General features: G+C 37.7%; 1 protein-coding gene across 3 annotated transcripts; it reads right to left on the bottom strand.

Annotated features, from left to right (window-relative positions):
- Positions 1–18046: 18046 nt before the first annotated feature.
- Positions 18047–47009, bottom strand: LOC117997032 (uncharacterized). 3 transcript variants are annotated; one of them, XM_069498112.1, is made up of 13 exons: positions 46882–46989; positions 45921–46754; positions 43735–43926; positions 33369–33515; positions 31720–31908; positions 29073–29223; positions 28315–28446; positions 26780–26947; positions 25357–25546; positions 24005–24156; positions 22530–22645; positions 21606–21764; positions 18047–20919 (listed from the first exon to the last, which is right to left on the bottom strand). In XM_069498112.1, exons 2-13 carry the CDS (start codon positions 46204–46206, stop codon positions 18374–18376), a joined length of 4428 nt encoding a protein of 1475 aa, XP_069354213.1. In that variant the 5' UTR covers positions 46207–46754; positions 46882–46989; the 3' UTR covers positions 18047–18373. The 3 variants fall into 3 exon arrangements, with proteins under 3 accessions (XP_069354213.1, XP_034841091.1, XP_069354215.1); XM_034985200.2 differs by having other exon boundaries at positions 45921–47009; XM_069498114.1 differs by lacking the exon at positions 46882–46989 and having other exon boundaries at positions 43735–43922; positions 45921–46063.
- Positions 47010–72089: the final 25080 nt, after the last annotated feature.

The raw sequence follows: 72089 nt of genomic DNA, 5'->3' as shown, positions 1-72089 counted from the left end.
ATATGACTAGCTTATGCTCGCAACTTCGTCCGCGTAGATTACAAAAATTTCAAACCCCTATTTCACCCCCTCAGGGGTTGAATTTTCAAAAATCCTACGTCATAATAGCTAGAGCTGCATGCCAAATTTCAGCCCGATCCGTCCAGTAGTTTGAGCTGTGCGTTGATAGATCAGTCAGTCAGTCAGTTAGTCAGTCAGTCATTCAGTCACTCAGTCAGTCACCTTTTCCGTTTATATAATATTTAGATTAGTGATTCCTAAAGTTAGCAAATTATGAATTACAAACGAAATATTTCACTATCAAATAATATAAATTACCAAAGAGAAAATATAAAGTTTACTTTTAGCAAAACTGTCCATTAAGTTAACATAAAGTTTAAATAAAATACTTACAGTTTGTTTAATCAAGCGGCCAAATAGAATATTTTTCAAGTCGAATTTAAATTAGAAATTCCTTCACTGGCGTCAAAGGAACGAAGAAAACTAACACAATGCTGAAAATTCATAAAGCAAGAAAACAAAACTATTGCAGGGAATGAAATCACGCTGCAAGGTATGAATGAAGCTTATTTTTTGCGCTGTAATCTTGCCTGGTTTCGCGAGCTAGGTTTTTGTGTTATTTTTTAAAACAACCTCAAAAGATTTCGTTGGTAAATGGCTGGAACTATTATAATTATTTGAATTTTATATGAATTTTACCAAGAAAATGTGTTTACCAATAGCCCTGTGGCTCTACCGCGGTTGTTTGACAGCTACAATGTCACGATTGCAATCATCTCTGATTGGTTAATGCTCACTCACTATTGGCTACAATGCATTGTTGCAACAAGAATCGCACAAATTCAGCCAATCAGAACAATTGAGATTGTAATAAATAAATAAATAATCTTTATTTCGTCAGACATCAAAGGCCCACAATATTATGTTAGTAACCATCTTAACCTATGTTAGTACCTATATTATAATATAATGTATGTTAGTAAGAAACTTATTCTATGTTAGTTAATATAATTAATATACTTATTAACGAATGCAGACATCCAGTGCGCTTTGAGAGCACTGTCCTGTCTGTCTGCTATCACCTTCAGGATAATGTTGGGAATAATGATTGATGGTTTTAGACAATCGCCCTACTGTTCTCTACGTTATTGAATCAGAAATGAAGAAATCCGTAGGAGAACTAGAGTAGCCGACATAGCTCAACGGGCTGCGAAGCTGAAGTGGCAATGGCCAGGGCACATAGTTCAAGAAACCGACAGACGTTGGGGTTCCAATGGCAACCGGAAAGCGTAATGTTGGAAAATGCTCCACTATAGTACGCGACAGGTCGAAATGGCACGTCCCGAGCACCCTCACATGCCCTACTCTAATCTGGTGCGGGATATCTCGGATGACATGCGGGTGAGCGGGGCGACCCCCGCCTCATACCCGATTTTATTTGCTGGCAGTCTTTGTTACACAACAACATCCCCCTGTCAATGTCATTCAAGTCCCAAAAAAGCCTTGTCGTACTATACTTCTCGTACTAATATTGCAACAGGATAAAACAAAATGTCTCCTGGATTAATCCACTGCCATCCAGCCACCGTTGTCATCTCTTGGGAAATTGAGCTGCGTGATTAAACTGATAGGTACCATCCATTGGGAAAACTCCCCCCTAGTAAAGGGGGCTGGGGGGTGGAAATGGTTTTTATTAATGCAACTGTCAGTGGTGCGAAATCCATACTTCGATACTAATATTATAAAATTGGTCAACGTTTCCAAACCTTTCTAATTCTGAGGTCTCCTACCCGTGCTCAGTAGTGAGCCAGCGAAGGGTTGATGATAGTGATGATGATTTGTTTTCAATAATAGGCTTTTTTGACGACCTCCCTGGCAGAATGGTAACCCAATGGTCTTGTTAGTGGTTTGGTTGGTGATGGCAGGGGTTTGGCATTTTATAATTTCTATATTTCTGATCTGGTATGGTGGGAGGCTTCCTCCGTGCCTAGTGACCACCCTACTGGCAAAGCGGTGCCATCAAGCGATTTAGCGTTCCGGTACGATGCCGTGTAGAAACCAAAGGGGTATGTGTTTAATAAAACTGACATACCCCTTCCAGGTTAGCCCGCATCCATCTTAGATTGCATCATCACTTACTACCAGGTGAGATACCAGTCAAGGGCTAACTTGTATCTGAATAAAAAAAGGCTGCACTAACAGCTTCACCCCATTCTGTGAGTGTGCTTTTTTTTTACTTTAGCTGTGTATTGCATTTACAAAACTGAGAAGATGCCCAGACTTTCTAAGAGACCTTTAAAAGAATTAATGTTCGAGATAATATTTTCAGTTTCTTATTTGGTCTACTTTTATCTGACTGCGGATAATGTTGGTGTTCAGTTCAATAGCCCAAGAGGAAGCGGACAATATAGGGACTTGGACTGTAACAATATTATAATAAAATGACGTGATTTTTTGTATGATGGTAGTTTATGGGGCTAGAATTCATTATTAAAGAGAACAATTTAAAAAATGAATAAAAATCGTGATTTTTTGATTATTCAATTTAAAAAAATCATGATTTTTATTCATTTTTTAAATTATTAATTATTAACGTCACGCTGTACGGAAAGCGATTAATGACGTGAACGACAATTTTTTTTATTAAAAAAATTCTTTCCCGCAGAAATTACTTCTATTTTTATGTTAAAAATGGAAAAATATGTCGTTTACGGATTGTGATGTCATTAATCACCCTCCGTACAGCGTGAGTTCCTGTTAAAATAAATAAAAATCAAAGTCCAATAAATTCTAGCCCCATAAACTACCGCTATACTCACTTCATTTCATTACTATATCACTTCATTTTATTACGTACTACAGTCCAAGACCCTATTTGGGCAAATGGTTTGAAAAATACAGTATAGGTGTACGATTTTATCATCTTAGTCTTCGCTTGCGTGGATATAGGTTTTAAAAAATCTCGTCAGGCCTCTTTGTTTTCCATTTCCAGGTTAAAATGTAGCTTTTAATCCAGGGTAAATCTATCTCCATATCCAAATTTCTGACAAGTCCGTCCAGCAGTTTTTGCGTGAAAGTGTAACAAACACACACACACACACACAGACATACAAACCTTCGCCAAATGGCTTTTATACAATGATGCTCAATGTGTTAGCGAATCAGCCCGCTGTGGTCTGAGAAGATGCCCATAAGAAACTCTACCAGGCGTTTTTTGGTCAAAATAAACTCACCTGCTCTTGGCTTATAATGTAGGTCTCCATTCTAATTCTTTTTGCACTTTTTGTTATTAAAACCGCCGTGTACAGATGGGATAAAAATGCTTTCAACTAAATGAAATGTCTCTCAAAATTCGTTAAACAAAGGATTTTAATCGCTAATGGAAATTATAGAATTAAAAAATATTTTCACCTCGATTAGAGATGTACAAAGAGAATTAGGATAATCTTTACATTAAAAAATCATTTTTCCTTTACCCGCCCTTGTTCCCACGGGATAGCTTGTATCCCGGCGCTGTATATACTTTACTTATAAAAGCCCCTAAGCCACGCGGATCAAGTTGAGGGCAAGAGCTAATAATCCATACTAATATTATTATTATTATTATTATTTATTTATTATTTAATTAGAACGGCCATAAAGCCAATTACACTAATTAAAATACGAGTACAAACAAACATAAACATACTTACAAAAATTAACAACTTAAAATTATAAATTTTAAAAAGCAAAATTATAAATTTTCACAAAAGAGCAAGATCTGACCCATGAGGTCAGCCCATTTGTCAGCAAATATGTTACAGCGAGAGGACTCCTTCAGCAGTGCGTTGAGCGCAGCCAAAGTGCGCGGTATGGGTGACCTGGAACGCGCTACCGTGCGATTAAACGGACTTACGAAAAATTATTATAAATACAAAAGTGTGTCTGTTTGTCTGTTTCTTTTTTAAGGTTCATCCGCATCGATTTTATATACAGACTAGCTTATTTCCGCGTTGACTACACAAATTTCCTATCCTAATATTATCTGTAACGAGTTTGAACAATTTTCCAAAACTTTTAAAGGAATTCTCCTTGGAACCCCCGGGTCTATATCTAAAGCCATCGCGACAGCTGACGCGTTGGCGCGGCTCCAGCCCTGGCTCGGAAATAGCTGGGGCCTTCACTATCTGTGAAGGCTACAGCTTCGCGGCATGCGAACAAGGGAGCTTTTGCATCGATAAATCTCTGAATTTCCACTAAAAGCAATAGTTCTCTAACAGTTAAATTTTTCTAACTTTAGGAATTTCATATGAAGTTGAGACTATGATTTTTTATAGAGATAGCGAGCGAACGAGCAGGCGGGTCACCTGATGTTAAGTGATTGCCGCCGCCCATGAACATTTGCAGCACCAGAGGAACTGCCGATGCGTTGCCAGCATTTTAGGAATTTGTTGATCCTTGAATAACCCCATGTTGTAATCTAAAGGTAACACCGCCGAAGGGAGTTGATTTCACAGTTATTAATACACAGATATTAATAAATAGGTAATGCGAAAGTTTGTCTATCTGTCTGTACTTTTACATGGCTAAATTGTTGTATAGAGTTTGATGAAAGGCAGAGAGATAGCTTATTTCCTGGGTATGGACGAAGCCTACTTTTTTTCCCGGAAAATAAGAGTTGCCACAAGTGACGCGGATGAAAATTTGGCCATAACACTTTATCTAAATGTATATTATAAAATGACTAACTGACTGACTGACTGATTGATCTATCAACGCACAGCTCAAACCACTAGACGGATTGGGCTGAAAGGCATGCAGATAGATTATTATGATGATTAGCGTAGACATACGCTAAGAAAGGATTTTTCAAAATTCAACCCCTAAGGGGGTAAAATGTGGGTTTGAAATTTGTGCAGTTTACGCGGACGAAGTCGCGAGCATAAGCTAGTTGAGCTATAACAAGAGTCGCCATTTATTTAACCGTCTTTACTAATACGGTACTTTTAAGAATTCTATGCTGCTAGTAAGTAATGATATAATATGTATGTATGTTCTTTATTGCACTACAAAACACAAATAACAGGTTACAAAAAGAAAGAAGAAAGAAAAAGAAAGGTTAGAAAGAAGATAGAAGAATGATGCACTCAAAACTCGGTAAGTGTTCATGTAATGAATAAATCTTTTTCCATTGCTAAGGTAAATGAGATTTTAATCGTCTGTCTGTTACATGGTACTCTCGTAACTTATCTCCCGCTAACTAGCCGCGCAATTCTCGTCGAGATCTGCATCCCCTCGCATATGAGTGACGCGGCTTGAGCCGTAATAAAATGCTAATTTCTCCTACACCGTCTTCTAAAGCACAAGTCATAAGCTGCTAGCGAGTCATATTATAAAGGACTTATACATAACAGACAAAAAATGGCGCTATATAGAACGAAATACAGCAAGCGATAACATAGCTAATTATTATTATACGATGACTCACGCAGCTTCATTCGCGTGGACTTAGGTTTTCAAACATCCTGTAGAAATTCTTAGATTTTCTTTAATAAAATATACCCCGCGTAGTTTTTGGGATGTAACTTATATCTGGATCAAAATGGGTTCAGTGGATGGGCTGTGAAAAGTTTATGTCCAGTAGAATAGAGCAAGGATTAGTAGACTGAAGTTGTAAACTACAAGACGTGGACTGTATAATTCATGGTCTGTAAGTTTAAATTTCACCGGTAATATATAAAGTTTGCGCGCTCGTAAGTGTCATCGGCTGTTAGGTAGGTGTTGCAGTTACAAATTAGCATTACTATTCAATTACACTATTTAAGATTTATAAGGTCTGATATTATGAAACTTAAAAATTTATAGTATACTATCTGATGCCCGCGACTTCGTACGCGTGGATTTAGGTTTTTAAAAACCTGTGGGAACTCTTAAATTTTCCGGGATAAAAAGTAGCCTATGTCCTTCCCCGGGTTGCAAGCTACCTCTGTACCAAATTTCGTCAAAATCGGTTGAACGGTTAAGCCGTGAAAAGCTAGCAGACAGACAGACACCCTTTCGCATTTATAATATTAGTATGGACTAGATGCCTGAGACTTCATCCGGGTTGATTTTTTTTAATCCCGTGGTAACTCTTTGATTTCCCGAGTTAAAAAAAAATCCTGTGTGCAAACTATATATATCTGTGCCAATATAAATCGGGTAAAAGGCTGGACCGTGAAAAAGTAACTGAAAGACATTATTAATCAGCGATATTAATTAAACATCGGGGGCTTGCAGTTTATACCTTGTACCACACCCACTCATGTATAATTCATGGTCTGTAAGTTTCAATTTTACAGGTAAAGGCTGCGAACTCGTAAGTGTTGTCGGCAGTTAGGTGTTGTACTTACGAATTAGTTTTTCTATTCAATTACATTATCTAGGTACGTTTTCATTCTGTAAATGGAATTGAAATGGAGTGTTTGTTTTAAAATTTTGCCGTTTCATATTAATTGTGTTGAGTTTGAAACCCCTGTGTTTCAGGTTCCCCGTTTTTCCTCGTCAGTCTCAAACATAAAAGTTGATAAGTAGGTATGTTCAACGAAAATTTAACACTAAGGCTGCCTTGAAATTAATTGATTTGAAGGTTGATTTATCCGCTAGCGTTCTATAACTTGTACCACAACCACTCATGTATAATTCATGGTCTGTAAGTTTCAATTTTACAGGTAAAGGCTGCGAACTCGTAAGTGTTGTCGGCAGTTAGGTGTTGTACTTACGAATTAGTTTTACTATTCAATTTCACTAACTAAGTCTTCATTCTGTAAACTTGATCCAACTTTATGATTTACAAGTTCTGATATTAGGAAACTTAACAATTTATAGAATACTAGCTGAAGCCCGCGACTTCGTCCGCGTGGATTTAGGTTTTTAAAAATTGCATAGGATTTCTTAGATTTTCCGGGATAAAAAAAATAGCCTATGTCCTTACCCGGGATGCAAGCTACCTCTGTACCAAATTTCGTCAAAATCGGTTGAACGGTTGGGCCGTGAAAGGCTACCAGACATACAGACACTTTCGCATTTATATAATATTGAATATGAATATTCAATATTGAATATGAATATTATAAATACGAAAGTGTGTGTGTTAAAAAGCAAATTAAGCACACAAAATAACATTTTATTCCATTTACTGCAAAAATTTACGTGATTTACATTTTTACTTATAGAAAAGCAATTTGGCTTTCTGAAAATATTCTTGAATTTATGTACCGCTCGGAGACATTCTTCTCTAAGGAATTTATGCCTGAATAAATTTGCGTTTAGCCTGTCTGGCTCTGAACTTTCCTAATAGCAGTCATGCAGAGATATGCAAGACTTTATTTTGTGCACTAAAAGCTACGAAATATCGTTGTGCATATATTTAGCACTAGCTTCGTCTGCGTGGACTACACAAATTTCAAACCCCTATTTCATCTCTTTACGGGTTGAATTTTAAAGAATCCTTACTTAGCGGATGTCTACGTCATAATAGCTATCTGCATGCCAAATTTCAGCCTGATCCGTCCAGTAGTTTGAGCTGTGCGTTGATAGATCAGTCAGTCAGTCAATCCTTTTATATATTTAGATTTATATTTATATATCGCGGCCATTTTGAAAATTTTATTATTCGTTGTTATAGCAACAATAGAAACACACACTGAAAATTTCAACTCTACCTATTATAATTCATGAGATACAACCCGCTGACAGACAGACGGAAGAACGGAAGGACAGATAGATGCTCGGATAGAGAGCGGAGACTTAGTAATAAGGTTCCGTTGGCACCTTTCGGACACGGACCCCTAAAAAGAGCTTGTCTGCTTGTGTCAATTAAATATCCATGTTCTTTTTAATGGAGTGACACTTATAAATTGTTTCGATAAAAATACTTAAGAAGCATTAAAAATCTTAGTCGAATTTTCGTAAATACACTTCAGAGTAACGTTTACACTCAAATATTACTTGAATTTCTAAGAAAATTATTATTAAAGAGTGTCTTTACAGTATCCGATACGATAAACGACTTTTGTTTTTCTTCGCACTTATATACCTTCAAATAAAGCGTGAATAAGCTTTTTCTAGCGAAGTTTTCTAGGTAAGCACGCTCTACCTTAGCTTGCATCATCTCTTGCCTTGTAGGTAAGTAATATGGTATTTGACAACTAGTCAAATCAGTAACTTTTTATCAAACGACAAAAAGCGCGCTTTGTATGCGAGATTCTATGAAATACTGGAATGGGATATCACATCATAATGACGTACGTTTTTTTGTTTAATCGATTTTTTAAAATGGCTGTTACAATTAAAACTAACAAAAGACGTAGATTTTACGTTTTTGGATTTAACAATTACTGAGAAATAATTTATTTTTGATGTATTTAGTCAAATACCCAACTACAGCAAAGCGCTAGTCCATAAAAGAAACAAAAAAATATATGTGATTTATTATGATATTTTGTTAATTTTTTTATCGCTCTCCGCTTTCTTTATTTTCTTCCTTTGACCCTTTCATCAATCACATAGTGGCAGCTGTGTTTCTGGTATAAGAACGCAGTGGATTCTTCTTCCGAGATCCATCTTTATGCGTTCAGTTTTAATTGCAGATAATCAAGAAAATATTTCAAATATGAAGTACCGGGCGAACTGTAGTAATATTATTTCTGAGATCATTAAAAAAAATTATAATGAAAATATGTTGTTCAATACCTTAATGTAAACGATACCAAATCAGAATGTATAATATTACCACATATTATATCATAGACAAGACATTATATTATTACTATTAATAGAGTTGTAACTAACTAAAAGTATTGTTATCATAAATTCTGTAAGGATTTCATATTTCAATTATTCAGTAATTTGCATAAGAGTATTATATTATGATTCTGTCATAATTGTTATCGTTTGAGTTGTGGCCGACATTATAATCGTGTCGGGTGGTACAAATACTCTCTGAGATCACAATTACGATAAAATATTTTGTGGAGATTAAAATTCTGTCCCTTGCCGTTTTTTGTAAGGCTCTTATAAAATAAAATCTTCAGAGAGCTTTATTCAATTAGTGAAATTTTTGGTAACGCCTATTCAATTGAAATAACCCGATAGCTCAGTGGTGTAAAGAGACTCAATAGTCTGGATTCTATAGCTATCTGATGCCCGTGACTTCATCTGCGTGGATTTAGGTTCGAGCTTAGATAGAATAATTCATCTAAAAGTTCGAAGTAGGATTTTTCGGGATAAAAATTAGCTTTTGTCACTACACAAGTCTTTAATTATGTACATGCAAATAATCACGTCCATCAGTTCCCAGGTTGGGACGTGATTGAGGGATAAATCAACAAACAAACACACTTTCGAATTTATAATAAGGCTAGTGATCATCATCGTCAACCGATAGACGTCCACTGCTGGACATAGGTCTCTTGTAGGGACTTCCACACGCCACGGTCTTGCGCCGCCGCCATCCAGCGATGCGTCTGATGTCGTCCGTCCACCTAGTGGTAAAACCAATAGACTTTGGGGTCTCAAGGTGCTGGAATGGCAACCTCGCCCCCCCCCCTCCCCTTTCCCCACTAGGACGAGACGTACCTTAGTACACGATAGGTCGAGATGGCGAGGATGGAGATAAAGAGGAATCACCTGCGCCATCCCGCACAGCGTTATCGCGGGTGCTGTGCGGGTGTCCCCCCACCTCAAATCCTGATTGCCATCTTGACCTGTCACGTACCATACTTATTTTCTAAAACAAAGTCATATTTTGTAACTCTCAGTTTAACACGAAGAATCTTTTTTTTGTAAAACCTTTATACCCACCATCGAAATCAAATTGTAACAAACCCGTCTTTAAACAAATATTTTTATAACTTTGCCCATATTTATAACTAGCTTATGCTCGCGACTTCGTCCGCGTGGACTGCACAGATTTCAATGCCCTATTTCATCCCTTTAGGGGTTGAATTTTCAAAAATCCTTTCTTAGCGGAGGCCTACGTGATAATAGCTATCTGCATGCCAAATTTCAGCCCGATCCGTCCAGTAGTTTGAGCTGTGCGTTGATAGATCAGTTAGTCAGTCATTCATTCAGTCAGTCAGTCACCTTTCCCTTTTATATATATAGACTAGCTTATGCTCGCGACTTCGTCCGCGTGGACTACAAAATTTCAAACCCCTATTTAACCCCCTTAGGAGTTGAATTTTCAAAAATCCTTTCTTAGCGGATGCCTACGTCATAATAGCTATCTGCATGCCAAATTTCAGCCCGATCCGTCCAGTAGTTTGAGCTGTGCGTTGATAGATCAGTCAGTCAGTCAGTCATTCAGTCAGTCAGTCACCTTTCCCTTTTATATATATAGATACAAGCTTATTCACGCTACTTCATCCGCGTGGACTACATAAACGAGATGGCCAAAGTTTGCCCCAGGCTGAACTATGCCTATCATGAACTTAATACCACGACTGCAAAACAACATGCGACTTTTTTTTCTTAAAAAAGAAGATTTTTACTATTAAATGGCACATATATCATCTCTGTACATTTATTAATAGACACATATATTAACATCTCTACATTCTGGGGCACGCCTCCATACAATTTTTGTCCATCTCCTTTCAAACCCCTATTTTACATCCTTAGAGGTTTAATTTTCAATAACCCCTTCGTGACAAATGTTTACGTCATAATAGCAATCTGCATGCCAAATTTCAGCCAGGTTCGTTTAGTAGTTTGAGCTGTGCGTTGATAGATCAGTCAGTCAGTCAGTCACCTTTTCTTTTTATATTTTTAGATGATAGACAAAAAGCAAGCAAAAAAAAACTTTTTACCGATAGCGATATTTCTCGGTAGGCAATGTATATATTTTGTACAGAACATAAACCATTTTATATCAGTGACTTTCAGACTTCATCCATCATTTACCTCGGTTCCGAAATACGGCAGAAAAGTCTAGCTTTCCAATTTTAGGCATTTTCAGTGAAAATGAAAATGGAACTGGGCAGTGTGACTTCGGGGCCGTGAAAGAAAATTCATCTAAAATTCATGCGCTTCACCTCCAAAAAGTAGTCTCTTCTCTAAATTAGAGAAGCTATAGTCATAATTTTCCTCTGCCAAAGTAATGGACCAATAATTGGTCAAGAACTTTTATGATATGAAGTGATAAACTTTTATGAAGTGTGCGTTCACTAAACTAAACTAAACTCTTATCGTAACTAAAATTGTTGATAATATTTCATTTCCTGCTAATTGTTCCTTCAAAATTATTTCCGACTACCAACTATCCACAGCTTCTGTCAGCGTAAATTCCATATACACTCTTTATTCCCTATCTCGTGGGAATTTCAAAACAATTTAGCCTTATTCCTTGTCCACATTATAAAAAGTTTCAGTGCTATATTTCTGAGCTGGGCGTTGATAAGTCAGTGACAGATAATATAATTACTGTCTTACTTCCATAAAAAAGAGAGTCTTCTGCTAGGTATGTTGCTCGATGACTTTGCCCCATACAAGTAAAAAGGATTTAGGAGTTTTCGCATTTAGTAGTTTTTCATGTAGCACCCTGTATCACGTTCGTTTAGCGAGTTTTACTTAATAGGATTTATAGGTTTCCGTAAATTACTTGTTGCTTGGTGACTTTATTGTAACAGAGTGAGTTTTTGAGATGGGTCCGTAGAAAGATACTATATAATATAAGGTAGTCCAACCGCCGGCGAGAAAACGACTAACTATCGGCGATTTTCTCTCTCAAGAAACACACAATAAATGTACATTCCGTGTAAACGAAAGAGATGCATCTATCAAAAGTTGCTCTCTGAATGTTCACACTGCCGGCGACGACTCGCTTTAATAGTTTTATCGCTGAGCGACGAGCTTTCAAAAATAAACTCGCTCAGCGATACTCGTTCATCGATGCTCACTCGCTTGAACACGTGTAACGCGCGCGCAGGTTTGCACAGGACTGAGTGAACGCAGGCGAATGGCGCGAGTAATCGCTCGTCGCACTTGCACACTCGCTTATAGCCCGGCGACAAAACAATCAAAACTACACACTCGCTTCCCGCTAATCGCCAACTCGTTTATAGTTTCTAGTTCTACTCGTTTCTGGTTTATCGTCAGCGGTCGCACCACTGAACACATTATATAGAATGTACAGGTGAAGCCTGAGCACTGCCTAAAATGCAAAATATTATGTAAAATGCAAGGTACCTAGTAATAGTCTCTTGTCTGACTTTACCGGAAAATACCAACGCAGCCATTTTGAATTTTGTTGCTTGCCCGTGGCCATTGTTGGTGATAAATGGAAATTGTAGGCTATTAACTGTGAAGATACCAGCTCTAGATTATGTGTCAAGCTGGAATATGCAGGCAGAAAATATTCTCTTTTGTGTTCTATGTGGTGCCTAAACTAAGTTGACGACCTCCCTGGCGCAGTGGTAAGCGCTGTTGTCTTTAGTGTGAGGTCCTGGGTTCGATTCCCGGCAGGGGTTTGAAATTTCTCGCTTCGGCGGTGTTCCCTTTAGATTACAATATGGGATCATTCAAGGGGCGGACCAACAAATTCCTAAAAGGCCGGCAACGCATCGGCGGTTCCTCTGGTGCTGCAAATGTTCACGGGCGACGGTAATCACTTAACATCAGGTGACCCGCCAGCTGGTTTGCTCGCTATCGCTATTTAAAAAAATCATAATTTCAAAATTTAGGCTTTGGCCGTGGCTTGTTACCACAGTCAGTTTTTTAAACATTATTTTGACCCCGGACTTCCAAATAGGAGACCACCAATTGAAATACAATGCTATCACCACTTCGAAATACGTATTTATTTTTCATACAAACGTAAGTAGGTACACGTACGGACTATAAAGATTCTCCCTTAAACCAGTTTCCACCGGAAAATACCAACAAGCATGCCCGAGCTATATTTCTTCGCTGTTTTGCGTAATCTGCCCAAAACCAGATTGTATCGGAAAACAGCAACGCGGGCTGTTCTCAATTGAATTTCTACAATATTTTGGATTTGGCTGAGTTTGTTGTGGGCTCTTCTTAGAACTGGGCGCGTTTGGAACCCTCGTAGCTTTAGTTTTAAGTTTGCGTAATAATTATCACCACTATATCTTACAAATCCAACAACTGACAATCGAAAAGAGTAATTTATTACCTATTTTGAATAAATCATTTGACTTTGACTTTGATTTTGATTAGAGCTGATGTTTTGACTTTGTGTAGTACAACTGTAATATGTATTAGCCTATGGCATTTTTCATTCTGAGAGGAGTCCCGTTCTTAGTAGTGGGTCGGCGATGGGGTGAACATGATACTGATGATGATGAAAGTGCAATAATTCAGCTCGTACAACGCTGTCCTTCTCATCATCAGAGGAGACCAGTCCTCAGTAGTGGGCCGCTAATGCATTAATCATGATGATGATGAAAGTGTATTATTTAGTAGTATTTTGATTATAAGTGTAGATACACGTACAAACTATAAAGATTCTGCATAAAACTAGTTTCAACCGGAAAATACCAACAGGCATGCCCGAGCTATATTTCTTCGCTGTTTTGCGTAATCTGCCCAAAACCAGATTGTATCGGAAAACAGCAACGTGGGCTGTTCTCAATTGAAATATGTCACAGCAGCGATAGCCGCTGCCGGCAATAAATGGAATTTCTACGATATTTTGGATTAGAGCCGACGTTTTGGCTTTGTGTCCCACTACAAAAGTAATGTGTATTGCATAGAATTTCGGGAATTCAGTTTCGGTCCTTGAATTATAATATTCAATAGTAATTTTAGTTCGAAGCCCTCAGATAAAGGTTTTATGCCATATCATCATCATCGTCACCGATAGACGTCCACAGCTGGACATAGGTCTCTTGTAGTGACTTCCACATGTCGCGGTGTTGCGCCACCTGAATCCAGCGGCTCCCAGCGACTCGTTTGGTGGCATCTGTCCACATAGTCGGGGGGCTGAGTTTGTTGTGGGCTCTTCTCAGACCTGGGCGCATTTGGAATCCTCGTTGCTTTAGTTTTAAGTTTGCGTAATAATTATCACCACTATATCTTACAAATCCAACATCTGACTATCAAAAATAGAGTTATTATTACAATAAAACTTAAAGCTAGCCTTATCTAATTACTATATAAATCATGACCGCGTGGAATGGTGCCAAGAATACTGGCTGCATTTACGCGCTGGACAGCCAGGCTGATCCGTTGCGCAAAAAATGAGCCAGCACTTCTGTCACCAGATGAGGCTATTAATCGCGGTGAAATGTCTCGTAAAAAATTTTTAGCACTAAGACTCCATGGCCCCAGGGTCTCCACGGCAAACGGCACAAAAATGTAACTCTCTATAAGAGAGGCATACTTGCGCCGCAAGAATTATTACCTATTTTGAATAAATCATTTGACTTTTGACTTTTTTTGACTTCCAACGCTACACTTCCCGTGAGAGGCTGCTATTCTAGCATCTTGAGATCCCAGCGTCTATCGGTCTTTCACCGGCCACTTACGCTTGACTATTGATCTTAACCTCAAAGCATATCGAGAAGACGTAGAAAACCGGCCAAGTGCGAGTCAGGCTCGTACACTGAGGGTTCCGTACTACAGTCGTATTTTTCGACATATAAAAATCTGTTTTAGAATGCACAGTTAAATCCCTTTTATATGACACCCCACTTGATATAGTTATCTTACTTCGAAAATTGAAAATACGAATTATTAGTTCATGACCACAATTTAATTTTTTTGTGTGATCTAACCCTAAATTCACAGTTTTCAGATTTTTTCCCTTATGTCTGCTATAAGACCTACCTATCTGCCAAATTTCATGATTCTAGGTCAACAGGAAGTATCCTGTAGGTTTCTTGACAGACCGACAAAAAGCAATTTACTTTAAACGTCTCTTAATTACAGACTCTGTCATGCATAATGGCACACCCTTCTCCTTTATATCAAGCGCAATCCCACTTCTGATATCAAAAAAGCCAGTCTCATTATTCACACTCGCACAAAAACTACCCCACACGTCACATCTTTTATTCCCGCATACAATTTATACCTCATTCAGCCCAACATCAGATATTTGCTTAATCATTCCTCCTTTTTCAAATAAATCCGTGTCAACGAAACTCGGGTGACAATTAAAATCAGGGGTCTATTGCGGCAAGCAGTTACAATAAGCAAAGTTTTATAGTTCTACGACGAGTCGATACGTGAATGCAGTTCAGAAAAACTTTCATAAAATAAAAAAATAAAAATAAAATAAAATCTCTTTTATTCGAATTAACTTTTACAAGTACTTTCGAATAGTCGGATGCATCTACCACTGGTTCGGAATGCCTTTCCTACCGAGAAGAACCAGCAAAAAACTCTGCGGTTGCTCTTTTCAAATATTTGTTGTTTGTATAGTTTAGAATACCTACCAATAATATAATTGCACTGATGAAACATTTGTACATCAAACTCGCTGAAAACTCAGTTTTCCGTTAATTGAACTGTGTAATTACACTATTGTAAAGTTGAAGAGGAACTTGTTTGACATTTCAACTAAATCTTGAACTGAATGTTGAATATTCTCGGTTTTTAGGGTTCCGTACCTCAAAAGGAAAAACGGAACCCTTATAGGATCACTTTGTTGTCTGTCTGTTTGTCTGTCTGTCGGTCTGTCTATCTGTCTGTCTGTCCACTCCTAGAATAGAATAGAATAGAATAGAATGTTTTTTTATTCATGTAAACTTTTTAAAAGTGCTTATGAATAATCAGCTAGTTTTAATTTACCACCTATTTTCTATCACAGTCTTTTGATAAACAAAGTCATATTGATTGCGACTGCGTTTTGCAATTGACCCCAGAAAAAATCAGTAGATAGCGCTCTGGGTTCACTGTTACTGGAATCCCATACGACTAAAATGAAAATGTGTGAAAATGAAAATCATACTTTTAATCACCGCATCTCCTATAATATATTCGGAGATGTTATAGTCTTAAATAAATATAACTAGAGGATGCCCGCGACTTTGTCCGCGTGAATTTAGGTTTAAAAAAAATTGATTTGAACTCGTTAGTTTTCTTTTAATCTCCGGGATAAAAAGTACTCTATGCCTTCTCCGAGATGTAAGCTAACTCTGTACTAAATTTCATCAAAATCGGTTGGGCCGTGAATAGCTAGCAGACAGACAGACACACTTTCGCATTTATAATATTAGTATGAAAGTAAGTACCTATGGATAAATTCCCAGATTGAACCCGGTACCTCCTATAGTATATTAACCACAGTGTTCACCACTGCACCAGCAAGGTCGTTAAAAAACTTTCGAACCCCAAAGCTAACAAAAGTAAATCTTTTTCCTTTAAATATCCCTTTTACAAGTGAATGACTCAAAATTTGCGAGTAAACTGTTGAAAAAAAACTTGAGCGAAATATTTAAATTGCAAGTTTATTCACAAAACCGCACCAGAGGTCTCCTAGCACAATATCTTAAACAGATAAATTTTAAGAAAATGTGGATATGAAACCTTTGCTGAAACCTATTTAGATGATACGATAAAAGTTATAGACATATTTTGTGTTGGTCACTGAGAAACCATTATTTAAACTTAACTTGGTCGTAAGTGGCAATACAGTCTTGGTTATGGATCAATTAGTAAATCAGCCTGTTTGCGTCCACTGCTGGACATAGGCCTTCCCAAGAGTGCGCCATCACACACGATCCTCTGCCTTCCTCATTCACCCACTTCCCGCTACCTTCTTAAGGTCGTCAGTCCAGTGGGTTGGAGGTCGTCCCACACTGCGCTTGTCGATACGCGTTCTCCACTCCAGAACACGTCTGCCCCAGCAGCCATCGGTTAAGGATAGTCTTCATCATTATCAACCCAGCCACCTATTGAGCACGGGTCTCCTCTCAGTATGAGAAGGGTTTGGCCATTGTCTACGCTGGCCGGGTGCAGATTGGCACACTTCAGACACCTTTGAAAGCATTATGGAGAACTCTCAGGCATACAAGTTTCCTCACGTACGAATATTAATTAATAGCTTAAAGCGCGTATTCAGGATTCAAACCCAGACCCTTCGAAGGCTGAAATCTTAACTACTAGAATCTATATTATCTCCGTTTCTATATCTTCTTTTTCTTTGTTATAAAAAAGCCTATAAAAAAATGCCTTTAAAAAAAAAGAATATTGATATGCTAATCATGAGTAATATTTCACTTTCCCCTCCAACTTAGCGTCAACCTTGTGCTAGGAGAAGGTACGACAATAGTGCAACATATCTTTACTTATCCATTGTTGGGAATAGGCTTTCTCAAGTACACGCCAACGACGAGCCTCTCTCAATTTTTTCCCGCAAGCTTGGTGCAGTTTTTCGTATCTGTCACATGTTTAAAGCATGTCGTATCGGAGTCGTTTCTACTGTTTAAAACGGATTATTCTCCCAAACCACACGGGAGCCATACCGACTGTTGTTCGTAGAAAATATGACACGATTACAATAAATTTTTGTGCTGCGTTTGAATACACAAATCCTCTATCGCCATTGTATGTGACATTCCGAAAAACAGAGCAAATCCAACCTGGGTTTTATTGCAAACGTACCCTTGTAAATGTACCCTTGAGGTATGATTCCGAACCACGCTGCACGCAGCAGTGCTGCCGTAACAGTGCTGTCACCAGCTGTCACAGTACTGTCGCGGTACTACTGGTCCCCATACAATCTCTATAAGCTTATATGACATTACATTCCGAGCTAGGCAGCAATGTAGCGGAACATTAGGGACCAGTAGTGCCGCGACAGCACTGTGACAGCTGATGACAGCACTGTTGCGGCAGCACTGCTGCGTGCAGCGTGGTTCGGAATTATACCTTTATGTAACCAAATGCTTATTTTGCTTTAATCTGCTAAACAGATTTTTGAGAATGCTCTGGTTCTGGAGTGAAACGTGCATCGAAATCTAATTGCTTCCAAGCACTTATCTACAAATAATTATATAAAAAAAGCTTTGCCAGAGAAAGGAACGTTTCAGCTGAATAATAATTTGCTAATACTTAATATAGGTGTGTATAACTTTTATTTTCTAAATGCATTTGTATTAAACTAAGAGCACTTTGGATAATACATTGGTCGGATTTCGTACATATTATGATGCCTTACCTAATTACTATATATTATAGTCTCTTAACCTATGATTACTTATTTTTATAACAAAAACTAAATTTTAAAGCTTGCAGGATCAAATTTCATTATAAACTAATATACAAATCAATAAGCAATTAAACTAATTATAATGTACAAAACAAAAAGAATTTAAATGCGTTACAATTAACATTTCTTGTGACAAAACTTCTTGTGTAACAAGACGTGCAAAGAAAAAGTCATTTACTTCATTTTAATTACGGTACCAGTACTAGTTTCAGTGTCATTTGACGAACCAGAGTTAGAATGTTCTAATTTACTAGAGTCACTTTTACACTTAGCACTACCTACACTACTGGTGCTACTACTCTTAGTAGCTCTATTTAGTAGTCCAGTAGCTTTCATTGTTCGTTTTGTTTTCACCTTAACAGCCTTCTCTGGAGGCCTATTTATACTTTCACTTCTGTTCTTTAATTTGTTCAAACCAAAGTTTGGTTTAATTTGTGCTGTAGGTTCCGTACCACTCATATCTGGTAAAAGCAAATCTGTTATGCATACATAATCATCTTTATTTTTTGATCCAATCAGTGCTGGGTTTATTTTTACAGGTACAATCTCCACTTTCTTCTCAAATATAGTTTCTGGTCCTTTTGAATCTAAAACGTCCATACTTGTTGGAGAATCAACTCCACCGACTAATTCTTGTATCAGTTTGTCTTCTGCTAAGTCTTCTAGAAAAGCATCATCTACTACGTCATCAATGTCATCATCTGAACAGAATGAAGAAAATGATGTCACGGATCCAGAAGCACGTGAATGAAAGTCATCAGGCAGTCTTACTCTAGGTACATTTCTCGGTATTTCTCCTTGACTTGGAGAAGGTTTAATAATAATCGTTGGTTCTGGAGTATTTGGTGAATCGCTGGAAGCAATAATTACTTTTGGGTATTCTCTATGACCCATTTTAATTGTTGGATGGGATTTGTCACAGGAGGTAGCAGACTCGAAAGATTTATTGTTTAGCTTTGTATTTCCTAAATGTGGTGTTAACGTGTCTATATTCTCATAGTTTCTGCTAAGCGAGCTTGCTTCAGAAATCTTTTTAATATTTGAAACATCGAAAGAAGATAGAGGTTTGGAATTTTTATACGTAAGCCGTCGATCCAAAGTTGTGGTGCGTGGTGGTGGTTGTGGTGGTACTTTTGGTCTGTCAATTTGGTTTTCAAAACTACCAACTCCAATGTAACCTCGAAAACTTTGTAAGGACGTCGGTTGAAGAGATAACCTCTTTTGCGCTTTTGGTAAATCTGGAAGAACTTTAGGAAAGTTTCTTCTTTTAATAGTCAATAGAGACTCCTCCGCTGTTAGAGGTTCTAGTCTTACTTTATCATCTCGAGACGTTACATTGACTTCGTTTCTAAATGTGACGGGGGGAAGTATATTAACGATTTCATTTTCACGTCGTAATTTTTCTTGTAAAAGCTCATAATTTACATCGGTTACGGGATCAGAAGAGGAATGTTTATGGGTAATTTTTAAAGGCGCCTTTTCGCCTAAGGATAAAGTTACCTCGTTTGTGTAAACTTTGCTTTCTTCTTGTTTATTTGAGAAACTATCAGCAGGCTTAATAAATCCGCCAGTTTTTGATTTTTGTAATGTGTTTTCAGCTATGGAATGTATTGGTTCTTTTTCATCCAAGGACTTTGAAAGTTCTATAGGTTCTTGCTTTAAAATAGAATGAGTTCGTGCTGTTGGTGTAGCGTCGATTGCAACCGAGACTTTCTTTGATTTAATACTATCTGTTCCTTTACTTTTTAAAGAGTCACTGGATTTATTACTACGCTTGCCTAATGTTGATTGTTTGTTACTAACCAATGAAGAATGAGAATCTAAAGCAGAAGTTGAGGTGGTCTTCTCAGAAGTTTTATTCTTTCCGCTATAATTTCTCGCAAGAAGATTCTGTGGGCATCCTGGATCGTTAGCTTTAATTGTTCCTTTTGTTTTTCTTGAATCAGACAGCAATTCCTCAGATCTAGTAAAAGGTTTGATACCTACCTGTGACTTTTCATTTAAATCACTGTTAGATTTTCTCAATATACTGGGCGAGCATCGATGCATTACTTCATTGGCAATCCAATCTCTCACTTTAGTGTGTGCATCTAAAGTGCTTGTCGACAAATGTCTCCTCAATTGAAATCGCTCTCTAAAACCACCGGAGTCATCAGACTTAGGTGTTTTGCACACCTCTTTCTTTTTAACCTTCTTCGTACTATTGCTAGTACGTATTTTATTAATACTCATAGATTTAATAACACTACAACCGTTCTTGAAAGTTTGTAAAGCACTTTTGTCATCCTTAGAACTCTTTTGACCTATCACATCAACTTCTCCAATTTCAGCTCGTGGTTGGTGTGGGGTTTCAAAGGTACTTGCTCTAGTTTGTGATTTTCTTTTTTTGTAATACAACACTGCACATATACCTATATTCACAGCTATAAATAAAACTCCAAGAGAGACGACAAGTGTGACAGTAGCACTAGATGTTTTAACAGACATGTTTACTGGTCTGACTGTTGTTGGTTCTTCTCTATCAATTTTCTGTAAGAAACTGGTAGGTATGGGTCTAGATGGCTTCTTTATAGCCTGTATTTCTCTATATATGGAATCGGTATCATGTTTAGGGTCTGGTGGTGAGTACGGTCGTAATTTACCATACGATGAAGCTGAACTAGAGTGAGAAGGGTTGTATACTTGTGGTACGTACGTGTTTCGCAACACGTCGTTGCGATCTGAAAAATAATAGAAATCATTATTTTTCTACAGGTTAGGCTTTTTACCCTTATGCATTCAACATAAAAAATATCATATTTGATTGGTTACACAAAATGTATCACCAGTTTTTCTATTACAAAGAAAATCCTATCTATGAGGTCCCTGCTACATTTCTGATACTACCAAAGAACACTTAATAGTACCTTACAGGTACAGAAAGATCACTCCGCAAAAACGTGTCAATAAATAGCGATTCTCGTTGTACGACACAATAAAGTGCAATTAAGCTCGCACAACGCTCCGGTCTACAATTTAAGCCTCTCTTTCTATCGCATAAACTTTTATTTCTTAACTTTCTCTCTCTACTCGAGCACGTCACTGTAGGTCACAGACCACTTATAGACGCCGGGCACCCCCGATTGCCAAGCTTAGGCAGTTGAATAGCATAAAAGTCGGCCCACGCCCATTCGGTACCCTCATTCCACACATTGTCTTCATTACGTGACATTTGAGCACACGAGTAGATACTCGTGTGATTTGAGTCCACCAATCACAACAATGCATTCTCCCCTATCCCCCGCCAACATTCTACGATTTTGTTTTCATGCAAAACCTTGTATATGCTTGAGGTTGAATTCTCTTGTATATTTCTCGGGGATACTACACAGTTTTTGGTTGGATATTTAGTTTAAAAGATCTTTACCTATTGTTCTATGTACAGTTCTAGGTTTAGCGGTCGTTGGCTTCGGTGTAAACTCAAACAGGGGATCGATCATGTACCTCTTCAACTTATTTGGCAAAGTCTCTATCCAGAACTTTGTGTAGTTTGACCGGTATAAACTGTTGATAGCGGGTGGTAAATCTAAAAAAAAACTTAGGTTAGAAAATTTAATAGCGTAAAATTTTGCCCTTGACTACAATCTCACCTGGTGGTAAGTGATGATGCAGTCTAAGATGGAAGCGGGCTAATCTGGAAGGCGTATGGCAGTTTGGTATGGTAACCAAAGGGGTATGGGTTTTATAAAACCCATACCCCTTTGGTATTTACACGGCATTGTAGCGGAACGCTAAATCGCTTAGTGGCACGGCTTTTGCGGTAGGGTGGTAACTAGCCACTGCCGAAGCCTTCCACCAGACCAGACCAGAGATTTAGAAATTATAAAATTCCCAACTCTTGCCGGGAACCCGGGACCTCCCACTAATAAGACCACAGCGTTTACCACATAACATGAAGGTGAGACATAAAATCTCGTACTACTCGTAAGCATACAAGCTGTGATAGCCTAGTGGTTAGGACGTCCGCCTTCTAATCGGAGGTCGGGGGTTCAATCCCGGGCACGCACCACTAACTTTTCGGAGTTATGTGCGTTTTAATTAATTAAATATCACTTGCTTTAACGGTGAAGTAAAACATCGTGAGGAAACCTGCATGCCTGAGTGTTCTAGATAATGTTCTTAAAGGTGTGTGAAGTCTACCAATCCGCACATGTCCAGCGTGTTAGACTATGGCCAAAACCCCTCTCACTCTGAGAGGAGACCCGTGCTCTGTAGTGAGCCGGTAATAGGTTGATCATGATGAAGCATATTGAAGTGGAAACACGCCAGTTAATATTGAATGCACTTATACCTATTCTCAAATAAGGCTGATGAGCTACGTTGTATTCGGGCCACTCAACGTTGTACTGGTTCCACTGTTTCTTGTCAAGAGTGTAGTATTCATTCACGCTTTGAGTATTCGGAGAACTGAAAAGCAAAAAATATAATGTGATTGACAAAACCGGCCAAGTGCGAGTCAGGCTCGCGCAACGAGGGTTCCGAACAAAAGTCATATTTTTTCGACATTTTGTACGATAATTCAAAAACTATGATGCATAAAAATAAATAAAAATCTGTTTTAGAATCCACAGGTGAAGCCCTTTCATATACCCCACTTGATATAATTAACTTACTTTGATAATTGAAAATACTAATTATTAGTTCATGACCACAATTTTTTGGTGTGATGTAACCACAAATTCGCAGTTTTCAGATTTTTCCCCGAATGTCTGTTATAAGACCTCTACATGCCAAATTTCATGATTCTAGGTCTACGGGAAGTACCCTGTAGGTTTCTTGAGAGAGAGACAGACAACAAAGTGATCCTATAAGGGTTCCGTTTTTCCGTTTGAGGTACGGAACCCTAAAAGTCTGAATAAAGATTGGCTTCTGCTCTACTTTTGAGTGCAATACGGGATGTTTTATTTCACATTTCATTATTATTTTTTGAAGGAACATAAGCCGTCATTACTCATGCGTCTTTCTCTTCCAAATAATTAATGTACTGCTGCGCGATTGTGGTAGAATGACAGCTACAATGTCACGATCGCAATCACCTCTGATTGGTTGACGCTCGATCACTATTGGCTACAAATTAACAATGCATTATTGTTGCAGCAAGAATCGCACAAATTCAGCCAATCAGAACAATAATTGAGATTGTAATAATGATTGATGCAGGTTTTACTAAATCGACCTTCAAGGTCGTAGAATGAGTAAGTAATTACAATAAAAACCCCTTACTCAAAAACCTCTAAAAAGTAAAACACTAATAATATGCATAAGCCCATCTTTCTTCTATAATATAAAAATGAATCACTAAATGTTTTGCTCATCGCAAATCTCGAGAACAGCTGAACCGATTTCGCTAATTCTTTTTTTATAATATTGCTTGAAGTACGAGGATGGTTCTTACGGAGAGAAAAATTTAAAAAATTTGTATCGACTGTTAGGCGGAACGAAGTTCGCCAGGGCAGCTAGTCTAAATATATAAAAGGAAAAGGTGACTGACTGACTGACTGACTGACTGATCTATCAACGCACAGCTCAAACTACTGGGCGGATCGGGCTGAAATTTGGCATGCAGATAGCTATTATGACGTAGGCATCCGCTAAGAAAGGATTTTTGAAAATTCAAGTCCTAAGGGGGTGAAATATGGGTTTGAAATTTGTGTAGTCCACGCGGACGAAGTCGCGAGCATAAGCTAGTATCCAATAAAACATTTTTGAAAACCTAAATCCATGCGGACGAAATCTAGTATTTAATAAATAATTTAAAAAACATACCCGTTTTTCACGAAGTTGGTCCAGAGCCTCATGATGACTTCACTGAGGAGTTTCTCCTTCAGCGTGTATTCTGAATGGAAGTGCGTATTGGCACCCCCCAGAGGGATGCCCAGCACGTATGGCATCTCTTCGCCATGCACGCTTTTGTTGAGCTGCAATAAACAGATCATAGTGGAAACTTGACTAATTATTTTGTTCCATGGAATATTATAAATGTATAATAAACTAATTAATAATTTAAACTAAAACTAAAACCTTAAAAAATATAATATTATAACTAAAATATATTATTAAAAGGAGTCCCTTTAGGCAAGGTTTCGAAGATACTGGCAGCGTTCCCCCTTTGGATAGCTAGGCTAATTGTTTGTCCGAGGTAGCTGCCAGCCATGGAATTATGAGAGTGAGGGAATATTTGTTTTTCTTTCAACTATTTGTACGCTCATGTAATTCAGGTTATGCAGAAACTTACATTCATCCACGTGGATTCAGAGTTTCGAAATTTTCTTGGCATCTTTGATTTTCCGAAAAAAAAAGAAGCTTATGTCACTCTTCAGGTCTTTTAACTATAATACCCATGCAAAAAATCACGTCGATTCGTTGCAACGTTCACTTTTGCATTTACAATAATATGGGTAGTGATTTCAGTTTCTAAATACCAAAAGGAACGCCTATATTTTACGAGACAACTTCTGGGCGGGCATGTTTCGAGGCGATGTTACTTACCCATAGCTTATTCTTATTCCACTTGTTGTTTTCGCTCAGAGCACAGCTCTACCGTTCTGTACCGGTAGTACAAGATTTTACGTCTCACTAAACCAAACCAAATTCGAGAGTCGAAATACTTCCGTGTTACAGTAAACTGGATCTTAAACGCCTTGGTTTAAAGCTCAAGTTTGTCTACACTTCTACAGCCAGCGCTCCAAGCGGAAACATTTCGAAATTAAAATCAGTGGCATTGAATATTTGACTTCAATTCAAGGCGGTTTAGGTCCATTTTACTGTAACGCGGAAGTATTTCGACTCTCGAATTTGGTTTGGTTTGGTGAGACGTAAAATCTTGTACTACGGGCACTGCATACACACAAATCGTGTGCGGACAGGCCGGTGTACTGGTAGTAGTAATAGGTAATGAATCATTTCGCTTGTTTGAAGTGTTGGGGATATTACAGTACGTGGCCAAAAGTGATGAACATCGATCTTTAGAAGGAGACAGCAGATTTGTAGAGCACTGTCTCGGTCGTTGAAACCGACAAAGCGTCATATGGGCATGAGTGACAGAGACAACGCTCTACAAAGATGAAATGTCATTCTAAAGGCATGTTGTTTGAAGGTTTGGGCTATCTATGACTTACTGGTGCATAATCAGTGCTGACAGAGTTGTGGGCGAAGACATAGAAGTAAGACTGCCTGTTGGCCTTGGACTGATAGTTGGCGAAGTTGATCATCGGAGCCAGGGTCCGCGCGTCGCTGAACAGGTTCAGCACCACGTCGCGGTTGGTCTCCACGTTCCAGCGTTGAGGGTCCAGCTTTGATGGAGAATATCTGTTAACAGAATATCAACACAAGTAAACAAGATTTGTACTTTACAGTTGTTTGTTTAATATTTTCAAGATGATCATGTCAAATTATTACCTACTAGCTGATGCCCGCGACTTCGTCCGCGTGGATTTCGGTTTTTAAAAATCCCGTGGGAACTCTTTGATTTTCGGGGATAAAAAGTAGCCTTAGTAGTCCTTCCCCGGGATGTAAGCTATCTCTGTACCAAATTTCGTCAAAATCGGTTGAACGGGTGGGCCGTGAAAGGCTAGCAGACAGACAGACAGACAGACAGGCGGACAGACAGACAGACACACTTTCGCATTTATAATATTAGTATGGATAAACTAAAGGACATCGTTACTTTGATATTCTGGAAGAAAATTTACCAATAATAGATGTACAAGTATTTGGCAAGACTAGAAAGGAGACAAACAGCAGTACCCTTATTAAAAATGCGAAAGTGTGTTTGTTTGTTAGTTTGTTGGTTTGTCCGTCAATCACGTCGCGACGGTGCACCGGATTGACGTGATTTTTTGCATGTGAATAAATAAAGACCTGAAGAGTGACATATAAGCTACTTTTATCCCGGAAAATCAAAGAATTCCCAAGGGATTTTTAAAAAAAACCTAATTTCACGGACATCACGGACATCAGCTAGTAATTTATAAAATGGTATTAGAGTCATACACATATTATGTAGATAGGTTGGAGTGATTACAAAATTGGCACTACAAAAAACCTTAAAAGACGATCCATAAAAAGATAAGTGGACTGACTACGTAGAAGTCTTACGGAAAGTTCGAAAGGCTTTATCAATTAAATTATTCATTTCATCATCATTATGATCCATCCATCGCCGCGCCGGTTCACTACAGTCTCGTCTTGGGTCTCCTCTCAGTTTGAGAAGGGTTTAGTCCACCACGCTGGCTAAGTGCAGCTTGTGGAGTTTTCACACACTTTTGAGAACATTATGGTGAATTATCAGGCATACAGGTTTCCTCACGATGTTTTCCTTCACCGTTAAAGCAAGTGATTACTTACCTACTTAAAACGCACATAACTCTAAAAAGTTAGAGGTACGTGCCCAGGAATAAACTCCTGACCTGTTAGTCTTAGGTTGTTATGGCCACATATAATTATTTCGGAAGAAAGTAAATGGAAGAAAATTGTAGTGGGGGCCAAGACCCAAAAAAAGTTGTAGCACCAAAAGAATTTACCAAGTAGGTAGGTACATACTGTTTTAATATCTCATCCAGAGCTTCATCTTCAGCACCTTCGAATACGATTTTGACGAACTTCATGATGAACTCATCTCTCTGATTCTCCAGCACGCCATGATCGAGTTCTATCACACCGAAATCGTGGTAGCTCTCCAACTCTGTTACACCGCTTAGCAACTGATATCTGGAAATATTTAAATGCCTAGATTCTAATGTTTTTAGGGTTCCGTACCTCAAAGGGAAAAAAGGAACCCTTATAGGATCACTTCGTTGCCTGTCTGTCGTGTCTGTCAATAAACCTATAGGGTACTTCCAGTTGACCTAGAATCATGAAATTTGGCAGGTAGGTAGGTCTTATAGCACACGTAAGGGGAAAAATTTGAAAACCGTGAATTTATGGTCACATCACAAAAAAAATTGAAATGTGTTCATGAACAAATAATTAGTACATTCAACTTTCAGAGTAAGATGACTATACCAAAAGAGGTATCATATGAAAGGGATTTACCTGTACATTGTAAAACAGATTTTTTAAATAATTTTTAGGCATAATAGTTTTTGATTTCTCGTGCAAAATGTCGAAAAAGTACGACAGTACGGAACCCTGACTCACAATTGGTCAGTTTTTATTTACATTCGGTCATTTGAAAGAGTCTTAGACCCAAACATAGGTCACCGTCATCATCCCATCGCCGGCTCACTACAGAGCCCGGGTCTCCACTTAAAGTGAGAAACATTTTGAGAACATTATGGAGAACTTCCAGGCATGCAGGTTTCCTCACAGTGTTTTTCTTCACAGTTGTTCAAAATGTGTGTGGCACACAAATAATATAGTGATATGATATTTTTATTACAAACAGGTAAATAACAAACTTTTGTCGATTGAAATGAGCTTGAATGAGGGCTATTCATTCGTTATTATCTACCTCATTAACCTGTACATTATCCATCATTCAAGTTAAATTACATTTTCAATTAGTTTTAATTTGACTTTCTCGTATATTCAGTAACAAATTGATGTAAATTATAGTATTTATTGCATGAACGTTGGAGTAAAATATAAATATTTGTTCTATTCAGGCTTATTTTGTAGTAATGAGGGTACGTTGTTGGACAGCAAATCAGAGGGCCGCAGAGGCTCAAAAAGACCTAGAGGTCAGTGGATCGACGGAGTGGAGAAGGGCATGAGGGTTTTGGGGATTCGGAGCTGTAGGAAGCTGCTTCTGACCAGCCCCAATGGTGGAGTTTGCTTGACCAAGCCAAGGCCCATCCAGGGCGGTAGTCCTTTGTTGATGACTAGCAACCCGCCCCGGCTTTACACGGGTGGCTTATTACAATGGTCGTAGGGATCTCTAATTATTTTTTAAATAAAATAGGTATATCCTATGTCACTCAGGAATAATGTAGCTTTCTACTGGTGAAAGAATTTTCAAAATCAATTCAGTAGTTCCGTAGTTCAGTAGATGATGATGATGATGATGATGATGATGATGATGATGATGATGATGATGATGATGATGATGATACGTTGACGAGAAACGAAAATCTTACTTGCTCAGAAGATTAGGAAAAGATGCCATGGTGTTTGCTGGTTCGCTCGGTATGAAGGAGCCTGCCACCACTGGTCCGAGTGGCGTCTCGAACCGCCGCGCCAGAATCTGGACTTTCTTAATTTCTGATAACCTGAAAATTACAAAACCATAATTTTACATGAATTCCAGAGAAACTGTAAATTACAAAACCATCATCTTACATGAATTCCAGAGAAACTGTAAATTACAAAACCATCATCTTACATTAATTCCAGAGAAACTGTAAATTACAAAACCATCATCTTACATGAATTCCAGAGAAACTGTAAATTACAAAACCGTAATCTGACATGAATTTTAGAGAAGAAATTAAATACTTTGCGACATTATAAAATAGTAGAGTCTCTAGTAGAGTCTGTAATTTAGAGTCTGATGGGGAAACTTTTTTCGGGTTGTGTTACACATGACACAGGTTATTCCCGCGCTTCTTCCGCTTGAGGGTTGTTGACTCCCTTACTCAGAGTCGCTTAATCGTTACTTAAGATTGAGTTAAACAAGACAGAGCTATATCTCTCACATGAATCTGTCTCGTTTTAACTCAATCTTAAGTAACGATTAGCGACTCTGAGTGCGGCGGTTAGTGCTCAAGTGGAAAGTAACCAACTCTTAGTTTATAAGATCTAATGTATTGCACAATTTAAGAAATAAACGTTTTTCTTTTATTCTTTATTTTTATTTTTTATTCTATATTCCTATCTCAGTAACAAAAGAACGTACGGTTTATTCTGTAAGCAGGTCATCATATTCTTAGAGCTGGGGTTACAGCCGAGGCTCTGAGCGACCTGCAGCGTGTATTGTGTAGGGTCCTTCGTCATCGCTGAATCGGATAGCGCTGATCCTGACATGAGGATCGCGCGATGGAATAACCCTAAAAAGAAAATATAAATTTCGTTAAGAAAACTAAAAAAAAGATTCCGACGAGTTGAGAACCTCCTCCTTTTTTTGAAGTCGGTTAAAAACGGACTCCATTTAAATAAAATTTATCATCTCAAATCATTGCCGAACAACTAGATGACCAAAAATCAGTAAGAATGAGAAGGGTTTAGGCCATAGTCCACCACGCGGACCTCGTGTGGATTGGCAGACTACACTCCTTTGAGAACATTATGGAGAATTCTCAGGCGCACAAGTTTCCTTACGATATTTTCCTTCACCGTTAAAGCCTACCACGACATTTAGCAGCTAAAAAGCGACATGGAGCTGCTAAAAAGGTATATTCAGAAAAGTAAAGTTGCGTTATTCGGGATTGAACCTCGGACACCCAAAATAGGAGGACTATGTCTTAACCACTGGTCTATCACCATCATTGGAATTAACATAAGATACCTAATTTTATTATGGTATTTTGTATGGTAAAAAATATCTTTCATACATGTTTTTGATATATCAACAGTCTTAAAAAAATTAAGTTCCAACCTAATTCTAATTAAGAAGAAAAATAATTAACTTAATATTTCTCTTCATTAAACAAAGTTCGTAATTCTTTGTAAACAATGACTAACAATGTGAGTCGCCCTTAGGTCTATCGCAGACGTCTGATAAAAGTCGGTTACACAAACTACAATTTACACAAACGGAAAATAAAATACATTGAGTAGGTACATTAATGATTTTATGAAAACCGTCCTGTAAAAATTGGAGAATTATTAGTCATTTGAGTTTTTTTTTAACTATATAATAGGCTCGCGCTTGATTGCAATAACCATTTTTCATGTTGTCCTTTTCCACCTCACCTCATATTCATGCACCTGATATTTGAAAAGTGCAATGCAACTTTTGACATAGAACCAACGCGCCAACGTACTGTTGTTTGCGTTTATTTGTCGTAAAATCGGATACAGCTTCTTGCCGTCTAACGGCGGTTATTAATTTTTTTCACGGACTCGGGTTGGATGAGTGCGTTGATCAAAAAAAAAATTGCCAATCGGTCCAGAAACCTCGATAAAATCGGTGTACATACATAAAAAAACGGGCCGTATTGAGAACTTCCTCTTTATTCGAAGTCGGTTAAAACTACGTTCCTTTTTGTTTTGTACGGGTGCTTATGACATAATATGTCGTAGATAATCCCTGGTATTCTCACGGATGACGGATAGAACTCGGATGACGGAAGTGCAGTGCGTAATCGCCGTTAATCGCTCACAGTTTGTCAGATAAAAAATCGGTCTCGGACAAAAAGCGAGTGTCTGCGTTTACCTTTAGACTAATTACTCGCGTTTCAATGGTCAGACGCCTTAAGAAAATTTTCTGTTTTTGATAACGAAAGACCATCAGTCAAAACATTGTTTTCCCTCGTTAGCAGATTTCTTTGTTAAAACAAAGTCTATAACTGAAGTTTGTTTATTGCTAATTAAAAAATTAATCTTATAAGTCGTCGGACTTCCAAGAATAACAGCAATTAATCACAAGGTCTGCTAACGGTTTCAGCGGCCTCAATTCTATTATGGAAACACCTCTATTAATATTATGATTAATTAAGTATGATTAAAAATATATGAAAAGTTTTGTTTTATAATAGACTGAAGTTTCGAGTTGATGGTATGTTTCGGCTGACGTCAAAATGACGTCATTTTGATGTTAATGAGACATGGTTCCAGCGCAATAGCAATTTGCGGGACTTATACAACATAGTTTATTTGGTTGCAGTCGACTCATGGCTTTCTTGCTGCCTTTTCGCTAGCGTGACATTGAAAACCCCAACCAAGAAGAGAAGTGAATGCGACAGGACTGATGCCAATCGGAGTATACTGCCTCCTCGGCCTGTCTCATACTGTACCAACAAGTACAGTACGCAGCCAAAAGTGATGAACATCGATCTTTAGAAGGAGATAGCAGATTTGTATAGCACTGTCTCGGTCGTTGAATCCGACAAAACGACATATGAGTATGAGTGTCAGAGACAACGCTCTACAAAGCTGAAATGTCATTCTAAAGGCCGATGTACATTACTCTAGGCCGCGTACTGTACGTCGTACAAGGATTGTGGTAATTTTTAGACAAACCGTTTCTAAAAAATTTACCTTACCACTAGATGACGTCATAATACCCTCAGGTAAGCGTCCTCGTAAAAATCCGGTTCGTCGGACCATGTTCAGACATGGTCCTTCAAACCGGATTTTTTATATTTTTTAAGAATCTCACCTTTTCCGACTTAGGCGTGTCAGGAAACCAAGCAGCGGCTATTAGAAATACATATATCAGGATGTGGCTTCCTATGCTTCACTTCTTTGTCTGTGCTTCCCATAACCATAATGTGGAAATAGCTGAACAATTCTTTGTAAAAGCCGATGTTCATCACTTTCGGCCTCGTACTTTTAAGAGGACCTTGATGGACGATGACGTCAAGGACGATGATGACTATTACCATTGGATATCGGAGACAGCATGAGGAAGTTGACGCACGCAGCACCAGTGCCGTGCCCCATCAGCGTCACTGAGTGGGGGTCCCCGTTCAGATCCTCTATGTTGTCTTTGATCCACTGGAGCGCAGCCAACTGGTCCAGCAGACCGTTGTTACCGTACACGTGTTCTGTGAGGCTGGGTTTCATGAAACCTTCAAAGAAATAAAATATTCCAAATAATGGCGGATGCAGCGACCACTCAAATTAAGAATCAAGGTAGATTTGGCAATAAAATAATAATACCTTGTTAGAACAAGCTAGGTGTATTGAAAAGCTCTGAAAAGTTATAGAGACGTAAACACAGTTTTTTGTCTTTGTCATAGTTTACCTTTTTTTGTAGGGCACGTTGTAGTTTGTGCCCAACAAACCTCTGTGATAGTAATTTATTGCGAATATTACGAGTTTTTTTTTAGTTTTCTGTTTTAAATTTAGTATTTAAGGTGTGTAGAACTGTAGAAGCCATTTATGTTGCATTGCTGTGTAAAAAAAAGTTGTAGCGAACGCAGATTATGAAACTTAGCCTTTCATACGTAAGTATTATTTCTTTTGTTGTTTTGTCCCTTTCGGGTATACGCGTTCGACAAGTCTCCTTATTTTTCTATCTGAGAGCGACCATGATCGCCGAACTGGCCAAGAGGCGCAAATATGAAAACCTCGATGGGAGCTTCATATTCGCGCCTTTTGGTGTGGAGACCTTGGGGCCGTGGGGCCCCGGGGCTCGAGCTCTTTTTGAGGAAATTTCGAAAAGGGTTATCGAGTCAACCGGGAACCTGAGAGTGGCAGCCACCTTGGTCGAAGAATTAGTTTGGCCATCCAAAGGGGTGATGCTGCCAGCATCTTGGGTACAATGCCTCGCTGCGGTGGTCTCGATGAGGTTTTAGATTTAGTTCATTTTATTTTAGTTTTAATTTAATATTGTTTTTTTTAGATTTAAGTTTATTTACCTTTTTAAATCTACCAACAAAGAAATAAATCCATATTCTAAATAGGTTTATCAAAGGTGACTGATAACCAACACACGTAGGAATGATCAGCGACTATGAAGTTTGGATCATGCTGGCTTTAGGACAAACAATTAGTAATAATATAAAAGGGAAAGGTGACTGACTGACTGACTGACTGACTGACTGATCTGTCAACGCGCAGATGAAACCACTGGACGGATCGAGCTGTTTGGCATTCAGACAGCTATTGTGACGTAGGCATCCGCTAAGAAAGTATTTTTGAAAATTTAATCCCTAAGGGGGTGAAATAGGAGTTTGAAAGCTAAATGTATAAAAGGAAAAGCTGACTGACTGACTGATCTATCAAAGCACAGCTCAAACTGCTTACTGAACGCATCGGACTGAAATTTGGTTTGCAAATAGCTGTTATGACGTAGGTAAGGTATCCGCTAAGAAAGGATTTTTAAAAATTCAACCCCAAATTTTTACTTGTACTAGACATTGCTACCTGCCAAAGTTCATGATTATAGGTCAACGAGAAGTAACTACCCTACAGGTTTTGATTCCCCCGAATTAACAGACACAATAGACAAACAGACAGACAACGAAATGATTTTAATGGTTCCTGTTTTCTTCTTGAGGTAAGTAACCCTAGTAAAAAATCTTACCCAGCACTCCAAGCCTAAAGTTCACGGTCACCACCATGACGTTCCCATAGGAAGAGAGTATCCGACCATCGTATGGGTTGCCAGAACTCCATTCGAAAGAGTCACCATGGATGAAGACCAGCACTGGAAACTTCTTGGCCTTGTGCTCTGGAATAAAAATATAAAAAATGTGTGAATTTGTAAAAATATAATGTCAGGTAAGTAGGCTTATGGTATCTGACCTAGTTAACGCTGTTTTATAGCTCTTTGTCACGGTAATGTTATCTATACAATATTCTAACTTCATACAAACGGGCGAAACGCAAACTATACCTACGCGCCTCGATCTCGCAGTGCGCTTGCGGTGTAGCCAGTCGCGACTGTGCCGCAGTGACGAACGGACGGTGTTTTGTTTTTATAATAACCGCACGATTTTTTTCACTAAAAATAAGTTCAAGTACATATTTAATATGACAAGCAGGTACATATTTAAATACAAAGTAGGCAAATGACAAGTACATAATATTATTTAAACACAAAGTAGGCGAATGTAATTAAAATGCCGAAAGCGGGCAGCCCTATCGCATGTTTACGTACCGCGCTGCTGTAGCTATTTATTTCAAAGATACGGCCGAGTTACAATACTGTATAGATAACATTATCGTGTCTTTGTACTCTTATACGAGCAACAAACATTTTTTAGCTTCCCATAAAAAATAATTATGACAAAAATGTGAATAAAGTGGGTAGAAAGACAGTAAAAATATTCTGTTGACATCGAAAACAACCAAATTGAAACAAACAATTTGTGTCACTAGCGACATCTATGGAAAGCACAACGAACTATGCCTTCGAAAAAAATATTAGCATTTTTCACAAAATATATTTTAAGTAAAAATTCACCAGAAAATAACTCCAAAATAAATTATATTATCAGAATAATAATTACTATCATTATACAATAATAAACATAATAATTGAAAGTACGTATTACCATAAATGCGACATCTGTGTAAATTCTACGGAACTAGTACGAAGTCTTTAGACCTCTCTCGTGGCGGGGTTACCCTGAATTTCATGGAGCATTTTCACTTAAGCGTTTATTTATAGATGGCACCATAATACATCTAGCGTAAAAATATTACCTAAATTAATGTTTTTTAAAATAAAATAAATAAACTATTTATTAAAGAAAGAAATATATCAATTTATTATTGTGCCACACTTATCCAGTTTTTATTATTACTATAACACCTAAAGGTTGGCTAGCCGAGCACCTCCATGTGTATATTGTGTACTTGTGTACTTGTGTATGTGTATGTCGGTAGCACCGTCTTTAATAATTCTAAAAAGATTGCTCATTGAACATTACGTAATCGCCCCACCATCATTGTGAGACTATAAAAGCGGATGCGCAGTGTGTCACGACACATTATTCGTGTGGCTCTTGCCGAGGGCACTTCTCATTAGACACCATGTGTGTCGTACTGTGTTATTGTTATTGTTATTGTTACCTTTGTGGTTTCTGTTGTTAAAGGTTATAGTACTAGGAGGTGGTGTGCTAGGTTAGCTGGTTGGTCTGGGATCGGTATGGGGATGGAGGAGCCGGTCTAGGTAGGGACCTAGTTAGGGTTGTCTAGTCTCATAGTAGACGTTGGTATCATGACTCAAAATTAGTGAGGGTTGCTATAGGTATAGTTGTTAGAATAATATGGTTAGTGCGCCCACGAAGGCTCGGTTAATCTAATATGTTGTAATCCTGACTTATCCACGTTAATCATTATCATCATTATCTCTTGGAAAGGCCTTCAGTCTTTCCTTCATGTACCTATTAGGTAAAGCTAGAGACCCCAAGCAGAAAAAGCGACATCTTGTATTATTATTATTTCATTGCAAAATTATGTCAATCATATTATATCAAATAATCCAAATAATATTAATTTTCAAAAATGAGCCATGACTTTTGGTTGCGTCTAAATCGTCAGTTTTTTGAATAGGAGCTAGTTGAGTGTTCACTTAACATCCCTTCTCAATATCTGACTATTATCTAAAGCGCTCGAGTATATTTTCTTTGTGACTATATATATTTTTACATTTTTGGAAAACTGTACGCGCTCTCCCCACTTTGAATGGAAGTATGGATTATTATTTATTTATCTACTATTTGTTTTTATGGTAATTTTAGAATTTTTTCACTCTGTCATTTTATCTTTTATCATGGTAAAAAAAATCCTTTCGTAAGTAGATTACGACTAGGTACCTACTGTAGGTAACTAAATGAAAAGTGTGAAAATAATATCGTTCACAAACTTCGTGAATATTTATTTTCCTCCGTCTGTAATGGACCGTTCGGAAACTTAGATTGCCTGTTTAGGAAGGGTGGCACGATTGTAATTCACAATCGGAATCGGTATTAACTGCCTACCTATTGCCAAATTGAAAAACCACTTTGCATAATCAGTACCCTTATTATAAACGCGAAAGTTTGTTTGTTTGTTCATTTGTTGGTTTGTCTTTCAATCACGTCGCAGCGGTGCAACGGATTGACGTGGTTTCCACGGGATTTTCGAAAAACGTAATTCCACGCGGATGAAGTCGAGGGCATCAGCTAGTCTAAATATATAAAAGGAAAAGGTGACTGACTGACTGACTGACCCTGAACCCCTATTTCACCCCCTTACAGGTTGAACTTTCAGTCACCTTTTCCTTTTATAAAAGTAAAAGTAAAGTAAAATATGCTTTATTGTACACCAAAACAAAAACAATAGACATGTAACAAATACAGCATGTACAATAGGCGGCCTTATCGCTAAAATAGCGATCTCTTCCAGGCAACCTTAGGGTAGAGGATATTATAAAAATTAAAGAAAGCGGAAGGGGTGTACTAATTAAATAAAGTAAATACACATAATATACGTATGTATATAAGGTGTATTTACTTTATTTAAAAAACAAAACAGAATGATATTTATAAAATACAACAGTAAATAAGAGAGGAATAGACGACAGATAAGTGGAATAAAAAGTAAAAATAAATAAACACATCAAATGGAGGATAAATAAAATAGCTTCAATTTTGTTTTAAAAATTGTTTATATATAATAATTGTTTGTTTATATATATTTAGATACTAGGTGATGCCCGCGACTTCGTCCGCGTGGATTTAGGTTTTTAAAAATCCCGTGGGAACTCTTTGATTTTCCGGGATAAAAAGTAGCCTATGTCCTTCCACCGGATGCAAGCTAACTCTGTACCTAATTTCATCGAAATAGGTTAAATGGATGGGCCGTGAAAGGCAAGCAGACAGGCAGACAGACACACTTTCGCATTTATAATATTAATGCAGATTATAGCTGTATTTATCAACTAAATACAATCAATAAGTATCTAATCTGAAACGATCCTGACTACAAATTTCAACTTTCAAGGTAAAGCTTAGTTCAAAACTTTGGTAATTACAATCCATTTATCAATAGCTGTAAAACATGCCAAAGATGGAAACTTCGAAAACATAATATTATTGTATCAATTCAAAAAAGTCTTGAGTCAAAGACACTTTAGCTGCATCCCACATTCAGGCGACCTCCTCTATGGCGGGTGCAGCGGCCATCAGCGCCGAACAGGCCAAGAGGCGCAAATATGAAAACCTCGATGGGAGCTTCGTATTCGTGCCTTTTGGTGTGGAGACCTATATTAATAACAAATTGTATTTTTATAGCAAAAATAAATAAATTAAAAAAAAAAAAAAGTCTTGAAAAGTCAAGAACAACAGTGGTAGGTAATGGTATAGATAACATTACCGTGGTAATAGGTTCGAACCTCTATTTTTTTTTTTTTATAAAAAACTGACCAAATGCGTGTCAGACTCGTGCACTGAGGGTTCCGTACTACAATCGTATTTCATAGCATTTTGCACGATAAATCAAAAACTATTATGCCTATAAATAAATAGAAATCTGTTTTATAATGCACAGGTGAAGCCCTTTCATAATAATATGATACCCCACTTGGTATAGTCTGTAGGTAATCTTACTTTGAAAGTTGCAAATACCAAAATTCTTAATGAACACATTTTAATTTTTTTCTTGTAATGTAACCACAAATTCAAGGTTTTCAGATTTTTCCCCTTATGTCTGCTATAAGACCTTTGACAGACAGACAGATAGACAACAAAGTGATCCTATAAGGGTTCCGTTTTTCCTTTTGAGGTACGGAACCCTGAAAACAAAAAGGCTAAATTCAGACTTCCAAAGCCGGTCACCCATCCAATTACCGACTTGGGTCAACATTGCTTAACCATTGCAATCGATTCATACCCGCTGTCACAACTAGGTCACATGTCTTTCAATTTAAAATAGTAATTTAGTAAACGAAAAGAATCTAAAAATAACTTAATTAGTGGCATAGCATCGTTTCACCATTGGTGACCGGCAGTGGCGTGCACAGTGTTCGAAGCCAGGGTAGGCATTAGTTAGGTAGGAACCTGTTTACATACAGGTCATACTGAAAAATATGCATTGAGCTATTACAACTGGGGTAAGCAGTGCATTTATGCCTCTATGACCTGCACGCCACTGGTGACCGGTAAGGGGCCTATTATTAGATCTGTGGAGAATTTGGGTACCTACTCTATGGACGGAAGCGTATTTATAGCGGGGAATCGAGATCAGGCGCCACAGTTATAGCGGGGAATCGAGATCAGGCGCCACAGTTATACAGTTCCACGGCCAATGAATCAGCAATACTGGGAATTATTTTTTGACTGAGCACTAATAGAGAAAGAGCCCGTGAGGGCCAGACCTTCGTCTATATATATAAAAGGAAATGGTGAGTGACTGACTGACTGACTGACTGAATGACTGACTGACTGACTGATCTATCAACGCACAGCTCAAACTACTGGACGGATCGGGCTGAAATTTGGCATGCAGATAGCTATTATGACGTAGGCATCCGCTAAGAAAGGATTTTTGAAAATTCAACTCCTAAGGGCGTGAAATAGGGTTTTGAAATTTTGTAGTCCACGCGGACATAGTCGCGAGCATAAGCTAGTTATTTTATAAAAGCTTAAAGTTTATACGCACTGTCTACAACACAAGGGGGAACGACCAGTGACTTAGAAGTATGAATTGACATCATCATGATAGAGATTTCTAACTCATAGCGCCTGAGTAAGTTTAGTAAGTGATTTTTTTTTTCCTACCATAAAGCACCATAATAAAATGGCATCTTTATTACTACTACCATCTAGCCTATGGGCTAATAAGTAATATTATTCTAGCTTAAACTTCTACTCATGATTAATTTTTAAATCTAATTTACAGTCCAATAACTGTCCTTAGTTTATTCTAACACGTACAGTTTACAGTTCACTATGTTCTTGTGACCTAGAAAAATAAAAAAAAAAAAAAAAAAAATATAGCGCCTAAGTAAGTTTAGTAAGTAAGTGATGGGTTGATCATTATCATGATCAACCCATCGTCGGCTCACTGCAGATCACGGGTCTCCTCTCAGAGTGAGAAGGGTTTGGCCATAGTATATATATTCATATCTTATGTTTGGGAAGGCACTGGCCCCTAAGACACGGGATTTCCTAGTTTAGGGGTCAGGATTCCAGAGAGTTGATTACTGTACTGAGTTGTTTAAATAAAAAAATATATAAAAAAAAATATATATATATTAAATATTAAATAGTCTACCACGCTGGCCAAGGGCGGATTGGCAGACTTCACACACCGTTGAGAACATTATGGAAAACTCTAAGGCATGCAGGTTTCCTCACGATGTTTTCCTTCACCGTCAAAGCAAGTGACATTTAACTACTTAAAACGCACATAACTACGAAAAGTTAGAGATGCGTGCCCGACCTCCGATTAGAAGGCGGGCGTCCCAACCACTAGGCTAGTAAGTAAGATTTGGAACACTCTTCCACCATCAGTACCCGTAGTACAAGATTTTACGTCTCACCAAACCAAACCAAATTCGAGAGTCGAAATACTTTCGCGTTACAGTAAACTGGATCTTAAGTGCCTTGTTTTAAAGCTCAAGTTTGTCTACACTTCTACAGCCAGCGCTCCAAGCAGAAACATTGCGAAATTAAAATCAGTGGCATTGAATATTTGACTTCAATTCAAGGCTGTTTAGGTCCATTTTACTGTAACGCGGAAGTTTTTCGACTCTCGAATTTGGTTTGGTTTGGTGAGACGTAAAATTTTGTACTACGGGTACAGTTTTCCCACCGAATTATAAATAGGTACCTTCAAGACAAGAGTGAATAGGCATCTTCTAGGCAAGCGCGCTCCATCTTAGGCTGCATCATCACTTGCCACCAGGTCTGATTGCAGCCAAGCGCTAGTCTAAAAATTTATTAAAAAAAGTGCTTATTATTGTACTTATACCTAAGTAAGGCACAACTTTAATCGGTAGGGAATTTTCGCTTAATTTCTCATAAACAAAAGCCGTGGTTAAACAAAGAAATAGGTGAACAATGAGTGGCCGGTTTGGCGCATTGTACACCGTTCAACTGGCTGCCTATTTAAAATTCCAGCCTAGATCTAGACAATAAGTCTACCTCGGTATTAAAGTGGCTATATTAAAATTTAATTTAAACCGAGGACTAATGGACTAAGACCCAGCGCGTGCCAGATCTTAGTCTAAATATATAAAAGGAAAAGTTGACTGACTGACTGACAGATCTATCAACGCACAACTGAAACTACTGGACGTATTGGTCTGAAATTTGGCATGCAGGTAGCTATTATCACGTAGGCATCCGCTAAAAAGAGATTTTTGAAAATTCAACCCCTAAGGGAGTAAAATAGGGGGTTGAAATTTATGTAGTCCACGCGGACAACGTCGCGAGCATAATCTAGTTGTTTTATAAAAGTTGAAAGTTTCCCTGCGTATATTGGCCCCAACACTGGGAGGAACAATCAGGGACTATGAAGTTTGGCTCATGGTGGCTTTAGGAGATAACAGGTAATAAAGGTGTAAAAAATCTTACGTCAAAGTACAAAAGTCTACTTTTTTAATATTTTATTCTGAATTAGATGATGCCCGCGACTCCGTCCAAAATCCATGCGATTTAGGTTTTCAAAAATCCCGTGGGAACTCTTTGATTTTTCCGGGATAAAAGTAGCCTATGTCCTTCCCCGGTGTGCAAGCTATATCTGTACCAAATTTCGTCAAAATCGGATGAACGGATGGGCTGTGAAAGGCTAGCAGACAGACAGACAGACACACTTTCGCATTTATAATATTAGTAGGGATAGTATTAGAAATCACGACATACTTTGCCAGACAGTTAGTATCGTGGCAACCCTTTGCCAGACACTTTTAAAGTTTAACAATTGATTAAAGTTTGACTCAGTAAAGTTCAGCGAAACTTTTAGCTTTTATAAAATAACGAAGGTCTGGCACGCGCTGGCTCTCTCTCTAAAAGGTTTGCAGGACAATACGGAAATTCTTGATCCTTTTTGCGCCTCTAGGAGTAGGATTTTAATTAATGTTCTGATAATTTTAAATTCTACCATGTAGACAATAATAATTGTAACTCTAATAAATCCTTTCATTTAAGTTTGAACTATATTTCGCTGGGTTAAAACAATAGTTTTAATCAAATGTTTATAACGAACGTAAAAAGTTTAAAAAAATATATTTGTTAAAAACATAAAGATCATAGACTTCTTAGTTTTGCTGTAATCATTGCATCAATTGCATTACATTAATTGCATTGGTCCAGAAGATTCGGAGGAAATCAGTTTTGACAGATGACCAGACAGACAGACAAGTGAAACTATAAGGGTTCCGTTTTTCTTTCGGACGTCCGGAACTCTAAAAATGTTATGTATGCGTACTTTCGTACACCGGCATTTATTTTATTTCTAATCCTAAGCCTTGTGTGGATTTGGAATGTTTTGCTGGTGAACTGATATTTTAGGTACCAAGACTTCGATACACAAACACTAAAAATTAAAAAATAAATTAATTTATTACCGAATATATTACGTATACAAGAGTTAATATAGTTCCATAATAATACTTTTTGGTGCCGGTGCCAATTAGCTTTAGCTGCGCGAATCGTCTAGACTTCACATTTTTATGAGACTCCACAATGGCACCTCATTCTCATTCAATGGTAAAGTTAAAGGAAAACGAGTTAAAATGCATCGATTTGACGTAATACTTCCACACGGGTACTTAGAAACATCTGCGCAAGCCATTGCTTGCATGCTTGCATGTTAACAGCAGTAACGGTGCAGCGTTCTGCAGAAGAAACCCTGAATCGCGCTGTAAAAGTTTACGGTTTGAATCGCGAGTGCACTTTAGTGTAGCATTATGTAAATGTTAGACATTATCACATAGGTAAAGTTGCTATAAGCAAAATACAGGGTGTAAGACGCAAGTAGAACGCTAGTAAAAACGAAGTACTGATGATCTTAAATATATAAAAGGAAAAGGTGACTGACTGACTGACTGATCTATCAACGCACAGCTCAAACTACTTGATGGATCGCGCTGATCGCGCTTGGCATTTAGATAGCTATTATGACGTAGGCATCCGCTAAGAAAGGATTTTTGAAAATCAACCCCTAAGGGGGTGAAATAGGGGTTTGAAATTTGTGTTGTCCACGCGGACGAAGTCGCGAGCATGAGCTAGTAACTTATAAAATTAGTTAAATTAGTAGTTATCACTGTCAGAGTGAACTATAGTGATTAGTGAGGGAATTCTCGGTTTGATTCTGAATCGACGATTATGTCAAATATTAGGCTATGGTGACGTAAAATGTGCGTAAAATCAAAGACAAATAAGGCTACTTTAGGGCTACCTGCATCAAATGTACTAACATTTGACGCCGAAGTGAACTCTCATGAACTATGTCACTGTGCAAAACATTCAGGAATTCAAAGAGACGACCACTATCATTTGACATCAAAAAGCAAGTGTTGTCAGACCAGAAGCGTTTCCGCTGTGCTTAGGGCGGGCGCGGTTTCAGCTGAGCGCTTCGCATTGCGCTGACCTGGTTCCGAATGGGACAGTCCTATCTGCCGACATGTGGGAAACCGGGTTAACGTACAACTGTTTTTGCGAATGATTGAAAAAGAAATGATAGCCAGCCACAGTTTATCTGAATGGTAATTATCTTTTGAGGTCAAATTATGCCAAAAATAACGTTTTCAAATAACTTCAAGTATATTCAATTCAATTCCCAATTATTGGCTTTTAGGTGTGCCAGCTGGGCACAGAAACTTCAAGTATAATAATTAATCTGAAATTAAATAGATTTGACGTTTTGATTTTTGATTTTGACTATTTACAAGTATGATGATTGTATGAAGATTTTATTCGGAAGGTTGGGGTTTCACGCCTGGGCCGGCTTTAACTTTTCATCAGAATAATGTGCGTTTTAAGCAAATATCACTTGATTTAACGGAGAAGGAAAACGTCTTGAAGAACCCTGTATGCCTGAGATTTCCCCATAAAAATTCCGTGGGAACTATTTCGTTTTCTGGGATAAAAAATAGTCTATGTCCGTTCCCGGGACACAAGCTATATCAATACCCGTCAAATGAATGAATGGATAGGTCGTTAAAAAGTCTTCTTCTTCCCTTACCTTATCCCACGCTACGTGGGGTCGGCACAACATGTCTTCTTCTTCCACTCATTCCTGTCATTCGTCAATGTATAAATCCACCTCTTTTTCACGCATATCCTCTTTCACGCAATCTATCCACCTTTTCTTTGGTCGTCCTCTCCTCTTTTTTCCTTCCACATGCATACTTAACATTCTTCTAGTGACATGGCTTTCTTCCCTCCGCATTATATGCCCATACCATGCCAGCCTATTACGCCTCAACTTTTCTACCACTGGCGCTACTTTCAAACTACCCCTTATATATTCATTCCTTATCTTATCCATCCTTGTCACACCACACATCGATCTCAACATTCGCATTTCAGTCGCATGTACTCTCCTTTCATCCGTCCCTTTTACCGCCCAACATTCTGAACCATACAATGTGACAGGTCTAACGACTGTTTTATAGATTTTCCCTAGGTCGTTAAAAAGTATCAGATTGAATGACAGACACATATTATATTAGTACTAGGTGATGCTCGCGACATCGTCCGTGTAGATTTTGGTTTTTAAAAATCCCGAGGGAACCTTTTGATTTTCCGGGATAAAAGTAGCCTATGTCACTCTCCAGGTCTTTAACTATAGCCATGCAAAAAATCACGTTGATCAAAGCAACGCTCTGTTGCGACGTGATTGAAGGACAAACAAACAAACTTTTACATTTATACTATGGGTAGTGATATGGGTACTGATGGATGGCATCTAAGTATGGATAATGGATATAGTATATTAGTATACCTATATCTTACCTCGATAGGGCACATAGATGTTCAAGTACAAGCAGTCTTCGGACTCCTTAGCTAGGAAAGGCTTGAGTCTGCTCAGGTAATGCTGCCTGCCCATGGATGGTGGGTTCCCCTTCTTGATGACGGGCAGAGCCTGGGGGCAGACGGGGGCGAAGTGCGTCGCCATGTGAACTCCGGGCCAGGGCGGAGCGCTGACTGGAAAGAATTACATGTTACAGGACCATAATTATCACAGAATACTATCTACTAGCTGATGCCCACGACTTCGTCCGCATGGAAATAGGTTTTTGAAAATCCTGTGGGAACTCTTTGGTTTTCCGGGATAGCCTATGTCACTCTCCAGGTCTTTATCTATACCCATACAAAAAATTACGTCAATCCGTTGCACCGCTGCGACGTGGTTGAAGGACAAATCAACAAACCAATAAACCAACAAACAAACACACTTTCGCATTTTCAATTCAAATCAAACATTCTTTACTGCACATGTGGGTATGTATATACAGATGTTACAGTTATTAAAGTTTCACCACAAATAGCCATATTATGGCATGCAAAAAAATAAAAAATAAAACCAACTTACTGACTTTTAAATTACAATTGAATTATCTATTATTACTTATCTTTATACAGTTAATAATTATATTTAAACATACCTACTAGATTTAACAATATAAGACAATACAATTTAACTTTAAAGACTGCTAATAAAGGTACTGATTTATAATAAGGGTACCGATAATAAGGGTAATGATTATAATAGAAGAGAATATATTTTTATTCAATTAAAGTTGTACAACGTTTCTCTACGTGATCAAATCAGAAATTAGGAGATCCATTGCTCCGTTGCGACTTGATTGAAGGACAAACCAACAAACAAACACACTTTCGCATTTATATGGGTAGTCATTCCCAGGTATCTCCTTGCATGAACAGCATCATTAATATACTGAAAAATATATGTACAGAGAATGGAAAAGACTAGCCATTTGAATTGTAAAACACAATAGTAACTACAGTTTTCCATAATATTGTATAAACTTTGGAGAATAATGATAGCTATTAATTTCACAGAATTCTATTTTCTCGCACAGTGGGACTTAGATTACTGAAATAGAATGGAACTGCAGCAAAAGTAATTTAGAAAAGTAAATTAAAAACTTTTGCTGTGCACGTTTATTATAGTTTTACACCAGAAATCATTTGAATAAAGGGAACCTTGTTATTAAAAATGCTGTTGCAAAAGTAGTCAATAGAAGTAGGATAATAATATAGATAACTAGCTGATGCCCGCGACTTCGTCCGCGTGGATTTAAGTTTTCCAAAATCCCGTGGGAACTCGTTAATTTTCCGGGATAAAAAAGTAGCCTATGTGCTAATCCAGGGTATAGTCTATATCCATTCCAAATTTCAGCCAAATCCGTCCTGTAGTTTTTGTGTGAAGGAGTAACAAACATACACACACACACATACACACACATAGAAACTTTCGCCTTTATTATATTAGTCGGGATACTCATATTATTATGGTGGTTGTTGGTATGGATAACTTTTTTTTAATTTATCTAGTGACTAGCTGACCCGCCCCGGCTTCACTCGGGTGGAAATTTAGAAAATCGAGGTGTGGGATGAATTTCCAAAAATCCTGAAACACGTAACACTTCATTAGTGACTGAAAACCGAAATACCAATTTTCATGCAACTTGAAAAATTACGGACTTTCATACAAACTTTCATCCCCTATTTAACCCCCTTGGTAGTAGAGTTTACAAAAATCGTGAAATACGTACTTTTTATTTTTAACCGAAAGCTAAAATCCCATTTTTATCGATGTAACTTCAAAAACGACGGACTTTCATACAAACTTCCATCCCCCATTTAACCCACGTAGGGGCAGAATTTCGAAAAACTATTTCTTAGTGAATACGTACTCTTTACAAAGAACACACTCTCCAAATTTCATGTCTCTAGGACCAGCGATTTAGGCTGTGCGTTGATATATAATTCTGTCAGTCAGTCAGTCAGTCAGGACTTTGAATTATATAATGAAGTATATAGATAGATAGTTAAGTCGATACCAATTCTCAAGCTGACAATTTTTTTTTTGTGGTCATGAACTAATAATTATTAGGTACATACAGAAAAAACAAAGAAAAACCTAAAGTCGATACCTACTCTACGAATCTTACCTGGTGGCATAAACCGTAAATTCCCAACAGGTGGCGCTGCATAGGGAATCCCCAAAAACATTTCCACAGGCTGAAGATCATAGTTCTTCCCTGGCTTCACGATCAGTCCTCTCATAGCGCCCTGCCTCAAGTTATACTCCCTTGTCAACCGCTTTTCATCTTTAGAAAAGCTTCGGGGATCTTCGTACACTGTCGCACCTTGGTTAGCCATCGGCAACAAGAGCGAGACGGCTATATAAATAAACAAACTGTGACTTATAAACGGTGTCGCGTGCCCAGCGGCCATTTTCGTTATGTCCACCGATTTGCTCTCATTGCATTGCTTAAAATATACTACTCTTTGGTTTTATAGTTTATTTGGTGATTTCGTTTTACTGCTGTTCGTGTGAGTCACTTTTGAACTCGGCTCTTTAAGATTAATCGTTGCTGTATTTACCATCAATTGCTACTAGAACCATAGTTCTTTTATTTTCCGTTTTATTTGCGTCACCATTATTCCCTTCCGATTCTAGACCATCCGTCTAAATTACACTATCGAATTTAAACGTTTCAGTATTTTACAAACTAAAACTTCAAACGAATCCTTGGAAAATGTAAAACAAAATATCGTTCCAAATTATTTTAACACGTTCCTATTGGGCTCTTCTCAGACCTGGACGCGTTTGGAACCCTCGTAGCTTTAGTTTTAAGTTTGCGTAATAATTATCACCACTATATCTTACAAATCCAACATTACTGACTATCAAAAAGAGTAATTTATTACCTATTTTGAATAAATCATTTAACTCATTTGACTCATTTATTGTAATTGGTTCATTTGTACAGGAAATCTACCTACAATCCAATTCCAAAAAAACAATAGCTAGGTACATCGACTTTCAGCACAATCACAAATCGTCACGCACTAAAAAAACTAGAGCGAAAAATTCACGCACGCAATTTCAATTGAACTGAACCCAACCCTTGAATTCCGGTGTGACATTTTTTCACACGCGAATTTTTTTGCGGTATTTTCGGACGATTTTCAAAATCACGTTTCACGATCAATACAGAAGCGCGCGCGCGCAATACTGGATCGCTTCCAAACTGTCCCTGCTCGACTCAAATACCAAAATAAGACGGAATGCGCGCTAGAGGGATAAACAGTTCTGGGATAAACTAAACTTATACATTCCTAGTTCATTCACTTTTAATCGCATCGTATATGACGCCAATTGACTTTGAATATGACGAATGAAAGTGTACAGATGAGTCCACGTTTGGATTTTTCTTACCTTTTACCCACAAGCTTTTGAAACTAAGTTTTAAGGCTAAATTGAAACAGAATTAAAAAAAAATTAAGTTTGAATACCAAAATTGTGATATTATTTCGGATCTGTAACTTTTAAAAGGTACCTGCGTATTAAGCAATGAAATACATCACTTGCTTTAACGGTAAAGTAAAACATTGTGAGGAAACTTGCATGCCTGAGAGTTCTCCATAATGTTCTTAAAGGTTTGCCATTCAATGTGCGGAACCCTGGGTGTGCAAAGTGTGACTCGCACTTGGCCAGTAATACTGTGTAGCCACAGCTTACCTGCCCCCCAATTGTGAAAAAAACGTATTCATCGTTATCGCAATCGTCAACAAATTCTGCCCTTTGATTGGCTGTGAAAAAATGTAAACAGCGCATCAACCAATCAAATTGCAGAATTTTTGACAGTCACGATAGTAGATATGATACGATGAATAAGTAAGTTTTTCTTGCACAATCGGGGGGCCAGCTAATCGGTCTCTACGCGACATCGAACCGGAACGATAAATACAAGATATCGATTCTCAGGATATCATATAAGAGCTCGCCTGAACGAAATCGCACACAAAAACTATTAACAAATGAATTCCAACTCGTCTCTGTCCACCAATTTGTGACACTAACCATTATCATGTTTACAACGAGCAAGCTTTGTTCACTTCATACCGCAAATTTACATAGATCCATTTTAATGTAACGCTTCGGTGTGAAATTCAGTTAATTTGTAGTTTCTACTCCCAAGCCTCTTGAGTGTTGACGTCACTTTCATTCCTGATTAGTGATTAGTTTTTATGGAATTGTTGCTGGAATGTTTTGATTAGTTGTTTTAGAAGGCTTATTAGTTTCCGAAGTACTACGGTCTATCTGACAGGTTAATGTTTTGTTGTAGACTTCTTCTTCTTCTTCCGTATCTACCTTATCCGATGCTACGTGGGGTCGGCACAACATGTCTTTTTCTTCCACTCACAACCGGACGGCACGGGTTAGGAAGCGAGGAAATAATCACTTCGCTTTATTGGCGATTAAAAATAAAACAATGCAATTTACGCTACTAAACAATGCGTCTAAAAAAATTGGCTTTATTTAAAAAAAACCCTCCTTTTTTCACTCCTATATCAAGTATATTAGTAATATTAAAGCAAATCAACTCAAGTTATAACTATAAGGCGAAAACAACACGTTAAATATTTATCACGATCCGTGAAATGACAATCCGGAATTTGGAAATTTAGAAATTATGTAAGCCATATTGCGTACCATCAATACTCTAGTCTACACGCTCAATAAATAACACGATATGAAAAAATATTTGTTGAACGCGTAGCCTTCGCCTAATACATTTTCCAGCTGAAAAAAATATCTTCAGAAAGATGTTCTAAATCTGATCTCATGTGCATCCACCGCGGGTTAACACGGCGCATCATTATCAATTACATAAACAATTAGTAATTTAGTCAAAACTGCAGACTATAGTACGTTATATGGCTTAAAAAAAAGTGAGTGGTATAATGAGGGATTCGTTATTGCCATACTAAAAAGAAACAAATTAAAAACTGAAGGGACTATTTGATAAAAATATTATATCAACTGAAAAATGTGGAGCAAAATATAATTATAATTATTCAAGCAAATCAAATCAACTCATAGTTACGAAACATTGATTTAGTCTTAAGAAAGATATTCTAAATCTGTTCTCATGTGCATCACCACGGGTTAACACGGCGCATCATTATCGCGGGGTATTTTCGGCCCCGCACCACCACGTGCCGTAAACATCCGGACGGCACGGGTTAGGAAGCGAGGAAATAATCACTTCGCTTTATTGACGATTAAAAATAATGATATTGTTGGCGATTTTACGAAATCATTTATTTTTATGAGTTAATTATTTTCATCGTAATACTACTAATAATAATTATTGTTATGAGGGCCAGTTGATTAATTTAACCATCCTATAGGGTTTCACTTTATAAATTTAGCACAAATTGCAGTCAAGTGCTAACTTGTATCTGAATTAAAAAAAAATACAACCAGAGATACAGCTTGAAAAAATCTATTCAAAATTAAAAATAAACGGTCTTTTTTTTAGTGACGAATAATATTTCACCTAACCACAGCGCCAATTTACATTTGTCGAGGCAATTTCAACATGACCGTGTTTAGCATAATTTCATTTTTAGCACAATTATATTATTTCCTACATTCATACCCGAGCGGGCAAAACTTTTGGTAACATTTCGCGCTGTCATTCTCACATTTATTACAATTAAGCGTTCGTTGATTCAAAAAAATGTTTTAACTTTTTGCGAATTTTGATGCTTTCACGAAAAACTTTTTTGAATTTTCGCCTGTTTTTTTTTATAAAACGTAACCTCCAAAGAGTTTTTATTGTCACTTTGTAAATTCAAACAATCCTTTCAAAAGTGTCCACGTAAATTGGCGTCAAAGGAATAAAACGGAATAAAATAAAAATGTGACTTTTACAACATTTAGCCTCTATATTCTACTATTCTACTAGTTTTTGCTGAGGTCATAGTATCAGTTTGTCATTTACCAACGACACAATCATTATTCTTCTTTGTGTCATTATTTTTACAAGTTTCTTGTATAATAGGAACCAATTGAATTAATTCAAACGCTTAAAGTTGAAAATTAATGACGTATTATTAAGCGGGAATAGAATTTAATTAGAAGTATTTTTCAGACGAAGACTTTAGAAGAATACGAAAATGTAAAGTAAAAGTAAAAGTAAAATGTGTTCTTAATTATTTGCACACTAGCCGGTAACTTTGAAAATTGGACTTTTATTTCTTTCTATTAGTATCTTAAATATTACAAACGTAGCTATATGTATTTATAAATGGTCAAAAGTTACCAATGATTTTAACAAACAAAGCTATAACAATATAATATATATATTTGCACTAAAATAGTTCTTAATTATACAGGTTGTAACCAGAACGCTAGTAAAATCTTAGCGTTATTGTTATACTACCTAAACAAATTCCAATACTAACAACCATTTGCTTCATTTTGTAGTTTTAGTGATTTAGTATTTTTCAAACCCGCAAAGTATAGCGTGCAAAAGTCGGGGCAATGCCCCGCCTACGACGCGGCATTGGCCCCGAGTGACCTACGTATGTAACGTTCGTTGACCTCTGGTGTCAGTCAGATGTTTTATTTGCAATATATCGTAAGCTTTTACAAAACTACAGGATTTTTTAGTTTTTTTTTTTTGCGTTTTTTGTGATATCATAATTATCATCAATACTTATAATAAAACTGTAACAGGTCAAATTCTGTACATTGAAGATATTTTGAAAATTTTTTTTCGAGGGCACTCTATAATCGATACTGAACCCAAAACTGTAATTTTTTTCATTTTTGTCTGTCTGTCTGTCTGTCTATCTGTCTGTCTGTCTGTCTGTCTGTCCGTCTGTCTGTCTGTATCACGGCCGCGCATCACGCTGAAACTACTGAATGGATTCCAATGAAACTTGGTACGATTTGAGGTCATACTATGAGGAAGAATATAGGATACTTTTTATCCCGAAATTCAGCATGGTTCCCGTAGAAGAGGGGATGAAAGTTAAAATGTATACCGAGTTGTAATTCATTAACGCGTAGTCCGATTTCATTCATTCTTTTTTTGTTAGAAAGGGGATATTTTAAAAATTGTTCCGTAAATATTTCAAGGTCATTGGTTTTTAACCGACTGTCAAAAAGGACTGTCCAAAAAAATATTGTAACACCACTACACGTGTATTTTTTGCAATAAAAAATTATGAATTATGAATTATGAGGTGGTTCTTTTTTCTACATCGATTTTTTCGAGGTTTCTGGACCGATTTGCAAATTATTTTTTTAAATCAACAAAAAAAGTTTTCGTGGTGTTCACATAAAAAATTCTGGATTCAACTCCTTAATCCTGATGCTGCAGGGTTACTGCCCGCCTGAGTTATCAAGATTCAGGAAGTGTTCATAGTGAATTCATATTGTAGGTACCAAGCAACGACTTTATTCTCAGACTTCAAGTCTCAACTCCTCAACCCTGATGATGTAGGGTACAGCACTCCTAAACTATAATGTTTCAGGAACTGCGGATGATGCATAATTATTTTAGGTACCAAGCATAGGCTACATCATTGAACTTCGGATCCTAACTCCTCAATCCTGATGCTGCAAAGTACTGAAGTCCTAAATCGTGGGGATTTTAGAATTTCTGATAGTGAATTGATATTAAAAAAAAAAAAAATTGAATCGACTGTTAGGCGGAACGAAGTTCGCCGGGTCAGCTAGTTAGTAATAATTATCAGGACTATCACCTGTCTTCATTTTTGCCAGCGTCCTGGTTACATCCTGTATACACAAGACTTACATACGTTGAGCACACTACTTTGTTAAAGTCGGTTATAAACGCAACCTCAAAAATTTTTGTTCGAAATGACCGTCTCGGTCGTTGGTTCAATCTTTTTACGAACTTTTAAAGAATACTTAAAACTTTACTGCACAAGAAAAATATGATATTTGCAGGCAAAAAGCTCGCAACTCGACGCTAAGCACACAGCTCCATCATGTCAGTCTGTCTGTCCTTTTTGCAATCGATATCTCTGGAACGGAACAGCTGCGTGTCTAAGCGTCGTTTTGCTCGTGGTGACAGTTTATTTTGAGCCATTCCGAGCGTCCCTTTAAACTTAAGATTCCTGTAAGATGCCTGGATTTCTATATTAGGTTTTGTGTTTTAGTGTACTTTGCATGAATTTCTTTTCTTTTTATCATTAGGTAGTGTCGCTTTGTCTTTTGAAGTTAAAGTGTAAGAATATTGCGCAATTTTGGGATGGACTAAATACTTCAAAGTCGCGTCACCGACACGCTAATGTTTTCTGAGTTTTCGCTTCTGTCGACATTCCATTCCATTGACTGTCAATTTTTTACATAGACGTTTTAGAAAGAGCCAGCGCGTGCCAGAGTTTCCTTTTTTTCCTTAGTTCCCCAACACTCATGGTGGCTTTGGAGCAGGTAATAAAGCAGTAAAAAACCTTACGTATCTTCTAAAAATCTAAAAGTATAAAGTCATTTTTTATATTTTCTTGTATTAGAAATCACGTCATGCGTTGCCAGACAGCCTTAAACGTTAATAATTTATTAAACTTTAAAGGTGTCCGGCAGAGGGTTGCCACCATACTAAGTGTCTGACAATGCATGACGTGATTTCTAATACTATTCTGAAGAAGAAAAAAGATAGAATTCTAAAAAAGTTTACTGTTACCTTTAACATCATTGTTTGAGCTTTGGCTAGCGTTAATTGCAGCGTGAAATATTAAGTTAAATTTTACCGTTCACCAAATTAATTTAGATGTTAATTTTAACCTGCAGCAGAAAGTGGGGGCATGTCCCAACTGTCCCCGTCGGGTGACAGTGACGTGACGCGCTGTCGACTAAACAAGCCGTTTCGTGAAATTGTGCCGTTACAGCTATATTTTTAGACACTTTTGACTCGATTTTCCGGGATAAAACGTAGTCTTTATCCGTATACGGGATGGAAGCTGTCTCCGTACCAAATAAATGATACCATGACTTTATCCACGTGAATTCTTGTTTATTTAAGAATCCCATGAAAACTCTTTGATTTTCCTGATAAAAAGTAGCCTATATCCATCCCCGGTATGCAAGCTATCTCTGCACTAAGTTTTGCCAAAATTTGTTAAACAGACATACCCTAAAAAGCTAGCTGACAGACAGATGCACTATTCCATTTATATTATTAGAATAGTCTCTAGAAAAATGGCTGATCAAAAGTTGCAGCGTGAAAGACGTGATACTTTACCGTACAACAAATTATTATAGCAAAAAAAGTTAGTTGACATCACAGGAGACCGAAGAACTGGCAGCTACAGATCGCGCGGCGAGAGTTTGGCTTTGACCTTCGGGTGGAGGGGATTACTGCGCATGGGTACTGTCACGCACACAATACTTTTCCTTTTTTATGTACCAGGTTGGATATTTGAGTGGGTCAAAATTCATGTACAGTGGTAATAATGCTAGAAAATAATACGAAATAGATAAACTTCTTCATTTATTAAAACTATTGATAGTTATTTTACTTATATAAAATGTTTATTTCCTTTTAAAGTTTACAGAGACAGCGATGAAAATTCTAAATAATTGTTTTTTAATAAAATTATTTATTCCAAGATACATGTAAAATTGGTACATTTTTTTTTTTGTACCTTGGACAAAGAATTAGCCTAGCAATTTCAGGGGGGAACGCTGCCAGTATCTTCGGAACCTTGCCTAAAGGGACTCCTTTTAATAATATATTTTAGTTGTTATATTATATTTTTTAAGGTTTTTAGTGTTACGTTCATTGTTCTAGTATATATTACATACATTATACAATTTATTATTATTAATTTAGATGTTAATTTTAACCCGTACACTGCAGCAGGAAGTAGGGGCATGTCCCAACTGTCCCCATCTATTAATCTAGCGTCAACAGAGCGCGGGTGACAGTGACGTGACGCGCTGTCAACTAAACAAGCCGTTTTGTGAAATTGTGCCGTTACAGCTATATTTTGGGATACTAAGTAATTTCAGTTTCTACATTATGGTTACACTAATTGCCGATTTGTAATTAAGTAGTTATTTAGAGCGGGGACAGCCTAGTGGTTAGGCATCGGCCTCTTTTTTGGGGTCGAGGGTTTGAACCCGGGCATGCAACTCTAACGTTAAGTCTAGAGATACTAGGTTTGGTTGTTTCAAACCGTTTGTTATCGTTACATCATCATCATGATCAACCCATCACCGGCTCACTACAGAGCACGGGTCTCCTCTCAGAGTGAAAAGGGTTTTGGCCATAGTCTAGCACGCTGGCCATGTGCGGATTGGTAGACTTCACACACTTTGAGAACATTATGGAGAACTCTCAGGCATGCAGGTTTCCTCACGATGTTTTCCTTCACCGTTAAAGCAAGTGATATTTAATTAATTAAAACGCACATAACTCCGAAAAGCTAGAGGTGCGTGCCCGGGATCGAACCCCCAACCTCCGATTAGAAGGCGGACGTCCTCACCACTAGTGACTAGGCTATGTATGATATCGTTACAATGGTGTTCTTTGACATTTTGTTCTGTAACGCCAATGTTAACGGTTACGAGTCTGTACCCGCAATATATGATTTTACGTCTCACCAAACGTTGCTAGAATTCGAGAATCGAAACACAATAACATCAAACTAAAATGGACCTAAAGAGCCTTGAATTGAAGTCAAAAATTCAATGCCACTGATTTTAATTTCGCAAGGTTTCCGCTTGGAGCGCTAGCGTAGATGTGTAGACAAACTTGAGCTTTAAAACAAGGCTATTAAGATCCAGTTTACTATAACGCAGAAGTGTTTCGACTCTCGAATTCTAGCAACGTTTGGTGTGACGTAAAATCTTGTTAAAATTTGCTGAAGCAACCGTGCCTTAGAGTCTTGTTGTGATCTTGTTCATAAATAGCCATAATTTCCCAGTATGGCCGCCGCTAGTTATCGCGGGGAATCATAATACATCAACACACGTTCAAAGCCCGGCTTCTCGGTAACAAGCACTTGTTATCCAATAAGAAGACTGACCAAGATGCATCCGCTCATAGATATTTTATTATAAGATGAGAGACGACTATAAAGAACTTCGATACTAGGTACTAATTTTGCATGCCTGATTATGTAAGGTGAAACACTTCTCTGGACAATTATAAACATCTTATTTTTAAATATGTTTCTGCAGATAAAGAGTCTTGAACCTTCTTTAGAACAAAAAAACCGGCAAGTGCGAGTCAGACTCGCGCACCGAGGGTTCCGTACTACAGTCGAATTTTATTTTATTTCTTTCTATTCAAAAGGTCAAAATTTTAATCACCATACTAATCAATAGATAAACAAAAACACGTACGATGTGCAAAATGATAATAGAAAACGCAGCGAAATCATTTAGCAAATAAATACTATACAGTGTGTAACCACAACGCTAGCAAAAACGAAGACAGGTGATAATATTACTGATACTATGTGCCACTAAAAAACGCGAAAAAAAAATTAAAAAAAAACCTATATTTTGTAAACGTTCACGATATATTGCAAATAAAACATTTGACTGATGCTAGAGTTCAACGAAAGTTGCGTAAGTAGGCCACTCGTAGTCAATGGTATTGACACGAGTTTTTCACGCTATACATTGCGGGTTTGAAAAATACGAAATCACTAAAACTACAAAATGAGGCAAATGGTTATTGGTATTAATTGATTGTGCTTAGATTGTATAACCATAACGGTGAGTTTTTCTAGAGCTCTGGTTACACTCTATATACGAATAGCTATCCCGGGATCGAATTTTTGACTTCCGAAAAAGAGGCCGTAGTCTTCACTACTAGGCTATCACGTTTTCAGACAATCATCATCATCATCACCAACCAATAGACGTCCACTGCTGGACATAGATCTCTTGTAGGGACTTCCACACGCCACGGTCTTGCGCCTCCTGAATCCAGCGGCTCCCTGCGACTCGTCTGATGTCGTCCGTCCACCTAGTGGGGGGTCTTCCAACGCTGCATATTCCGGTGCGAGGTCGCCATTCCAGCACCTTGGGACCCCAACGTCTATCGGTTGTACGAACTATGTGCCCTGCCCATTGCCACTTCAGCTTCGCAACCCGTTGAGCTATGTCGGTTACTCTAGTTCTCCTACGGATCTCCTCATTTCTGATTTGATCACGTAGAGAAACTCCAAGCATAGCTCTCTATAGCATAGCTTTCAGACAATAGAAAAGTATAAATGGACATAAAAGTTAAACCAGATGTCGGGACGCGTGTGTGAGTGGAATTGTAATGAGATCATGAAAAGAAACGGCGAATAGAGACGTAAATCACGTGACGTCATCTGGCCATCTTGAGTTTAGACCGTGAAGTGAAGATAAGGCTGGCGATACAAATGATATCAGTACCGGTAGTACAAGATTTTACGTCTCACCAAACCAAACCAAATTCGAGAGTCGAAATACTTCCGCGTTACAGTAAACTGGATCTTAAATGCCTTGTTTTAAAGCTCAAGTTTGTCTACACTTCTACAGCCAGCGCTCCAAGCGAAAACATTGCGAAATTAAAATCAGTGGCATTGAATATTTGACTTCAATTCAAGGCTGTTTAGGTCCATTTTACTGTAACGCGGAAGTATTTCGACTCTCGAATTTGGTTTCGTTTGGTGAGACGTAAAATCTTGTACTACGGGTACAGATGATAAGTCAAATTATCATTTCATAATATTATTATAGTCAGTCAGTCTGTTTGATAGCTCTGATCTCAAAAATATTTAATTGGTTTTTTTGTGTTTTGTACCCGAAGAGTGCCAACTAGATTTATCCGCTGTCCACTCATACGTCCGTCTGTCTGTATGTCAGCGGGTTAATTCGCTCATGACCATATTAGGTCCAAAGTTGAAATTTTCCCATATAGTATAGATGTTGGGACGAGCGTGTGGGTGGAATTGTAATGAGATCATGAAAAGAAACGGTGAATAGAGACGTAAATCACGTGACGTCATCTTGAGTTTAGACCGGGAAGTGAAGATAAGGCTTGCGATACAAATGATACCTGATGATAAGACAAATTATCACTTCATAATATTACTAGCTTATGCTCGCGACTTTGTCCGCGTGGATAACAAAAATTTTTTAGTCATCGACAATCGTCAAATAATTTCAAAAATCCTTTCCAAGCGGATGTTACGTCATAATTGTTATCTGCATGCCAAATTTCAGCCCGATCCGTCCAGTAGTTTGAGCTCTGCAATGTGCATTGATAGATCAGTCAGTTAGTAAATCAGTCAGCTTTTCCTTTTACATATATAGACAGTCGGACCGCTGCGTCAGTCTGCTTGATAGCTCTTATCTCAAAAAGGCCAGAATGTTTTTTTTTTCATGTTTTTACCGACGTGTTTTTTGCCTGTCTGCTAGCTTTTCACTTAATTGTTTTTGAAGTAATACAAGGAAAGCTTGCATCCCGAAAATGAACACTTTTAAACACATAGGATACTTTTCATCTCGGAAAATTCAAGAGTTCCCACGGGATTTTAAAAAACCTAAATCCACGCGGACGGAGTCGTGGGCATCATAAATTGAAGGACAAACCAACAAATCAACAAATCAACAAACCAATAAACCAACAAACCAACAAACAAACACACTTTAGCATTTATAATAAGGGTACTGACAACCAGACACACAACATTCAATTATTTTGTAGTTTTTCCGTATAAAATAAACAAACAAAAAAATGATCGTGAAATATCGTGTGACAGTCCTTATCAATAAGTAGTCCTTACGAACAATTTCAGTTCAGAGAGCTAAGGGTACATTTTGGTATTCAAAAAGGACTTTGTAAAAATGATAAGGAGTGCTCCCAACGAGGTGCCAACGAGATATTAAGATCCCATTAATGATCGCCCGATGATAAAACAACGACAGAATTCCAAATGCCCTAAGGGCACGTTTCCAGTGAAGCAAAGACGAGCGGAGACGAAAAAACGCAGCTGCGGAGATTTTTGTCTGAAGTGGATTGAAATAGTTAAGCTTTATTGTGCCGCTCGTTATAAGGAATAAGGATGCTGGTCCAATGAAGCGGAACGAAGATGAAATGAGTGTTTTGTAGACAAACTAAATGATCAAGTGGAGGTGTGTGTTGAGCAGGCTAATCAGATTGTTAAAAGCTGATGTGATAAAAGTATTACGTTTCTATCAAAAATCTAATTGATTGACTAAGCAAATTTTCGCGTAGCTTTTCGTCATTTGACAGGTGCCTTTAGGGTGCTGTTCCATTGGAAAAGACAGGAGTGAAGCTAAGAAAATATAAACCAATAAAATGACACAAAATTCTCGTCTCCACTTTGCTCAGTTTCATAATTTAAACCGCAAAATATATTCACAACACACAAAATGTGTGCAGGTAGTGAAGTGAGGTAGCGGGGCGAGGTAGTGGTGCGAGGTATTGGATGGTAGAAGCGGAGCAAGGGATGCAAGGTAGATAAGAGAGGTAGCGGAGTGGGTTAGAAGAGCGAGGTATTTTAGCGAGGTAGTTTAATGAGGTAGCTTAGCAATGTAGCCTAGTGCGGTAGCCTAATGAGGTAAAGTTCTTGCAATTCACGAAAGCTGGTGAACTTTACTTGTGGTTACGTGGTATACATGGACACTGCGTAAGTGTGCGTGCCTGTCAGACCAATCAGTCGCGAGCAAGCGCTCGCAAACGCCCACATTTACTGTACCTTACATACACAAGCATGAGCCACTCGCCCTCGTCAAATGCAAGAACTGTAGTCTAGTAAGGTAGCTTAGTGAGGTAGCCTAGTGAGGTAGCTTAGTGAGGTAGCTTATAGCCATACTCAGAGTCGCTTAATCGTTACTTAAGTTTAGTTACAACCAGACAGAGCTATATCTCTCACATAAATCTGTCTCGTTTTAACTCAATCTTCAGTAACGATTAGCGACTCTGAGTACGGCTGTTAGTGAGGTAGGGGAGGGAGTTTGCGGAGAGAGCAAATGAGACGCGTTTTTTTTTTTTTTAGCTCCACTTTTATTTCTCTACTCGTCGCGTCAGTGAAAACACTCCATTAGAAAAACAGTAATATTTTTTGTTACCCTCGAATTTATTCAAATTAATCGCTTTTTTATGGTCGTGACGAAATCGGCTCCGCGACTATTTTCGTCTGTCGTCTTAGGTACTTTATCTGCGGCCCTATAAAATAGATATTATGTAGGCACGTAACTTTTTTATTACTCGTATGACAAAGTGTATCCTGTATTTTATACATGTATGCGCATAGTTACATCATAATATTATGATAACTCACATCCAAATAACGGATAATACAGTTATTATGAACTAGCTGATGCCCGCGGCTTCACCCGAACGGATTTAGGTTTGGGACATAGGTGTATGGGACAATGTCGCAAAGTTTCTCTATCAATTATAAAATACGCAAATCGTTTCAGAGATCTATGTTGCGTTATCTCCCAAAGCCACCATGGAGTACTTATTATATATTCTGTGACCATGGTCCAAACAAACGTTCCTCCCAATGCTGGGGACAATGCGAAGATACACTATCAGCTTTTATACAATAATGAAGGTCTGGCACGCGCTGGCTCTCTCTCTATAAGTATTTGAAGTTTTATAACGTCTTTGACGCATAGTACGTACAGTACACCGCCGAAAGTAATGTACATCGGCCTTTAGAATGTCATTTATAGAATAGAATAGAATAGAATAGAATAGAATAGAATAGAATAGAATAGAATAGAATAGAATAGAATAGAATAGAATAGAATAGAATAGAATAGAATAGAATAGAATAGAATAGAATAGAATAGAATAGAATAGAATAGAATAGAATAGAATAGAATAGAATAGAATAGAATAGAATAGAATAGAATAGAATAGAATAGAATAGAATAGAATAGAATAGAATGTTTATTCGAGGTATATAGGTGGTAAATGGTGTAGGCAATATCGTCCTGTACAGCAGTGCAACACCTCGAACAGGTAGGCCACTCAGCTTGTGTTGAGACGTCGGGCCCCTCAGACACAAACCTCTAGAGCAAATATCTGAGGTACCAGACGCCCCAACGCTGATTTTCAGTGACCGCCTTTTACATATTACCTAAACGTCAGTGGCATAGAATATATAAAGTTGGCGAGTAAATGGATAAATAAAATGAAATAAAGTGTTTAAAGTTTTTAAATTTAAAATGATATAGGACATAAAAGAAGAAATAAGAAATAATACATTGAAATAGATGTTGTAAATTGTAAGAATAGGAAAATTGTACGATAGTTTTTTTTTGTAATGATAGTTGATATGTATATAGTATGATAGTTCATTTCGGCTTTGTAGAGCGTTGTCTCTGTCACTCATACCTATATGACATTTTGTCGGTCGCAACGACAAAGACAGTGCTCTACAAATCTGCGATCTCCTTCTAAAGGTCGATATACATTACTTTAGGCCGCGTACTGTACTTAGTATGCGTTATCATTGTACAGATACGTGTCTGGTTCCTTGAAACTCAAACGCCTGTTCACAATACGTAAACCATCTCGTTTACAATACAAAGTATTTTGATTACTTGCCATTTATTTTCACTTGTATAAATGAGACGTTTCTGTCCGGAAATTTTCTTACGGTCGTTAAATTCCGTAATTGTCTGTTACGCAGACGGCGGGCGGGCGGACGGGCGGCGAAACGACATTGTTTGTTGCGAAATAAATTGGTACAATTTCAAAATGTTGTATTAAAATTTGTTACAGTGTTAGCACTCGTAATTTTCTTTCGCTGCTTTTCATAATATTTTTATAGTACCTAGTGTAAGAGATAGTTTAGCATTTAGAAGAGTAACAAGCTTTAAGGCATCTTAGATTTTTAGATCATGATTCAAAGATCGAAATCTATCAACACACAGCTCAAACTACTGAACGGATCGGGCTAAAATTTGGCATGCAGATAGCTATTATGACGTAGGCATCCGCTAAGAAAGGATTTTTGAAAATTCAACCCCCAAGAAGGTGAAATAGGGGTTTGAAATTTGTGTAGTCCACGCGGACGAAGTCGCGAGCATAAGCTAGTCTAAATATATAAAAGGAAAAGGTGACTGACTGACTGACTGATCTATCAACGCACAGCTAAACTACTGGACGGATCGGGCTGAAATTTGGCAAGCAGATAGCAATTATGACGTAGACATCCGCTAAGAAAGGATTTTTGAAAATTCAATCTCTAAGGGGGTAAAATAGGGGTTCGAAATTTATGTGGTCCACGCGGACGATGTCGCGAGCATACGTTAGTCTATCATAGACCAGCTTATGCTTGCGAGTTCCTCAATAGATCGTTCATTCCGGACTTCTGGAGATTAGTCCGTACATACAAACTCACAAATCTTATCAAAATCAAAATCAAATAATTTTAGCGTTTAAACCATCGTGAGTAATTTCCATATTATACATAACTGGCACACGGCTTTACTCACGTGTTTAGTTGACGTTAACCCGACTAGTTCGAACCCATCCGGGGTCCTTTTTCAAGGAGTCAGTTCGCGCACGCGTCGCGGTTGTGATGGGTTGGAAACTAGTCGGGTTAACGTCGACTAAACACGTGAGTAAAGCCGTGTGCCAGGTTATGTATAATATCAAACAATTTATTCAAAAAAGCTACGAGGGTTCCCAACGCGCGCAGGTCTGAGTCTGGTCCCAAATTTTATCTCTTCATAATATTATTATAGATTGATAGGTTCTACTGGAATGATTTTAATCAATTAATCTCCTATATCACCGATACTTTAACCCCCTCGGTTTTACCACCGACCCCAGTTCACTAGGGCAGAACCAAAGCACCGACTGGGCGGTTCTGCCCACTTTAGGACTAAAACCTCATTATAACTTAACATAGTTACCCCAGATTGTGAACCCTAATACATATTTATGACATGTCCTATAATTCCAGTCGCAAAACTAATTTCAAAGACAATTTTTACTTTAGCAAATTTAATTATGAAAGTTAGATTGTTTACATTTTCATCATCGGCAAGTCTAGAAAGTATTTATTGAAATAATTTAAAAGTTTAGAGAGAAAATTAAAGTGATCCAAGAGAAATAATACCATTTAAGGGCATGGACACACTCAATCGGCATTCGTAACGACTGAAATAATAAACCTAATGTTTATCTATTGGTCTGGTAGTTTGTCCTTCCTTCAATCATGCCGCAACGGAGCAACCTGTCGACGCAATTTTTTGCAAAGATAATATAGCTAATGTGAAGATATTATTATATTGTGACTAATGCCGACATCAAAACCGTAAAACCTGCATATTTTTTTTAGGGTAGCTCTCCTACATGTAAAGTGGGGATGACCCCATAGTGTTGAATAGATCTTTTAAAAATACTGTGGGTGTGGGACATCATTTTTCGATTTCTAGATCCGTTTGTAGAATATGATGTTTTAAAGTGCTAATTTTTATTAGAGTCAAGTGTCCCTGTAAGTGTAATATAGGAACGTGAAAAAATATAATATAAATAAATATAAATATAATATAATATAAAAATATAATAGAAGTATGGGTAATCAATTTTAAAGGAAAACTATCATGGCTAAGTAGAGTTCACAGGTTAAGGAGTTATATCTGTTTTTCGAGCTTAATAATTGTGACTACGAAACCCTACACTTGGCCAGTTTTTTTTTTGAGATTGTCTATCCAAGCCTTAATAGGAAACAGTAGGTAATAGAGAGGAACAAAAAATCTTTTAATGAACTATTATGCAAAATTCACTTTTTTCTCGCTTAATGAGTTGGAAAGCTGATGGCCATTTAAAATTTATCGACACCAGTTAAACAGAGTCATTCGAATTAAATTGGATGTGCTTTATTTCGTTTTTATTTGATAAAAAGAGAGAGAAAAGGTTAAAATATTTTGTTTTTAATTTCAATTTTAAATTGTTGATGTCGAGTCAACATTTTTTGAGGACATAAAATTATGTAGGTGTCGGAGTGAAACATGCTTATTTATTTACTAGCTGATGCCCGCGACTTCGTCCGCGTGTATTTAGGTTTTTATAAATCTCATGGGAACTCTTTGATTTTCCGGGATAAAAGTAGCCTATATCACTTTCCAGTCACAAACTCCTTGTGGGACACAATATTTTATGGTAGTCAAAGGAATAAAAGAAAATCTCCACTCTAACTGACACTAAGTTGATCTCAGGAGATTTCACCCAAAAGTTGATTCAAGTTGATAACGTGAAGCCATAAAATAGGATTAAAATCACTGATCTGTCCCACGCGGGATTTGGTACCTGATTTTGAAATTTTTACGCTCTACGCAGCTCAGCCGGCACGGACCCTACCCCCATTAGGGGTAACGGCCCCTACCCCCATTAGGGGTAAACAGTGCGCGTATAAAATTAAATAGCTACCCGACATAAAGGTTGAATTTTATGGTCCAAGTGACACGCTGAAAGATAGATGTCTTGTGATGATATAGAGTCTTAAATAGAAAAATGTGTCTGTCTGCTAGCTTTTCACGGCTCACCGGAAAATCACAGATTTTCCACGGGATTCTAGAAATACCTAAATTATTGTGGATGAAGTCACGGTGTGCTATGAAAAGCTAGCGGACTGTCTGTCTATCACACTGTCACACTAGTACAATATTATTATGGTTCACGCATACCATTGCGACAGGAAAAACCCCCGTCTCTTCCATCGAAAACACACTACGCAAAAGTTTTATCAGAGTGAATTAGAGTAAGGGAGCTCTCGAATTGATCCTGAATCGACGATATGTCAAATATTAGGCTATAGTAACGTAACATCATAGGAAAATAGGGCTACTTTAGGACTACCTGCGTCAAGTGTACACTAACATTTGACGCCTGCCAGTGACGTCAAAGCCTCGATGTTTTGTTAGAAGTTCCCTTACTGTCGTGAACTGTGACCATATCATAGTTTGAGTTATTTAGTATTTTTCAAACCCACAATGTATAGCATTCAAAACTAGGGTCAATGCCCCACCTACGACGAGGCATTGCCTCCGAATGACCTACTTACGTAACGTTCGTTGACCCCTAGCATCAGTTTTATTTGCAATATATCGTCAACTTTTACAAAATAATGGATATTTTTTTTTTCGTGTTTTTTCGTGGTATCATATCAGTAATCATCAGTCCTGTCTTCGTTTTTGCTAGCGTTCTGGTATGCCTGAACATGCCAGCCTGTAATGTTGATTCAGGATCAAGCCGAGAGTTCCCTCACTCTAGTTTACTCCGATCCTAGTCTGTCAGAGCTGTAAGTTTGTCACTTGTACCACACAATCCACAGCCGAATCTTCATTAAGCGAAGTTGTTTACTGAGGATCGCAGATACGCAGCCGTTAAGAGCCATGGCAGTTTAACTGGAACGCCCGGCCGATTCTTGTTTTACATCATAATACCAATTATTGCTTATAATATAATCCATAATATAAATGTCCCGTAACCATCATGTTTAATTTAAATTACTTACTTGTGTCGCTTTTGGAAACAAAATTGTTACCGTTCTAGCAATTCACGAAGGCGAGAGAACTTTACTTGTGGTAACGACGTATACACGAACAATGCGTAAGTGTGCGTGCATGTCGGACCAATCAGTCGCGAGCAAGCGCACACATTTACTGTACCTTACTTATACCGATACCACTTTTTTTTTTTTTTTTATTCAGGTACAAGTTAGCCCTTGACTGCAATCTCACCTGGTGGTAAGTGAAGATGCAGTCTAAGATGATAGCGGGCTAACCTGGAAGGGGTATGGCAGTTTTTATTAAACCCATACCCCTTTGGTTTCTACACGGCATCGTACCGGAACGCTAAATCGCTTGGCGGCACGGCTTTGCCGGTAGGGTGGTAACTAGCCACGGCCGAAGCCTTCCACCAGACCAGACCAGAAATTTAGAAATTATAAAATTCCAAACCCCTGCCAGGAATCGAACCCGGGACCTCCCACTAATAAGACCACAGCGCTCACCACTGCGCCAGAGAGGTCGTCAAGTTACACGCAAGCATGACCCACTCGCCTTCGTGAAATGCAAGGACTATAGTACATAATAATAGTAATATTATAACATTCATCACCATCAAATTATGTACAGGATGTAACCAGAATGCTAGCAAAAACAAAGACAGGTGATAGTAGTGATGATTACTGATAATGATACCACAAAAAAACGCTAAAAAAATACATTTTGTAAAAGTTCATAATAATATATTGCAAATAAAACATCTGATTGACACTAGAGGTCAACGAACGTTCCGTAAGTTGACCACTCGGAGTCAATGCTGCGTCGTAGGCCGGGCATTGACCCTACTTTTGCACGCTATATATTGCGAGTTTAAAAAATACCAAATCACTACAAGTACAAGGCAAATGGTTATTTGTATTGGATTGTGTTGAGATAGTATAACAATGACGCTTAGTTTTTGCTAGTGTAGTGTAATCTAAGAAATTATACATTCCCAAATTAATTGATTTTAGTAATTTATAAAATTAATTTTACTTTTTAATTAATTTATTAATTCATTAATTTATTTATTTATTATTAAACTCACTGGGAATTGAAACCAAAACCAAAATTTAAAATACATCAATGTCACCAAATAACCAAATTTTCAAGTTTCCAAAAGTTTCCAACCATTATTTAAACTTTTCTAAAATCCATTACACAAGAAATAAGCTCGGAACAGCAAAGCAATAAAGAACTCAACAGATAAATTAAGACAGCTGTCCGATAAGCAAACACTCAAGCAAGTTTCAACTTGTTTTCGGCTCTTATCAGCCAATACTAAACGTTATCGGGCTATTCAGTGTGAACAGGTGTACAATAGCGTTTTTTTTAAATAGATAGTTACCTTTTCAAAATAAAATAATTTAAGAAGATGAACAAAAATTGTGTGCCCTAAAATGTACAGAGATGATAATATAATATGTCCCATTTAATAGTAAAAATCTATTTTAAGAAAAAAAAAAAGTTGCATTTTTTTTGGAGTCGTGGCATTATGTTTGTTATAGGCATAAAAAGACTTCCATCCAGGGCCGTAAAGTAAAAAAAGGGATAATCTTGGACAAAGTCGGTTTAATTATTTTCGGCGATTGCTTTTAAATGTAAGTAAATAGTTTTTCAAAATTAATTGCATATTTTATCTGAATTTATTATAACACCTTTATATTTGTTTCACACCTCTATCCATCTCATTTATTCATTTCAACTAGAAAATTTTGATGTCAGAATGGCTGGCCACCTTTATCGTAATATTTCTCCCCCTTTTACGGGATACCAATTATTTGATGTCAGGTACCAAATAGTAGCAAATAGGTACTAAATCTTAGGATAGTTTAAGTTTCAAATTCTCTCAGGGTCCAGCCATCTTTAATGCTCACCTAATATGCCTTAACAAATTTTAATGTTTGGGGTATAGTTAGAATTTTTACGTCATTTTGAGTGACACTCTGTGAAAGTGAAAATGAAAGAGAAAGTGAAACTGAAAGTAAAAGTGAAGGTGAAAAAAATAATGTTTTTTTACTTTAAATTAGCTCGCTTTTTGACAGGCCAGTCGTGTTTTCCAAATATTTTAAATAGGTATATTATACTAAACTTTGTCGAAAGAAATAAGTAGAGTAAAAACGCTAGTGTGACACTATGCCAAAAACTTCTTTCCCAATTCTCAAGTTAGTAAGAAACAAAGTTAGTGAGAATTGCTTTTGGAGCAATAATCGAAGTTCAGATATTAAGGTCTATTTTATTACTTCGATGTGAGATAAGTCACTGGGAGGTCCCGGGTGCCTGGTAAGGTCAATACAGGAATTTTGATCGCAATTTTCTTAATACTAGCTGATGCCCGCGACTTTTTTTGCGTGGAATTAGGTTGATAAAAATCCCGTGGGAACTCTTTGATTTTCCGGGATAAAAAGTAACCTATGTCACTCTCCATCAGGTCTTTAACTATACCCATGCAAAAATCGCTTGGTGGCACGGCTTTGCCGGTAAAGTGGTAACTAACCACTGCCAAGTCTCCCACCAGACCAGGCCAGAAATTTAGAAATTATAAAATTCCAAACCCCTGCCGGGAATCGAACCCGGGACCTCCCACTAATAAGACAACAGCGCTTACCACTGCCCTAGGGAGGTCGTCAAAATTGATTTGACGTGATTTTTGCATGGGTATAGAGACCTGGCGAGTGACATAGGCTACTTCTTATCCCGGAAAATCAAAGAGTTCTCACGGGTTTTTAAAAACCTAAATCCAATCGAACAAAGTCGAGTAATATCATAAGTGGCACAAGTTGTCCTACTTGAAATAAATAAACTCATTTCATTTGATTTATTTTAAACTAGCTGATGCCCGCAACTTCGTCAGCGTGGAATTAGGTTTATAAAAATCCTGTGGGAACTCTTGGATTTTCCGGGACAAAAATTAGCCTATGTTACTCTCCATGTCTTTATCTATACCCATGCAAAAAATTACGTCAATCCGTTTCACCGTTGCGACGTGATTGAAGGTCAAACCAACAAATCAACAAACCAACAAACCAATAAATCAACAAACCAATAATCCAACAAACAATCACACTTTCGCATTAATTATAATAAGGGTACTGATACTCACTCAAGAATTTCTAGGAAAAAGCTAGGATATTAAGAATATTAATAATCCTGAAACACTGAAATTTTATTACCTTCCAAATCCAGATTTCATCAGATTTCGGCGGGAATATGTGAAATTCATAATTGCCGCGCCATCCCGGCCATTTCAGCTTTGTTAATTACCGATGCATTTGCATGATAACATCATTAAATTTCTATCGTCCGGTCGTTAAAGTCATGGTCAGACACAACGCGTAACTTCAGCAACACACTAAACATGAACATAGCAATGCTTTGCGTCAGCAGCTCCTGATGAAGAACTCGGAGCGGAATTATTCGGATGACATCATTCGAGTCACTTTCAGGTGGTGCAAGACCGTGGCGTGTGGAAGACCCGACAGTATACCTACCAGCAGTTGACGTTTATCAGTTGACGATTATGATGCGTTGCCCATTGTATGAGGACAGGAACTTAAGGCTTACAAGCATGCTATGGGATTGTCCTACAAGTTATAATAAAGAATTACATATATCGAGAAGTATAAATTGGATTTCTTACCTAGGATCCATACAATCACTAATTATCCTTACCGTTACAAATACACTTCTTCATTGTGACAATATTTATTATACAGTTTCTTGTATCAGTAGGCTATTATAAATGCGAAAGTGTGTTTGTTTGTTGGTTTGTCCTTCAATCACGTCGCAACGGTACAACGGATCGATGTGATTTTTTGCATCCGTACAGATAAAGATCTGGAGAGTGACAAAGGCTACATTTTATCCCGGAGTTCCCACAGGATTTTTAAAAAACCTAATTCCACGCGGTTAAAGTCGCGGGCATCAGCTAGTATTGTTAGTAGAACTACATTAACTCTTGTATACAAACATAATAAGTATTTCCGGTGTAAATTAAATTATTTTTAAATTTTTAGTGTTTATGATTATTGAAGTCGGGATTTTTTGAATTTTTTTATATAAGTACTTATTTATTTCAATGTCTTTCATCCAGTTCCATAATAACAACTTGAACAACAAATCTTACACGTGCACGCTTGTTTTGCTGCGTCGTCCTGCCGCGTTCTTTTTCTATCGCGCCTTGTGCGGCCAGGGCTTAAATTTCACCCGTTCGTTAAATTTCCGTAGCGAGTCCTAAATAAACCAGTGCAGCATTATGATTAGTTTCCCCAATTACGACCATCGATTGAATATTACTACAAATTGGGCGAATAAGATAAACACAGGCTTTATGCTAATCACTTTGACTATTTGTTGTAAATTTTTTGGGTTCCGTACCTGAAGGGAGCCTATTAATAAGCCTCTAATTCCATCTATCCGTTCGTCAGTCTGTCTGTCAGTATTGCGATCTGCCCTTTTATAAAATGAGGAAGGTCTGGCACGCGCTGGCTCTTACGTCATCATGACTCATGACTTTCAATGAGTACCTACAATAACGCAGAGAAAAGAAAGCAAGAACTTTTTTATTTTTATTTTAAGATACATCATACAAGTTAGCAATTGACTGCAATCTCACCTGATGGTAAGTGACGATGCAGTCTAAGGTGGGAGCGGGCTAACCTTGAAGGAGTATGGCAGTTTTTATTAAACCCATACACCTTTGGTTTCTACACGGCATCGTACCGGAACGCTAAATCGCTTGGCGGCACGGCTTTGCCGGTAGGGTGGTAACTAGCCACGGCCGAGGCCTCCCACCAGACCAAACTTAGATGACACGGACTATGTCGAGAGGAATTTATACCAAGCGTAGCAAACGTGCAGTCCGCGACATGTCGAGATGGCGATCGGGGTATGAGGTGGGGGACGCCCTGCACACCCGCACGAAACCCATGCTCGCCCGCATGGGGTTAGCGTGGGGACTGTGCGGGTGTGTGGGGCGTTCCCTCCCCGATTGCCTTCTTGACCTGTCGCGTACTATAATTAGGTTCGCATTTGAATAGAAGATACCTATAAACGAAATGTAAAAAAAAAACTCTAGACGGTCCTAATACTGTAACTTTTTAGGGTTCCGTACCTCAAAAGGTAAAACGGAACCCTTATAGGATCACTTTGTTGTATGTCTGTCTGTCTGTCGGTCTGTTAAGAAACCTACAGGGTACTTCCCGTTGATGTAGAATTATGTAAATTTGGCAGGTAGGTAGGTCTAAAGAACTAATTTTAGATTAAATTAATTATTAAATACTTCTTATTATCTACTAACTACTACCTACTAACCATTAATTTTAAGTTTGTTTGTACCTTAGGCATAAGATGAATAAACTAGTTTTCTTTCTTTCTTTCTTTCTTTATAGTAGACATAAGGGGAAAAATCTGAAAACCGTGAATTTGTGGATACATCAGGAAAAACTTATACAGACATAGATTAGATTGGATATTTTCATTCCTAATGTAAGTATACTTGAAAATCGGTGTATTATGATACCGAAAAGCTACCGTCAAAGCAACTTACCCAAAGCCGCAATATTAAATGCGATTCCTGAGCGTGATCTCGAGGCCTATTTACTGAGCAAAGTATCCGATGTCACACGAATGTTTCCCTTGCTATGCAAAGTTTTATGAAACTCTGACACTTTGGAGTGAATTCAACTAGGTACCTATTGCAGTTAGATATTGTTGGAATGCTATGCATAGAAATCAACAAATAAATAAACAGACTTTCGCATTTCTAATATTACTATTTAATTTTTTTTTTTTTTTTTAATATTACAATAAAACTTAAAGCTAGCCTTATCTAATTACTATATAAATCATGACCGCGTGGAATGGTGCCAAGAATACTGGCTGCATTTCCGCGCTGGACAGCCAGGCTGATCCGTTGCGCAAAAAATGAGCCAGCCCTTCTGTCACCAGATGAGGCTATTAATCGCGGTGAAATGTCTCGTAAAAATTTTTTAGCACTAAGACTCCATGGCCCCAGGGTCTCCACGGCAAACGGCACAAAAATGTAACTCTCTATAAGAGAGGCATACTTGCGCCGCTTGCCGTTTTCAGCTGTTTCTGCTGCGGCTCCCGGTCTTGATGCTGTCTTCCTGATATGACACGGGGCCAATGTGTCAACGCAAGTTGCGTCCCACATTAGCGCCCGTCCCCGTTCCCAGGGAACCAGCGTCAGCGTTAATTTCTATTTAATTCAACAGCAAAGTCACAACTGCGTGGCGAATTATTGTTTTGCAGGTTTTGCAAAGCTTTTTCGATGAAAAAGCAGCGAGAAAGCGTTGTTAATCTATCTGTCTCTATCACATAATGATGATGAGAGAAAGTGAGCAGTAGAATCAAAGTATTTTAATAAATATAATAGCTCTCTCAAAACTTAAAACAGACTGACTCGTAGTGAACGTGCTGCGAGTCACGAGCGAAGCGCTGGAACTTGTTATAGTTTAATAGTTTAAGATCGCTCTAACTGAAGGTACAGGTGCTGGCTGCGGGTTACACTGCAGCTAAACGAAGTTAAATAATACTCATATTATATATTCCTGCTGCAAGTTTGAGCTTAATTTAATTTAATTTAAAACAACTTTATTGTTACTAAAATTACAGAGAGTAAGAATACAGGATACACTTAAAAAACAAAGGGCGACCTTATCACTAAAGTGATCTCTTCCAGGCAACCCATACTTAAGAACTTATAGAACTGTAAGACGGGGAGTCGCAATGTAGTTATAAATATATATATATATATAAATAGATATATAGGCATACATAAACATACACTCTAATAGGTACATACTATACAATATAATGTTATATAGTATAATATAATATAATATATACATATATATAAATAATATATAAAATCAATGTAATGTAATTAAACAATAATACATAGCTAACTGTACATATTCTTATCGCAGAAAATCTACAGTGACAGATAGTGTTTCTTAACACGGTTTTTAAAGATCGCCAGCGATTTGGAGCGTCTTATTTCTTAGTGTTCTTCTTGTCTTTATCTTTGTAAGTTTTGAGCTGGATTTCTGATTCCATCACTTTTAAATTTCTGCCTTTGATGTGATTAAACTTGATTCAGTTACTACACGATGCTGGCAACAACATCCTCATTGACTAATGTTTATAAAAATCTGGTGGGGACTGTTTGATTTGTCTGGATAAAAGGTAGCCTATGTTACTGTCAAGGTCTTTAACTATGTTCATGCAAAAAATGACGTCGATCCGTTTCTTCGTCACGGTATGATTGAGGGAAAAATCAACAAATAAATAAACACGTCATGATCACGACGGTAGGTGTCAATCAGCCGTACTCAGAGTTTAGTGAGCTATATCTCTCACATAAATCTGTCTCGTTTTAACTCAATTTTAAGTGACGATTAGCGACTCTGAGTACGGCGGAATAACAGCTTGAACTTCATCTCTCGCAGCGCTGCAGACCACGACTCATACAAATTCATTCAAAATATGGAATTATGGACAAATAAAAATCATTAAATTAATGGTGGTATTAAATTAATGGTGGTGGTGTATTCACATTATAGATATGCCAAAACTCTTATTGAAACGTATAATAGCTATGCTTATGCTATATCCAGTGGCGTGCAACTCATAGAGGCATAAAAGCGCTGCTTACCCAAGAAATAGTTAACTCTGTTGAAATTACTCAATGCTCATTATATCCTTTGACTTGCTTACCTGACGACTGCTTACCCGGGCT

Source organism: Maniola hyperantus, chromosome 4 (assembly GCF_902806685.2).
Source record: "Maniola hyperantus chromosome 4, iAphHyp1.2, whole genome shotgun sequence".
In the NCBI taxonomy this organism is placed as follows: Eukaryota; Metazoa; Arthropoda; class Insecta; order Lepidoptera; family Nymphalidae; genus Maniola; species Maniola hyperantus.
Note: the sequence above shows the minus strand (reverse complement) of the source record. Positions and strands in the feature narration are given on the sequence as shown.

Excerpts from the sequence above, each read along its gene's own strand:
- LOC117997032 (XM_034985200.2), bottom strand. The coding sequence starts at position 46,206 with ATGGCCGCTGGGCACGCGACACCGTTTATAAGTCACAGTTTGTTTATT. Across the intron at positions 43,927-45,920 it reads TTTACGGTTTATGCCACCAG|TCAGCGCTCCGCCCTGGCCC; the intron begins GTAAGATTCGTA and ends AATTCTTTCCAG. Across the intron at positions 21,765-22,529 it reads TCAGCCTTATTTGAGAATAG|ATTTACCACCCGCTATCAAC; the intron begins GTATAAGTGCAT and ends GTTTTTTTTTAG.